This window comes from Cibotium barometz, chromosome 4 (genome assembly GCF_041138505.1).
Source record: "Cibotium barometz isolate CiBa-2024 chromosome 4, ASM4113850v1, whole genome shotgun sequence".
NCBI lineage: Eukaryota > Viridiplantae > Streptophyta > Polypodiopsida > Cyatheales > Cibotiaceae > Cibotium > Cibotium barometz.
Window position 1 is genome coordinate 33,421,076 of NC_141049.1, and position 72,089 is coordinate 33,493,164.

At 43.5% G+C, this 72,089-nt stretch overlaps 1 protein-coding gene and 1 pseudogene across 3 annotated transcripts; one reads left to right on the top strand and one right to left on the bottom strand.

Annotated features, from left to right (window-relative positions):
- Positions 1 to 5,151: 5,151 nt before the first annotated feature.
- Positions 5,152 to 53,234, bottom strand: LOC147639172 (protein TOPLESS-RELATED PROTEIN 2-like). 3 transcript variants are annotated; one of them, XM_086788060.1, is made up of 25 exons: positions 52,847 to 53,234; positions 52,571 to 52,750; positions 51,331 to 51,444; positions 51,064 to 51,222; positions 50,781 to 50,955; positions 50,560 to 50,689; positions 50,342 to 50,394; positions 50,092 to 50,239; positions 49,883 to 49,992; positions 49,720 to 49,789; positions 49,555 to 49,628; positions 49,273 to 49,368; positions 49,100 to 49,195; positions 48,858 to 48,985; positions 31,755 to 31,989; positions 31,496 to 31,663; positions 31,308 to 31,412; positions 31,062 to 31,208; positions 30,814 to 30,924; positions 30,545 to 30,724; positions 30,016 to 30,144; positions 29,844 to 29,939; positions 29,514 to 29,702; positions 10,016 to 10,188; positions 5,152 to 5,790 (listed from the first exon to the last, which is right to left on the bottom strand). In XM_086788060.1, exons 1-25 carry the CDS (start codon positions 52,924 to 52,926, stop codon positions 5,595 to 5,597), a joined length of 3,342 nt encoding a protein of 1,113 aa, XP_086644186.1. In that variant the 5' UTR covers positions 52,927 to 53,234; the 3' UTR covers positions 5,152 to 5,594. The 3 variants fall into 3 exon arrangements, with proteins under 3 accessions (XP_086644186.1, XP_086644180.1, XP_086644188.1); XM_086788054.1 differs by having other exon boundaries at positions 50,342 to 50,463; XM_086788062.1 differs by lacking the exon at positions 30,016 to 30,144 and having other exon boundaries at positions 50,342 to 50,463.
- LOC147639173 (uncharacterized) lies at positions 36,455 to 37,804 on the top strand (annotated as a pseudogene).
- Positions 53,235 to 72,089: the final 18,855 nt, after the last annotated feature.

Consider the following 72,089-nt stretch of genomic DNA (forward strand, 5'->3'; position numbering starts at 1 on the left):
TGTGTGCAGGGTTTTGGCCTCATGTAGCGCAATAGTGGGCCTTGTGAGCTCTTCTTGGGTATGTGCCCTAGCTAGTGTAGCTCTCCCTCAACCTTGCCACGGTTTTGGCCTCATGTAGTGCAATAGTGGGCCTTGTGAGCTCTTCTTAGGTATGTGCCTGCCTGGTGTAGCTCTCCCTTGACCTTCATATCCATAAGGTCTAGCTCTCGCTCTAGCCAACGATGGATCTTAGAGTCGGCCTCAAGAGCTTGTACATTGAAGATTCATAAGCAAAGATGGCCACTTCTCTTCATAAGTTGTTAAGAAGCCTAGTATTGGTGGACACCTGAATGCCAGGAAACTTTCTTAGAGCACATAGCCAAGGCATGTACCCCCAAATTGGACGAAGTAATTTCATGTACATACAAACATATCCATTGAAGCCCTTTGCATCAATTGTCACTTTCTATGTTAGATCAACTATTATGTTAGCAAGAGAGTTTTTGATCAACTATTATGTTAGCAAGAGAGTTTTTTATCATGAAAGGAATTACATCATTGAGCTAAAGTGCCTAGCCATGGTGTTTGCTTTTGGGAAATTGTGCCATTACCTCCTAGCCACTCACTTCAAGTTCCTTATCAATCACGAGGCCCAACCTTTGTTCTCAATAAAAACCAGATGTTAAGGGTTGTGCAATGAGATGGATACTCTTGCTTCAAGATTTTGACTTTGAGGTGGTCATCACAAAGCTAGGTAAAGCCCCATGTTCTTGCTGGCCATTTGTCCCCGAATTCCCCAAGATGAAGAAGATTAGATCATGACCTCCCAGATGCTACCCTCTTCTTAGAGGAGACCACCATTCCATGCTATGTTGATATTACTAAAGAATTCCCCCTAGGATCCTCAAAGAGGGATAAGAAGAAGCTATTGTTGCTGAAAGCAGCTCATACTCTCCTTAGCGATGCATTCCACAAGCATCGCAAAGATGGAGTCCTCAAAATGTGCATTGACAAAAGTGAAACCTCAATTATCTTGAAGGCTTGCCATGACCAGCCTTGTGATGGAGACTTTGTAGGAGAAGAGACTGTCGGGATGATCCTTCTTGTGGGATATTGGTTGGCTAACCCTTCACAAGGATACCTTTGAATATTGTAAGAGATGTGATGCTTGCCAGAGAATGGGTAAGCCAACCAAGCCATGATCTATGTCACTTAAACACATTCTTCCCTTGAAGTTTGAAAAGTGGGGTATCGACTTTCCGGGTCACCAATAAGGAGAAGCAAAAACCAATACATATTGGTTTGCATGGATTATGTGACAAAGTGGTGTGAAACAAAGAGGCAATCAAGACTACAAGTGGAAGTAATGTGACTCTATTCTTACACAAGAACATCGTCACAAGGTTTAGTAGTCCCTTGGCACTACTAAGTGATAAAGTGATCACTTAATCAAGAATCTCATTTCAAAATCCAAGCCATTGAAGAGCTTTCAGGAGTGTACAAGACCTACAACATAGGAAGTTAACACCTTATTAATCCATAGCCACTAGACAAGTGAAAGTCACTGATAGGATTCTACACTCCACCACTGTGGTAACACCAATAGGATTCTATGATCCATCCTCACTCGAACAATGGTAGCACACATGCAAGATTGGGATGATAGATTAATGGAAGCATTGAGCATTGTTGGATTTCTCACAACAACTGGTCAAACTCGCTTTTAATAATTATATGAAAATAAAGTCGTTTTTCCAGTGAAGTTGGAGTTACCTTCCCTTTTTGTGAGAATAGCCTTAACCAAAAGACTTGGAGACAAAGGCTACTTCATTTGGAGTGTTTGGATGAGGATATCCCTGTAATGCATAGAGGCCACACAATTAAGAAGAAAAGATTACCATGATGGATCCCTCAACCAAAGGTGTTCAAACAAGGTTCGCTTGTCCTTGCCTATGCTTCTAGGTATGGTAAGTTCATAGGAAAGCTTTAACAAAGACGGATGGGACCATTCAAAGTGATCCAACTATTCCCCAATGGGTCCTTGACAATCCAAGTGAATCCCAATGAATTCCTAACAATCCAAGTAATGGAGGAATGTGAGGATCCTTTCTGTACATTTCGAATGTTCCATACAAGGGAGATGCAAAGATTTAAGAGTATCTTAATGTGTTTATTAGGACGTGGCTAGCCTACTCAAAGTTGAAGAAATAAGACTTTGGTCTCTCTTTGTGTGAGTTCAACTCTATTGTGAGCTAACAGTGGGATCAGAGTAGGCATCAAAGCTTTGGCTTTTGCAAGCTTCCATTGAAGTCTCACTTGCAGTCTTTGAGCTGTCAGCTCCTCTTGTTTTTGGTTTTTCTTCCAACATTGAAGCAACATACTCATCTTCTACGGGCAACTCAACTTTGACAGTGGTGTGGACTGCTGCAAGCAATGATTCATCTTAAATAGTCATCCAACTGCAATCGCAATCGACTCAACTTCAGCTCTCTAAAGGCGCAACTCGACTCGTCAACAAATTCAATAGTTGTCTCAACAACTTTGCGTCATCACACGTCATCACTTCACCAGAACTTAACACATGGTAGATAAGTTCTTCAAATGCTCGATCTATCTTTTGCAATTGACTAGGTTTATAATCGCCCAATTTGATCCTCTGATTTAATCATGCGATTCAAGTCCGATTAGATCGACGATCTAACTTTTATCATCGCTCGATTCTCCCACATAAACGTGGGATTCTATGCGATTCAAGTTCTGTTTGACTGGCAATCCAACTTCTTCAATCGCTCTTTTTCCATCCTCCGATTCAATCTTTTGATTAGTAATTCAACATTTTTCAATCGTCCAATTTCACTTCTTCAATTGGAGTATTCACTTCTTCAATAGAGGGATTCAACTTCTTCAATCGCTCAAGTCTACTGTGGACTTCAATCTTCAATTGTTCAATTCAAGACTTCAATCATTCGATTCTACTATAAACTTCAATCATTTGATTCTACTATAAACTTCAATCATCCAATCCCTGATTTTAATCATTTGATTTGATTATAGACTTCAATCATCCAACTCAACTGTAGATTTTCAAGCAAATTGATAAATCAATCATCAACATTTGGTGAATTCATTTCAAGCTATTTTTAACATCTCTTTTTCTCTTCAACAGCAACAACTCATCCAATGATTTGTTTGGTAAGAAGATAAATTAAATAGGTTAAATTACTACCTCTAGAGTTTCATGGTCAGAATTGTTCTTATCGCCAAGGATAGTGATGAGCCCTGCCCTGGCATAGTTGGTCCTGTTACTCCTCAACAATGAGGTTAGGGCCAGTAGACCTAGACACATGTAGGGTTAGGGCTAGCAGATCTAGACACATTCACATGATCAAAGAAGATGGGATTCTAATTATGCACAAGCTTTGGCATTAATTGCTTTATCTATCAAAAGGTCGATTATTCTACATATCCATTCTTGTAAAACTTTTAAACTTGCTTGAGACATTCTAGAGACTATGTATCAAGCTAAAAATGATGCACCAATTGCTTTTCTCAAAAGGTAGCTTGATAATGAGAAAATGTAGGAGAAAGGGTCCATAAATGAACACTTAACAAAGTTGCAAGACTTAAGAGAATAGCTTCTCGACATGCATGAGATCATTCCTAACAAGGAAATGGTTAATATCACCCTTACTCTAGGTTTTAATAATTCTCTACTCTATTGAATTATCCATGTGATCTACATGTGCTTATAGTACAGCTCTTATGTGGTCCATATGGTCAATTTGGTATATGTAAGGTGTGAATGGACTAGATATCATCTTTATGTAGTTATTGTCCCCATATGGTTTGCAAAGTGTATACGACACATGTATGATTCAGATGGCCTACAAGTGATCTTCATGTCGCTCATTATCGGTGTTATCTAGTCCATAAGGTCTATACTCCCTAAAAGGTCGAATTGGGTGGTGTGCATGGGGTATATGTCCATATAGCATATATGATTGGAATGGTATCCAAATGAAGTATATATGTATATATACAAATATATTAAAATTGTGCACTTTTATTACCCATCAATGGACTCCCCAAATAAAAAGCTCTAAAATCAATTTGCTCAAACAAAACATTTGGAGATTACTAAAACTAATATTATACACCACTAAACTCGATTCATTGATTGATATTTCTTGTTTCATTTTTAATAGGATTAACTTTTATGCTTAGCAATACTTTAAAGTGTTCTTTTCTTCAACATAAAAGATTAAAACAAAAGAAATCCTCAAATTCTATTTCACCTTTTCATCTCACACAATTGTTACAAAGTCTACATTTTGAACTTTTTGTTTCTTTGATGCATTCCCATTGTAAGATTTTTAAACCTTGCCACTTTCAGTCATTTGTAAAGATCCAATATAAATCTTTTAAGCTTTTTCAAAATTTCCTATCAACTTCTATATAGCTTGGTTGTTGTCATTTGGTTTACATCAATTATAGAAACAATATCCAACTAGACCATGAGTAAAGAAGTGCTTATAAAGATTGAATCATTGGATCCATGGAATACAAATATTTTTGAGCACCTACAATCTATGTTTTTCTTCCCTTGCCAATGAAGAAACTTCATGGCTTCTTTTCTTACTTTGACTGTGAGTTTTGGTACAAAAAGATATCAAGGTTTGAACCTTGAGACCTGTGCATTGACCTCATGTAAACCACCACTTGGGATAGAGCCCACTAGCAACATGTGATATGCTAAGATAGTTTAATCTATGTCTTGGCATTGAATCAGCTCGAACTCCTCTTGCTCAACAAGAACATTGTATACCTCCCTTAAAAGGACTTCCAAAAGTAAGCTTCATGATGTAACATTGACAAAAGAAGAAATCTAAATAATACCACCGATTTCCTCCTAAACTGCAGGGCTGAAATTTGAAGGTCATAAACTAGGTTGACCTTCAAAGTATATAGGAAATTTTCAAAAATAGTGGCCTTTCGTGGCTGCCTTTTGCAACCCTATTTTTCTAAGAGGCCTTCTCTAGAAGGTTTGAAGTGCTTTGATGCCCTCTAAGGGCTTCAAATTTCAGCACTGCAATACTGTCAAACTTTGAAACAATCTTCCATCATGCATCTAGTGTAAAGTGGAAATCTCACAATTGAGTAATAAGAAATTAATTTTGACTTTTAGGAACAATTTCCATTGATGTGAACGGAGTAAATTCAGTGTGAATTTTTGGATAGGCACAGATTACTTCTCCCATTCTTTCTACAAGCCTTTAATAAAAACACGTATACAATCCTCATGCCTCAGATTTGAGATTTGAGAGCATATTTTTTGAGGGTAGTATCAGGGTAGGATGAAAATCCTGCTTAAATAATCACAAGTGATTTCCACGTTTACATGTCAGAGATAAAAGCCCCCGTTGTAATGTCAAGGCACATTGACACTCAAAATGGTATGCAAATGCACTATACTTCTCCCTCACCATAAGACCCCCTTGCAGGTACTCTCTCGTCAACCTCATGGTTGTCCAAAAGAATACCTAATAGTCTAAAAATAATGCTAAACATTACATGTACAGGTTACACAACTAACCACCACCACACTCCTGTTCCCACTACCTTGTAGCTTGCTCTGAGACTGAGGCACTTGTAGCTGCAACGCTCATTGCTCCATTTTCAGATGCTGGACATACTCCCCATCTGCCTTCTGTTTCTAGGGGCTCAATGACTTGCACGCCTCCGTCAGTCAATCCAAGAGAAAACTGATTGGGCTCAATAGGATGGGCTGCAACCACCAGTGGATACACAGAACTACAAACAACAAAGCATCAGTTCACAATTTTAGTCTCACATAAGCTTTTTATTACATTGACCTGCCGAGTTCCATCTTCTTTGTTGTTATAGCTCTTATTAGAGATAATAGAGCATCTCCTATTACAGATTGTACACATATTATACCTTCTTAGCCTCATAGGCCACCTCTCGCGGACATTAATAAATCTCTCTCTCGGGCAAGCCGGATTCCAAAAGGCGCACAATACAATAGATCTCTTGCTCATAAAATGCAAGGTGCTTAGGGGGAGAATGGAGGTGCTTGTGTACTTGACAGTCGTACATGACCATGCCTAGGTTCTGTTTTCCTTCCTTTGTGGGCTTTAGCTTTCTATGACACTGATAAAGTTATAGTAGGAGAAAACTTTCCTGAAGATCATGAAGTTCGGGACAGGTCTATGAAAAGGCCTTGTCCTGGTAATTTCACCAAGGCTTTAGTGACGACCTGGTGTCCCAGAGAGTGATTTGAGTAAAATCCCAGTTTCTCAAGCACTTGCTTCTGCCACAGTTAAAGAGGCTCACAACGTGAGGGCATCTGGTTCTGAACGTAAGTATGTTAGCAAAGACTCTGCTGTTGATGGTTCTTCTCTTGGGTAAAGGCATGCCTACTATGGTTCCCTCTTCTGCTGCCAAAGATGATTTATTTACTCATAAGGAACAGAGGCCTTCTCAACAACATGAGCAATGTCACATGTTTGCGAACTCCAGAGCTTCATGGTTTGGTCTTGACCCTTCTTTTCTTCCTCTGCAATTGATTCATACTGTTCCTAAGGCTTCTGGTTTCTTACCTAAAGTCAGGGCTGATGTTCAACTAGAAGTCTTTGCTTCCTCTGGTATTGTTATCTTTGTTTTGGTAGGGTTCCTCCCAGATATTATTTGATTAAATGGCTTGTAATAGAAGCTCTCATGGCCAAGATGGTTAATCAAGTTTTCTATATCGGAAAGGCTTTTTACTCAGCTTTTATCGGATCATACTTGGGTGACACACCTGCTGGATAAAGCCCCTTTGTTTTTTAATAAAGAATTTCTGCATGTTTTACCTTGGGATCCTTGTTTTGATGTAAATAAGAGTATGATTCATGCATGCACTATCTAGGTTCAGCTATTGAAACCTTAGTAAAAGGAAACAGCTGTTTCCTAACCAAAATTACGAAAACTCTGTTTCTTTGGAGGCCCTGTTTCTTTTTCCGGTTTCCTAATCTCACTTCAGGGATTTTCGCCTACTTTTCCCCCCCCGTTAAGTTTCAGTTTCTTTCCAATTTTCCTTGTTATCTCTTTCAAATTATGATCTGTCCCAGGTTTCCCCTTTATTTCTCTTGACTTTTTTCATCATTTTCATTTATATCTACCATATAATGCTGAAGAAGTGCCATTTCCTAGCCGTTTCCATTTCCTAGTTTTAAGCCAGTTCGCTTGTTGAGGGGGCATCATCCATTTCCGTTGCATGCAACTATGATTGAATCTCCCCCCTTAGTTGTGGCGTTTCCTTCTAGACTGGGTCCAATATTTGGGCAAACCCTTGGTTGTAACCTCTAATCCCTCTTTGTGTAAGGCCTTAGACAAAATTTGTATTGCTTGGGATACTAAAAAACCTACTATTGAAGTTTTGAAGGTTGCCAGAGATTGCCCTTAAAATTGGAATTTTGTTGGGCTTGTTTCCAGTGCAGTAAGTTTAGGCATTTTGCACAAGAATGTATTTTCAATCAATGTGCTCTTAGATCTGTTGAGGACAAATCTGGTCTCTTCCACCCTGCAAAAAGAAAGTAATGGTCCTTGATATATTTCTTCCTCTTCTCCTCACCCTTGCCTCTCCTCTCCCACTGAAGCTGCTTCTCTTACCAACCAGGCTACCTCCAAATCTGCTGTGATGAAGGGACAGTCTTCACGAACTGGGAATACATGGAGTCAGGCAAAAATAATTTAAATTCATACAGATAAAAAGAAAGGCGTTTAAATGCTTGCTCTGAAGTTGACACCATTCCTTGGGAATTGGTAAATGATTAGAAATCAGTTAAGCAGAAGAGACCAGAACAACCAGTTCTCAACGAGTCTATATAATGTTTTGCTGGCTGATGAAACTATGAGAGTTCAGATGGATAGAAAGGCCTTATATGATCCCATACTTCCTTTGGAATCTTTGCATGAGGATTTTTAGGATTGCCCTCGGTATTCTGTAGAGGAATACCGATTTAGAATCTTTGCATGAGGATTTTCAGGATTGCCCTCGGTATTCTGTAGAGGAATGTAATGATTTGGCAGCTGAGGATTCAGATGTTGTTCCCTCTTCTTTACCTACTGGTCAATCTGACTCTCAGATGCCTTTGGATGTCTCTGTTGCAGACATGCTTGAAGCCAATTTGCAAGTTTGCCTTGATAACTTTCTGTACACATGCTGGAGGTGCAGTTCCCTCTTCTTACTTGAGTTTGCAGTCATATGTTTCCACAATGGCCTTCTCTTTTTACTGTACATTCAAGCATGGTCTTCAATTGCTTCATTCAGGGATATGCAGATAAGCTACTCATTGCTCTGTATTCTAGCATGGTCACTTCTTTGAGTATACTGCTTTTTATATTCACTTCTCTTGTTTGAGGCTTTAGTGATGACTTTGATTTGCTACTGCCCATGTACTTTTTGGATTCTAAGCTCTCTCATGTACACGACATCTCAAGGTATTTTGGTAGAATGTACTTTTCACTTTAATTTGCTGGATTATTCATGTCATTACAGGTATCCGCTATTGATGTGTCTTCTCATTTTTTATAAGGGTTGTTAAGGCTTGAAGGTCTACCACAAATAGCATGCTGCTTTAAACTATGTAGCTTCTTCAACTCAAGATTGCTGGATGGTTCAAGAACACGTTCTTTTTGCTAAGAAATGTGATAGATTTATGAGGGTTTCAAGATTTTTTATGGAGGTCTGCAATCTGGCTATAGTGGGGAATGGCTTTCGTACGTAAATCCTTGAATTGAGTCCTCAAGAAAGCTAGCACTTGAGAGCCACTCTGGAGGAGTATGGTATGCACTAGTTTCCACTTGGTTCTTAGTATATGGGCTCCGCATGGACCACCTACCCCCCCCTTCAGTAAAGTTTGGACTCCCCTTTTCTCCGGCTCTCTCAAGAGGATACCAACCAGGTTATCCAGTTAGATCTTCTCAGCCTCTACACCCATTGCACATGGATCACACCTTTGGAGCTCCCCACGAAGATGCACTTCTACAAAGATTGCTTCCTCACACTCACTGAGGATGGATTCATCCAGCAGCCGGGCTACTTGAGTGTTCACATGTCCCATGCCATGCGGATTGCGATTGGCCAGATACGGGTTTCATCCCACCGCCTCAGAGTGGAGATAGGTAGAGCTGACGATTATGCCACACAGAGGTTGAGACGAAGGAGCATTACATATACTACTGCCCAGTATACTATGAGATCCGCGGGAGGTTTCACTGTCTATTTCGTGAGGGATTTGGTCCACTCTCTAGGATCATTGACTTCCAGGACCAGCGTTGCCTAGGCCTCTTCCTACTTGATCTCTGCAAACATAGGGACACCTTCTTGAGAGAGCTTCAGCCCCAGCCATCCCTCGCCAGCCAACCATCACCAGTTTCTTCCGGACCCAAGAGGTGGACGACACCGATATAGTGGATCTTGTGGACCCTCCACGAGCTGCTCCGAACCTACCTCACCGGAGAGGAGTTAACTCGGACCAAGCCTCTGCACTCCAGCATGCCCGATGCACCCCCCCCCCCCCGGTCAGCCATGATCACCTCATCAGCTCCAGATCCAGGACATGCTCCACCACCATCGAGCTACCTTTCCACGTGACATAGCTGAGGGAGACCTCTCGGCCATACTCATTAGCCCCATGCTTGATATTTTGGAGAGTGGTATACCATCTACTCGAAGCTGATGCTGCTCTCATGTTTCTATGTTCTTAGTATTTCCATTATGAGTTTCCATGGACAGTTTTGTATCACCCAAGTGAGATAGCCATGTCTATGTTTTCTTTTTGTTTTATTTTCCATTCCATGATGAGATATGCCATGGACATTATTGTATCACTCTGGTCTCATAGGCCCATTGGGTCTTTAGTAGATGCTTAATAGATCTCTCTCTCTCTCTCTCTCTCTCTCTCTCTCTCTCTCTCACACACACACACACACACACACACACGTGCGTGCGCGCGCGCGCACAACCACCCACCTGTTTGCCCCAGGGATTAAGTAAACTGAAGGTGCCAATCTGCATCGAGGTCGCAAACTTTCTGCATCAAATACTCCAACTGAACCATCACAAAAGCTGGCATAAACAAGTTGGCTGTCACAAGAATATGTTGCATTGGAAATTGGTGCTAACAAGGAATCACAGGGGACCCACTGCAAGGCAACACATCTCGCCGTATTAGCATGTGCAGTACATTTATCCAAACCAACATTCGACAAATTCACTCCCTCGACGAAACTACAGCAGTCTTAACAATGTGGATGATACATATTTATCCAAACCAGCAATTTATACCTTTACATTCAAGTAAAATGCACTTTCAAACCATACACATGCCATCTAAAAAACAAACTTTACTGCCATGGAGCAAAGTTGCAAACAATCATTCCTGGTAATCTACTGAAGAGCCCAGTGATCCAAAGTGGCAGGCTTTCCAGCCCCCTTGTCCCGAAGAGCTTACCATGCCATTAGTTGTCAGGTAAAGCAGGCACACTGAAATGAACTGCCAGTAAATCCAAAGTTGGACTTTTGGCATAGTTGTCAAAATGTCTCAGCTAAGTAAAATTGGCAATCCCCAAAACCATTTGAAAACAGCAATGAATGAAAACGAAATGGATTTCAAAACCTTAATCATCCCATTTCATAATGGTTAGTTGCATAAACATGCACACCAGTGTAAGCGCGATCAAGTTGATGAACACGCAAAGTTACAACGTAAGGAAGAGTTGGTTGAAGGTCCACCATAATGGCAATGGCACAGCTGCACTATGATGGTGGTGTTCATAGTCACTTCGTTGACAACTAGGGACACCAAGTTTAATGTGACACGGCATTCAAACCACTGCCGCCTTTCACAAACTTGCCAATTATGCTTTTCAATATTGTTGTCAATGACATTGCAGAGGTTTTTCGGTAGCATCCCTCTTGCCTTGCCTTGCACCTCTCTGCAGCTCCTGGTTAGTTCTGTGATTTTCTTCAGCGGTCAGCCGCTTCTAGCTCTTTCCCCTCTGAAGGACTCCATGGCAGCCGCTCCATCCATCCCAACTGAGGCCACCCTCAACCGCCTTTTTTCCGAAGTGGACTTCCTACTCCATTCCAACTCATTGGCTTCACTAGAAGCCACAATCTTGGTCTGCAAGTTCATTGGCAGCGGCCTACCCCGAGGACAAATCCAAAACCTCCTGTAAGGTGCCCTAGTCGGCAAGCAAGAGCGTATCGTGGATATCCATGGAAGGGCTATGCGGTCCAAGCCCTGTAGAGAATGATGAAGCTGATGGTTGGGTCCATTTTTCAGGTTTTAGAGTCCCTCCAAACGACCTTGGTGACTGCCGCAAAGTTCCTTGGTGATCCCACAGTTGGATGGGTTTACCAATGTTGTGTGCGGAAGACTTGGAGTAGAACCGTTAACTTGATTAGAGCACAAATTCAGCATTCAAACTTGACGATTTGCATATGAACAAATGAAAGAGAGAGAAAAAGAGAGTACACCATATTAGGTCCCAAATAACTCTCTAAGGGGCCCCACCGTGAAGGTGTATGTGCTCATATTGCTGAATGTGTATGGGACTGACTGTGGGCTGTGAATTGGCACCAAACACTGACATTGGACTCGTGCAGAGCACCCAGAAGAGGGGCTGTCCTGGCTACCGAGCAGCAACTGGGAACTTGCACTAATCCTCCTGGAGACCTCTTGGTGCTGCGTTTAGGGTACACACTGCTGGTCACCCTGTTGCTTGACCTTCTTCCCTTGCGTTTCTTGCCTGTGGGCTGTGCGGGTCTGGCTCACAACGTGGTTAGAACTGCAGAGACTTCACATGCTTACAAATGGGTCTGAAGCACCCTTATATAGGGGCTATGTGGCTAAATATACAAGCTGCCTTGTGCCAGGGGCTGGCCAACTTGCAAATTGGACTCCCCTTGCATTTTCAAACGTGTGGCTTCTGCATGCTGGGCGTCTATGCTTGGGCATCCCCCTTGGCCTCCTATCCACTCTATGGCCTGGCCAATGGGTTGTCCACAGCCCATGGCCCCATTGCTTGACCTTCTTCCCTTGCGTTTCTTGCATGTGGGCTGCTCAGGGCTGGCTCATGACATGGTTAGAATTGCACAGACTTCACATGCTTAGCAATGGGTCTGGAGCACCCTTATATAGGGGTTACATGGCTGAATATACAGACTAACTTGTGATAGGGGCTGGCCAACTTGCAAATTGGACAAATAATTAGATTTTTCCCTTGCGTATTCAAACGTGTGGCTTCTCCATGCTGGGGGCCTATGCTTGAGCATCTCTCCCTTGGCCTCCTATCCACCCAATGGCCTGGCCAATGGGTTGTCCACAGCCCATGGCCCCATTGCTTGACCTTCTTCCCTTACGTTTCTTGCTTGTGGGCTGCTCAGCGCTGGCTCACAATATGGTTAGAATTGCAGACTTCAGATGCTTAGCAATGGGACTGGAGCACCCTTATATAGGGGCTATGTGGCTGAATATACAGGCTGACTTGTTCTAGGGGCTAGCCGAATTTGCAAATTGGACAAATAATTACATTTGTCCCTTGCATTTTCAAATGTGTGGCTTCCCTATGCTGGTGGGCGCCTATTCTTGGACATCCCCCTTGGCCTCCTATCCACCCTATAGCCTGGCCAATGGGTTGTCCACAGCCCATGGCCCAAAAAGCCTCCTTGTATGTTGCAAGTTTCAATGCACAAGATGGGTTCACACTGGCTGAATATACAGGCTGACTTGTTCTAGGGGCTGGCTGAATTTGCAAATTGGACAAATAATTACATTTGTCCCTTGCATTTTAAACATGTGGCTTCCCCATGCTGGTGGGCACCTATGCTTGGACATCCCCCTTGGCCTCCTATCCATTCTACAGCCTGGCCAATGGGTTGTCCACAGCCCATGGCCCCAAAATTCCCCTTGTATGTTGCAAGTTTCCATGCACAAGATGGGTTCACATACGGGCTCCTCTACCTAGACCTATGACATGGATAGATGCCCGTTCACCCGGATACTAGCCTAACAAGTGCCCGGATCATTCAAGTGGGTTACACTGATGTGCAAGACAAGCACAACTGCCATGTGTGGGTCGTGCACATATGACCTAACCTTCCCATGGTGGCACATTGATTGACATATCCTTGGATAAGGGCTCACAAGGGACCATGCGCCCACCCAGACGCCTTGCACTTTTCTTGAAAAGTCATGTCCATGGCATCCAAGTTTGGGATGCATGTGGCATCCCCTCATAGCTTGACGAAAGTTGCATTGCCTCTTGGTAATCCATCAACAGTATTAAGCTTTTACCTTACTTAAACATGATTATAATATCTTAATGCTTAAATACTTGAGTAAACATGAGACAAAGGGCAGAAAGCTATGTTGTTTGCATTAAGACACAAGGCCTTGTTAAATAGGGCCTGAAGAGGTACAAATGAAGTGGTACATCCCTGATGAAAGGGTGTGACTCTTGAATGAATAGTTATATCCTTTGGACGTAGAGATGTGTCCTTTGATCAATAGATGTGTCCTTTGGTGATGACCCATGTAACAAGGTGTGACCCTTCACTGGTATCCTTTCAATGATTAAGAGTAATTAAAGGTAATTAAGAGAGATTAAGTCACAATCGTGACATTCCCTCCCACTTAAAATAAGACTCCCGCTAAATAAGAGACTTTTGATGTTGCTAAAGATCTTCGTCATTAGGCCATTTATGCTTCTAGTGAAGCTTGCACTGAGAAATATTGAACAAGTTTCCTCTATTGTCTTGTTGCCGTGCTTTAAATGCTAAATCCCAAGTTGTAGCATCATTCTTTAATGTCTGCTTCCAAATGTTGGGCTTGAAGTTGACTTGGCTATGTTGCGATGCAGAAGAATCTGAAGATTCAACCATGAATTCTCTCGATGATACTTGAGTGTTCCACTTCATAGTAGGAAAGTACTCATCCAAGTTGTTAAAAGAATGCTTGAAATTCTCTGCAATGTTGAAAACTTTATTCTCCTGCTTGTTATTCTCTTACTTGAGTCATCCCATGTGGGTGAGGTTGGAACAAGTGTTATATCCACTTTTGTAATTTCTGTGTCTTTAGAGAAGTCCATCGTTGGTGACTCATCATCTTGAGATAAAGAATCCAAGGACTTTTCAATATCATCTTGTTCTTCTTCTGAAGTCATGCTAGAAGAATCCTCGATCTTGTCATCAACTGGCTCAATAAAGTTTGCCATAGATGTGTCAATGTTAGGACAGTGCAGGAGCTACTGCATGTTTTCCTTTTGAATTATCAGAACAGTCTTCTGAAGTTAAAGATTCCACATTACGGTTTTGAGAAGCATTGGGTTGTTTAGGACATTCAAACCATCTATGGTTGCCATTACAAATTGTGCACAATCTTGTCTTTTGTTGTTCACGAGAAGGCGAAGCTATTGCAAGATGAGGATTGCGAGATTGGTCAGGTCCAGAGTCCCATCCACAATCAATTGCACATGGTTGAAGGAACTGCTGACGCTGAGAATGATTAAAAGATGACCCTTCTTGTCGATGAGGTTGCAGCAAATGTTGCCAAGGGGAGTTGGGTTGGAATTGAAAGTTGTCCGATGAGGATTGTTCATAACCTTCACGAGCCATACATGAACCATTGTCATAATAACCTTGAGAGGCCGATGTTTGAGAATTCGGATTCAGATCCGCTACATGCTCGGCATAATGAATGGCAGTAGCAAGGTTGACAAGGTTGTACTTTTTCACATCAAAGTGTGGGGTTTAAACCTTCAATGAAGGCATGAAGCTCGTCCACTGGGGACAAAGAATCAATCTACAATATCAGATTAGTAAACTGCGAGATATAAGAAGCCAAAGAACCACTTTGGTCTAAGTGGTGTAAACAAGTTCGAGCTTGAAAATCCGCTTCTTGAACATCAAAGTGTCACGTTAATCTATCACGGATTGATCGCTTTTATGTGGGCGACAGATTAGGGGAGTGAGGGGACTCCGTTGGCATTTTCGCTGGCACCTCTTTTTCAGACCATGCGCCAGTTATTTTGACTCTTGAGGAGAGGACTCGGGAAACCAGCTTGCAGTTGAGGATCCCAGAGAGGGTACTTACACATCCAAGTCTCGCTGAGGACATTGAGAGGATATGGCATGATAGTCACACCTCTGACCAGGATGCAGCAGGCCAGTGTGCCCACGGACTCATCGAGCTCGCTGCAGCCTTGACACGGCTGGGAGAGGCCCGCGAGAGGGAGCGTAGGCTGAGACGTAGCCTTGCTTCGCTTCAGCGCCTTCAGGAGCAGCAGCCTACATGTGAGTGGGTGGCATCCCAGCTGAGCCAGGCACGCCAGGAGATTAGAGAGGCAGAGGAGCAGAGACATGAGTTTTACTATCGTCGCAAGGCCTCTCAGTGGACGCAGCTTGGTGATAGAGTGACTGGGGAGTTTTTTGGGATTACTGGGCCCCGCCATGCTCGAGCAGGAGTCCGCCAGCTTGGGAGGCCGGACGGCTCGGTAGCTACTGAGCCAGAGGAGATCAGAGCCATAGCCACTGGGTTCTATAGAGACCTTCTCTCAGCAGAGCCAGCCACTGAGGCTCGGGATGCTTGCAGGCAGACTGTGTGGGCCCATGTGCAGAGGAGGGTCACAGATCGTATGCGTACAGTTCTGGGTGAGCCTCTCTCAGAGGTTGAGCTTGCTGAGGCCTTGAGGGTCCTTCCGCGCCATAGTTGCCTAGGGGAGGACGGATTGACGCCTGCCTTTTTTATGCGCTATTGGGACCTTTTGGGGCCAGACCTCCGCAGGGGCTTTCAGTATGTTTTGGACACTAGGGTGATGCCACAAAGCTTTACAGAGGGCTTGATCTTTCTTATCCCCAAGGGGGAGGGAGTATCAGATGATATCCGGCATTCGAGGCCTATTACGATCCTCAATACTGTCTACAAGGTCTTGCAAAGGCCTTGAGTTTGAGGATCCAGCCCTTCTTGGGGGAGTTGATTCATGCTACCCAGACAGGATTCGTCAAGGAGCAGAGTATCCTTGACAACATTTTCACCTTCTGGGAGGCGATAGCTCGAGCTAGATTTCTTGGTGAGGACTTGGTCGTGATGCTTCTCGATTTTGAGAAGGCATACGATAGAGTTGATTGGGGTTTCTTAGAGGGCACTATGCTTCGCCTGGGCTTTGAGCCAGGTTGGATTCGAGGGGTGGCGGCTCTATATTCCACAGCTCGTAGCCAGGTGCTGATTGCAGGAGGAAGGGGGGCGAGTTTTGAGTTGACCAGATCAGTCTGCCAGGGGTGTCCTCTCGCCCCGTTTCTTTTTCTCTTCTTTGCGGAGGCTATGAGCATGTATCTGACGGCGGCAGAGGAGGTTGGTTTGAGAGGACTCCAGCTCCCAGTCAGGGGGGAGTACCTGCTCGATGCTGAGTTTGCTGATGACACGGGTTTATTTTTGCATGGCCAGGAGGCCAATCTTCAGCGGGCAGAGCAATCGCTCCAGGTTTTTAGTGCAGCTTCGGGAGCATTGATCAATTGGCGCAAGACAGTGGCCTTTTGGATCAGTAGCGCTCCCACTCCGGCATGGAGTCCAGACCCGGGTTTTAGATGGATTCCTCTTGGCACAGCAGTGCGATATTTGGGATGCCAGATTGGACTAGATTTGTCACCTGAGCAGCAGATTGCCCTGCTTCTTCTGAGCATTCGAAAGAAGCTTTTGTATTGAAGTACAGCTCGGCTATCCTTGGCTGGGAGAGTGGTGGTGGCAAATCAAGTGCTTTTAGCGACCATGTGGTACATTACGTCTTGCTGGATCTTCTCGAGCTCTTGTATCAGCCAGGTACAGAGGCTGATCAGGAACTTTCTTTGGTCTGGGCGGGATGGTCAGCCAGCCAGGGCAAAGGTTGCTTGGGCAATTATTATGTTGGGATAAAGGCATTATGCCCACCCTTATAGTGTGTACAAGCCCATAAGTTATAGTACATAGTACACTTAGTACTTTTAATATATACATGTGTGATAGGGGAGTCACACACTCATCTTGGTGAGTTGACTTATCCCCACAACTCTCTCTCTCTCTCTCTCCCTTGTTTCTCTGTGTATGTCTCCCACATGAACTCTAACCTAACCCTAATTCTTCTTCTCCCATTCAACTGGTATCAAAGCTAGCAGCAAGTGCCACTGGTTTCATCTCTGTAGCCTTTGCTTCACACACCTTCAGTGCAGGGCAGCAAAATTGACGGCTCTATATGCTGTATTTGTAGGCTCCCATTACAAGCTGAAGCAGGTCGATTAAGTTGACGTGGCAGAGCTACGTGTAGCATTAGCCACAAGGCAACAGTCGCGAGAGGTGGCAGCTCGGGCACGTAGAAGGGCAGGCGCAGGTGGAGAAGAAGGCAAAGTGGCGACGTGATGGTTCGCTACCTGCGCTAGGCCAAGGCAGGCGTGTAATCGTGAAGGCGAGCTCGTAGCGAACCCGTAGTGCGAAGGCCACCTAGCAGCACGGCGAAGCCGTAAGGGAAGCAACGCATTAGGCGGACACGTAAGCCAAGGCGTAAGAGCTCCGTCGGTCGGCAGGCGAGCGAGTAGGAAGAGCAACGGAGCGTACAACTCGTCATCGGCGCTTTTTTGGTGCTGCGTTCCATCGCAACCTCGCCTCACCAACGCGTAGCTGGAGGAGTCGGGTCGGCGCTTTTTTGGTGCTGCGTTCCATTGCAACTCGCCTCACCAACTAGCAGTCGGTAGCTTGGAACAGTCGGAGCCCTCAGCCTCTCTGTCATCCGTCGCTATTGTCATCTGCAACAAAGCTCTCCTCACTACCTTTGGCTTCATCTTTGACTGAAGCAGCATCAGCTCCTTCAATTGCCCACCTGCACAGCAGCAGCATCATCACCCCCTTCCCTACAACAAAAAAGAAAAATCAGAAAATTACAAGGTATTTGCCTCAAATTTTTTTTTGGGATTTGCAATTGAGTAGGTACAATCATTAATTGAGCAGGTACAGGTGCCGAATTGCTCAATTTTGAGCAAAATTGGCAAAATTGGGTGACATTGGTCACAATCAGGATCAATTTGCAGGAAATTGGATGTCGGTGAAGGAACATGGAAGCTACTGCTAAGCTAGATTAGAAAGCAGGAAGAACTGAGCAAGGCTAAGCTAAGGCGGAAAGAACACAAAGACAAGCATGATGAAGAAGCTAACTACTCAGACATAGACTCAAGTTCAGTTAGGCCACAAGATTGAGACTTGTGTTCATAAAAAGACTTGAGAGCTTGCTGGATGATCTATTCATGATAGAGACCTCACTTATATAGAAGTGAAGTACAAGTGTTACACTGACACCCAACTATATGGGATAATAGAAAGAGTGCCACATGGCAACTCACACACAAAGACTAGTTCCTAGTACACACTAGGACACCTTGACTTCATGTTCCAACACCCCCCCATGAAGGAAAGGTGAGTGATATCATGAGTTTATAAAAGATGCAGTTCCTTGATATACCCAACAAATCCCCCCTCAAGGAAATGCCTCATACTGCAAGGATAAATCATAGGCTCATGGTCTCTCATGCCAGGGTCTCTGGTCAAGGATAAATCCACGGCTCTAGTCTCTCATGCAAGTTGGACATCCTTGGGTAGGTACAGAATATGGGATATACCAGGACAAACACACAAAATATAATAGATACCTCTGAGAGGTTCAAACAGATAAGACAAGATACCCTTGCATACTCATAGCGGTTGCAACAGGTTTACAAAAATCCTTTTTGGAAACATGATCCAGGCAGGGAACCCTAGAAACAGAAATCTTTATCATCTACCATATATGCTTTTTCATCACTTGTGTCCTCCACCATATTTGCTGAATTTTTCTTTGAGAAACAGTTACTTTCAGAGTGGCCATTCTTGCCACAAATCCCACATGGCTTGATGCGAAAACAATCTTTCTCATCATGATTGTTTTTGCCACAATGTCTACAAGCTTTAAAAGAAATCCTTTTGAACTTGGTTGCCAAAGCTTGTTCTCCCTCCACTTGGTGATCCTTTCGCTTCTCCCGCTTCCTTTCTTCTTCCTGCAATGCACTTATGATCCCTTCAAATGAAGGATCGGGACCATATTTCAGTGTCGTGACCAAGTTGTCATAATCTTCAGGCATGCTTTTGAGAAGCACTGCCATAGCATCATCTTCTGTCACCGGAGAGTGAACGGAAGCCAATTGATTCATTAGGCTTCGCATTTTGTTGATATGAGCATCCAAAGGTGCTCCAGGTTTTAGATCTAACTCAAAGAATTCAATCTTGAGTGACAACTTTGAATGCTTGCTACTTGCACCAAATAAGTGGTCAAGCACATTCCAAGCGTCAGCAGGGTTTTCAAGATCAGAGATGTGATGCAGATAATTGTCTCCAAGACCCAATGCAATGATTGCGAATGCTTGCTCGAGACGTTGAGGTTCCTTTTCCTTCTCCTTCTCGTTTGATGAAGAAGTTCCCTTGACCAGATTCCACAGATTGTGCTTCATCAAGTGGAACTTGATCTTCATTTGCCAGGTGTGGAATCCTTGGCCATTGAACTTCTCAATGGCAGCGTGAGGATTCATCATGATGAATCAATCTGAGAGATATCCCAACTCGAAATGAAGATTAGCAATACGCAGCTCCCATACACGCAGACAGTGAACTGAAAATGGCGGGCTGATTCATGGGAAGATGCTGAGGCAGATGGCTGGAAATGTGGCGCAGATTTTGGGGCAGAAATAGAGGGCAGATCTCAGGCAATGTGGCACATATGTGGGGCAGATTTCCAGTGGAGAATGGCGCAGATCTGGAGAAGAAAATGGCGCAGATCTGGGGCAGCTTATGGCTGGTAGAATGCAGGCAATGGCGGGCAGATTTGAGGCAAAGATGACGAGGCTAATGACGAGGCAAGGAGAAGAGAATCAGGGCAGCATCAAGGCTAGAAGGAGGAAGACGAGGCAACGTGACGACGAGGGTAGCGTGGCTCTGATACCACATGAAGGAACATGGAAGCTACTGCTAAGCTAGATTAGAAAGCAGGAAGAACTGAGCAAGGCTAAGCTAAGGCGGAAAGAACACAAAGACAAGCATGATGAAGAAGCTAACTACTCAGACATAGACTCAAGTTCAGTTAGGCCACAAGATTGAGACTTGTGTTCATAAAAAGACTTGAGAGCTTGCTGGATGATCTATTCATGATAGAGACCTCACTTATATAGAAGTGAAGTACAAGTGTTACACTGACACCCAACTATATGGGATAATAGAAAGAGTGCCACATGGCAACTCACACACAAAGACTAGTTCCTAGTACACACTAGGACACCTTGACTTCATGTTCCAACAGTCGGAATTTGGGGCTTTTGATGTAATTGTGCAATTAAACATTCATACATGCTGTATGATGTGAGAAATCGCACATTTGGGCAAAATTGCAGCAAATTGCAGTGCAAATCAAGGGGCTTTTGTGCCGATTGAATTGATTTCCATGCAGGCAATCGCATTTGATGCTATGGACAATGTGTTGATGCCTGACAAGCACTCAATGTGCCTGTAAATCAAGGGGGTTTCATGTATTTGATGTATATGTGGCCAGGGGGAAGCATCGCAAAGACTCTGGATGCCTTCATGTGCGTCAATGTACCATGTATGATCAGCAATTGATCTTAAATCAAGGGGCTTTTCAAGATTTTATGCTTGTTAAGCTTGGCAAAGCAGCAGGCAAGACATTTATGCCTTGAATCCTCAGAAATCAGCTTGCAGTCAAGGGGCTTTTGCCCAATTTCTGTTCGGGACTGTTGTATGCAGTGTTCGGGACTATAAAAGTCTGATTTTCACTCATTTGGACAGCCAGGAGAGCATTTATTGCTACTGTACCTGCTGGTACAGATTTGGCACAGCTTTGTGCAAGTTTTGGCATGGCTGTACACTGTTTTGAGTGACCAAAAGGTTCAATTTCAGTTGCTGTACTTGCCGGTACAGGTTTGGTACATCACAGGTGAGCACTTAGTACTGCTGTACAGTACTTTGGAAGGGCAAGAGAGCACATTTAAGGTGCTGTCCTAAATCTGCAGCAACCAGATTTTGGTGATTTCATCACAAAAAGTGGGAGAAAAGTTGCATTTGTGCTTCCGCAGTGGGAGATAAAGCTTGGGAGAACAACTGTGAGCACTTTGTGTGCTTTTGGTGCAGTGTTTGCACATTTTGCAGGGAGTCAGGCATTGACAGGTTGCATATTGCTATGGCAACCACAGGTGAGAGCTCTTCATTGCTTCACATCAAGAAGCTTGAAGGCTCACATAACTATGATATTTGGCAAACCCAGTGCTATAATGTGTTGCTCCAGAAGAAGCAGCACAAGCCTATCAAAGAAAGGGGTGTAAAGCCCGCTTCTCTTACTGCTGAAGAGTGGGAAGATATGGATGAGCTGGCAAGATCTACTATCATGTTGTCTGTGTCAGACTCTTTACTTTTCAGCATTCGTGAAGAGAAGACAGCTTGGGGAATGTGGCAGAGATTGCAGGACTTGTATGCCCAGCAAAGTGCCTCAAGCAAAGTGTATTGGTTGAAGAAACTCATAGGTCTTCAGATGAAGGAAGGGGCGTCTATGGCAGCCCATCTAAATGAGTTTAATGGTATTGTCAGCCAAGTTATAAATCAAAAGTTGGCAATGGACGATGAGTTCAAAGCCACTTTTCTCTTATGCACTTTGCCAGAGAGTTGGGACACATTCAGGACAGCCACTAGCAATTCGAATGCTGTGCTGTCATATGCAGATGTTGAGGGTGCTCTTCTTCAAGAACAGATGAACAGGAAAAACAACTCTGTTGGAAAGTCCAATGCAATGAATGCACGTGGGAGATCCCAGCAAAGGGGTAAAAGCCAAGAACGGGGAAGGAGCAAGTCTCGCTCCAAAAAGGACTTGGAATGCCATTATTGTGGCAAGAAGGGACATATCAAAAAGCAATGCTACAAATGGAAAAATGATCAAAAGGAAAAGGGAAAAGGCAAAGACAAAGACAAAGATGAAGCCAAAGATGTAAAGCCAAAGGGCAAAAGTGGAGTCAAGATTGAAGAAATCAATGTGTCACATGCAGGTGACAGTGAGGATGAGGTCCTATTTACATCTTCACTTGATGCCCATTCACTTCTTACAGCTGGTCATGGTATGCACTCATGGATCATTGATTCAAGTGCCTCCTTTCATGTCACAGGTTGCAGAGACTTGTTTGTCAGGTATACTGCTGGCAATGAAGGAGTGGTTTATTTGGGTGATTACCATGCATGCAAGATTCTTGGCAGAGGTGATGTGAGGCTTGTGTTTTCAGATGGCTCACAGCTTATGCTCCATGATATCAGGCATGTGCCTGAGATTAAGAAGAACCTGCTTTCTACTGGACAGCTTGATGATGCTGATTATGTTACCACATTTGGTCGTGGAAAGTGGAAGATTAGTAAGGGCTCACTGGTTGTTGCCAGAGGCTCTAAGGTGGTAATGTACTAAGTGCACTATGTGTACTAGTGCAATATACATGTGTGATAGGGGAGTCACACACTCATCTTGGTGAGTTGACTTATCCCCACAACTCTCTCTCTCTCTCTCTCTCTCCCTTGTTTCTCTGTGTATGTCTCCCACATGAACTCTAACCTAACCCTAATTCTTCTTCTCCCATTCATATTACACTTCCGATGGCCCAAGGAGGCTTGGGCATTATAGATCCAGTTGATCAGAGTAGAGCCTTATTGGGGAAGCTTATTGTTCGAGGGCTGCTTCCAAGCGCTGAGCCTTGGAAAGAGCTACTTTTGCAGCGGCGGCTGCAGGCTCGAGCTCCCCCAGCAAGGGGCACTTGGGCACCAGAGATACGATGGATCTTCACGGAGATGAGGAGGACAGGCCTTAGTAGAGGATGGGAGGACAGATTTGCCTTGAGCATCCTGAGAGCTTGGGAGCTGCTGAGACCGGGGCTCTCTCAGAGACCTCCTTCTTGTGATGAGGAGCGGGCCAGACAACCGCTCATCTGGAGCCCAGTGGTTCGCACAGAGCAAGGTCATATGCTGGGTTCTCGGCCTCGTCTAGCCTAGGGATCACTGGCGGCAGGCCTAGCACGCAGTTTTGGAGACTGGCAGGCCTTCTGCAGTCTTCCAGAGGAGATCCAGGTGGAGAGGCTAGGTCACTTCAGAGGGGGGTTGATTATGAGGGATGACATTCAGGAGGCACTCACAGAGGAGTGGTTCACGCCTCTTGAGCCCGTGGCCCCACGATGGATGGGACCCTTTACTCAGTTGGAGATCCTGATTGCTGTCAGAGCTTGCACTGAGGATGGCAGATGCCTCTACTATGAGATCCAGGATGAGGACAGACTTCAGAGAGTGGAGGTGGAGTCGCCTTTGGTTGCAGAGTGCATCTTTCAGAGGATACGGGTGGTGGCCGCCGCTTCTCAGAAGTGGCATATTGACCCAGACCCTGCAGAGGTGGACTCTGATTGGCGTATATGGGCATATGCAACGCGCCCCTTGGCCCGGCTTCAGTGGGACCCTAGCGAGTATGAGTGGCATGATCCTTATGCATCCCTTGAGGCCACAGAGATCACCTTTTTCCAGTACACTGTTCGGTTGGGGCGACATATTTTGACAGCGAGGAGGATGGTCTCTCCAGCTACATCGGGGCACTGGCGGCTTCAGGGGCTCCCACCGGAGTTCCTAGAGGACTTTTGGACCACGCTCTGGGCTAGTCGACAGGCACGCAGGATCTCGACTTTCCAGTGGCTGGCCACCACAGGGGTTCGGCAGTTGGCACCTGGCTTGTCTACAACGGTCTTCCGGCAGCCTGCGTCCGATGCGGCCACCCTATGGAGACACAAAGACATTGCCTATGGGACTGCCCTCAGGCGCAACAGATTTGGCTATGGATGCTGCGCATTCTGGCCCCCCTCGCTCCAGAGGGGATGTATACGTGGGGTGCCGCTGCTTGGTCGACTTCGTCAGGACCTGCTATGGACTATGAGACGGAGCAGGACAGCCAGGCCATCAGATTCATTAGGGGCCAGCCTCGCCTTGTTCCTTCACCGGACTTCTCGTCCGCCGGCTGGACACAGGAGAGGGATCTACGATGGAAGCTCCTCAGTAGCCTCACCATATGGTTGACCTGGAGGGTCCGGTGTTTCAGGGCCTTTGAGGGGAGACCGGAGCCACTAGCAGAGATAGTTCGGGCTATCTGGCAAGAGCTCATCCACACCCTGCGAGGACAGTACGACCGCATCCGGGGCGACTCGGATGAGGCGATCTTGCGGTGCCAGGCCTTTCACACCACTTGGCGCAGCGGCCCCTTCTATACCCTACACGTGGGGTCCCCCCGTTGGCACTACAGGCCACCTGTTTGGCTTTTCCCCCCTTCTAGTGTATGATATAGCCTCTCAGTTCTTTGTACTGATTCTTGTATTTTTCAGCACCTAGGGAGAGTCTCCCTGGCTGCCTTGCTTTGTTCTCTGCTCTGTTTTCTTATTAGCAGAGAGGATCTTGTGTAGCCCTACGGGCGTTTTTTATATAACTAATGAAAGGATCTTTTCTCGGAAAAAAAAAAAGTCGAATACTCTTGTAAGAATATATTGTCGAGCCAAACTACTTTAATGTGTGCCCTTCCGCCAAAACCTCTAACGTATTGTCACTGGCCCTAACATTGGAAGGCTTAATCTTTGGATTAATACTAAACTAGTGATGATTGGCGCTAATCCCTACTAATCTTGCAGTCACATGGAAGACGAGACTAAAACCTAATACACTAGGAGATCTTGGGCATCTTATTGTCCGCCCTGTTTGTCCTTGTGTCCGGCTGCCCCAAATGTGAGTCCTACCGTCCATATCCAGCCTCATATCTAGTCCGAATGCATGTTGCAACCACTCTTGGGCACAAAACCAGGCAACAATGGAGTCGTAGATGAATGCTTGTTTATATACCTAGATGAATCCAGGACATGCTCAAATTCACCTTTTAGGAATGTGCATGTTATATACTCATGGTAGTCAACCCACAAGACTATATAACTATCAACTCCATTATGCATAGTATGGACTAGATACTAGGACATCCCCACTAACGTCATCAATGCCCAATAGTAGGTGTAGAACTCTGAATCAAGATATGTTCACACACGCACTCCACACACACCCACACACATAAGAGCATATATTCACACAAAGCGCTTCGTACTGAGTTTCTGTCAAACCTCCGGAGATGCAAGGCAGACTCAGCCATAATGAAGCCTAGCACTAAGGGAAGTAGCAAATAGAAAGAATTAGTATAGCAAATAAGTAGTTGATAGGGCAAACGCACCGCTAAAGATAGAAAGAATAAGCACAATATCAACTAGCCGCAGCTCGGACGAAAACTTCACAATGTGAAATTTGCATGTCCGCTAATATGGCTGAATTATATACCTAGATGAATCTAGGAACATGCCCAAATCTGCATGTCCACTAATACGACTGAATTATATACCTAGATGAATGCTTGTTACCTAAACACCAATGGATTGGTCACGAGCGCCACCCACAAGCACAAACAAGCACTATGGATGGGAACAGCTCTGAAACAACTTGCCGAGCTCCCATAAGGGGTCAACTAGCTCAAACAGGCCGGCCACTGACAGGGCTAATGAGGGGCAGCACAAGGAGGCCGTACAGCAGTCAAACATCAATCGGATGATGACATGGCAGCCATTCAAGTCGCCCAAGTGAAGTAGCTAGAAAACAAGAATGGAGGGGTGTTACAGGTCGCCTTCTGATGAGGATCAGAGATATGTGCTCTATTTTGCAAATGGATGAGTGTAGACTGCCATATGAGGAAAAATGATGGAGAGCCTTTGTGCAAAGAAGATAGCATTAAGCTTGCGGAGAGGGAGGAAGACGTCGTCCATGCTCACTTGAGTGCCCACACCCACCCTTTGACACTTGGGAGGTCACCTCCCACTTACTAGGTGCCCGTCCCACACTCCATGGCCACCAAGGTGCCCACCAATTTGAGACCCGAACACTTTAATAAATTTCCACCCAAACTTTAATGTGTGTGAACCTGCAAAGGTTATAAACATTACAATGCATTTTAATAAATTAAAACAAAGGTTTTAGGTTCACTTACCACTTGTTCACACGCCACAAAACATGTCAAAATACAGGGCATTCACACGGTTCACAAGTAGGCATCCCACGCCCGTGAACTGGACATCCATATCAGGCAGCCACACGAAAACAGTTCATGTGAATACAGTTTCAAACATACTAATATGTGTGCATGTTCAACCTTGTTATGAAAAAATCTCACGGTCATGGAACAAGTAAAGCACTGGCATTTTTCGGCACATGTCAAGCTCATCAAAAAGCATGGAACTAGGATCCTGGACGTTTAGATGCACACACTGGCTATACAAAACAAGCACAAAAACTAGGATTCCAGACACTAGGTTCCACACACTGGCCTCAATACGGGTGGCACAAAGGTTGCCTAAAAACTCGTAAAATGGCACGAGACTGGAAAGGACCATTTGGATGGCCAGATGGAGACATATTCCCCCCGGCTTCTAAACAGTTATCCTCAATTGAAAAGCATTGAGGTATGCCTCAAGAAGCTATGGATGGTCAGTGAAGTATATTCTTCGTTAACCCCATGTGCATCAATAGGAAGATAGTTTTTGAATTTCATAAGGTATCGCCTGGAAAGCTTGTCACCAATTAGCTTTCTCTCCGTGTGAAATACTATATGTTTTGGCTAAAGCTCATCGATCTCGAGCAGGTCTTCCATGACAGGCCCTTGCGGATGTCACCATTTGGCCACCCATGCTTTCTCGTTATGTACATACATTGGACTGGCATCCATGGCAACTACATATGCCGGGGATTGATGCCACTCATGTGATACTGTGGATTTGGCTTTCCATTGGGACTTGTGCCTGCCCATAAATGCTTGGAGGATTGGTGTTCCATCGTGTTTGGTACCTCATGTACTTGCCTGGAACACGTCTATTAAATCTTGTATTGTGCTTTTTGTCCATTAAATCTTAGTGTATTTAAGTGTACTGATTAGCATTGTGTTCCCCACACCGACTGGTGGAATTATACTCGTATTAGAGCATACGGTTCTCTTTCACTTCTATCATGAAAGACGATCACCACGAACACTAGCTAAGACAAGGTGGTTTCTGGTTTAGAGGTCTTGTGCTTAGGTGTCTCATCTGATTTCACTCATCTAAAAAACGGGGTTAAACCAACACTCTCAACCCTGAAGTTGGGATAGGAAGGTAAAATCCTCTTTAAAGTATCATGAAGAAATTTTGATGTTCCTTAAATCACGTTTTGATTCAGGAAAGAAAAACAATAACTCCAACCAAGAACCACCCTGATCACGGGGGGGGGGGGGGGGGGAGGGGAAATGAAATGAAATGTTATATTAACGTCTTCAAAAGGCCATAATGACCTATGAGACCAAAAGTTACATCATGGTGGATCTGATACAATGTCTGGATTTTTATTTAAAAAAAAATCCAGAAAATGAAAAATAAAGATGATACTACTGGCACCTAGAAAATGAAACTGGAAATGGAAGGTAAATAGAAACCCTTATAGGGTGTGAATATAGTGAGGGGGGGGGTATGCTATGGAGGTGAGTGGAATATAGTGAGGGGATACAATATCATGTGGGACGGAGGGGTACACTATGGAGGTGCCTCCATCTCATAATATGTGCCGCATCGGACGCTAGCGGATCTCCTCAATATCCGCTATGGTCAGCACCCTGACTGGGTGTCTCGCATGCCTCGCAAGAATAATCCGAATCCGCCGCTTCAACCTCCGTCTATGCTGGGATGCCCTCCTCCGTAGTCGTGGGCGTCTGGACCACCCAAGCTCAATCGCACGATCAATCAGTGTACCTCTGGTGTGGGCGATATCCATGTCCTGCTGCTGCTGTGGTCCATCTGGCGCAGTGATGGCTGGACTAAAGAAGTCTGTAATGTGCCTCTGAGTCTGGCTCTCTGTGCGCCTAAGCAGGCTATCTCTATGTCTCCGCAGCTCAAGCAAGAACAATCCCAAACACCTCTGGTCCTGGTACCCCATGACTCTGGAAAGTGGTCCAAAACCCTCTCTGAATAAACAGTGGAAACGACCACGTATCTCATAGTATGCAGTACAATGGCATATATAATGCACCTCTGTCTCTGGCTCCCCATGGCATACTCGGCATATCCTGGCCTCAGCTGGTATACCTCTATATCGGCCAATCTCAATCTCAAGCTGGTGTGAGGATGTGCGAGTCTGACCAATAGCACATCGTACTGCATGAGACAAGTGTACATCCCTGTAACTGGGTCTGATCACAAAACCATCTGCTGTGAGCTGAAGAAAATGCTCTCTGTAGAAAGCCATCTTCGCGCCCAGCTCCTCAGTCGGCTGTATCCATGTCCTCCTAATGTCTAGCTGAACTAAATCCTGACGGATGAGTCTGGTAATCTCTGTCCGTGTGAGAGTGAGAGAGGGTGCCTCCAGAGAATACTGGAAGGGAGGCAATCTGTCCATGCTAAAACCATGTGCCTAGAACCAAGATGTCATCTGTCCATACCAACAAGCCGTGTCTCCCTGTAAAGCTAACTGTCGGGAGGACTCCAGGGCGAGGCGTGCATATCTGTCTCGGGGGAGATCCCACAAGCCATGTATGTAGGAGACTGATCTCGTAAGAGCCTCAATCACCAGAGGGGCAGCCACCAGCTCTGCTCGAATAATCTCATGAGGTACCACGGCCTTGGCTCTAATAATCCTAGCAATCATAGATACCAAAGGCCTCTCCATACCTCTCCACCCGCCTACGCTGTGATGGTCCACTGAAGGTTCCCATATCTGCACTCCATAAAGCATAGCTGATGTCACTAGAGTGTCAAAAAGCCAAAGTTTCGTTCGAGGTTCTTGAAACTGAACCTGCGAACACATCCTCTCCAAACCACCTAGGGCTGCATGTGCTCTAGTCAATCTAGTCTCTGCTGCTCTCCTCATCGAAAACACTGGCCCACTGAATACTACCCCAAGATATGTATATGCATCTGTATACTTCACAATCTCCTGCCCATATGTAAATGTGGAAGCTGATCGCCTAACCCACTGTGGCGTGGTGTTAAACACCATAACCTTGGTTTTGCCAAGGTTGACAGACAATCCACTATCATGTGCAAACTCATGTAAAGCATCCAGATGACGCTGCATAGAGAGAGAGAGAGAAATGAAATGAAATGAAATGTTATATTAACGTCTTCAAAAGGCCATAATGACCTATGAGACCAAAAGTTACATCATGGTGGATCTGATACAATGGTGGATCATAGAGAGAGAGAGAGAGAGAGAGAGAGAGAGAGAGAGCCCAAGCCCTCTATCCAAACACACGCACACCCAAACACGAACGTTCCATATACAAAAACCAGCCAGTAGGCAAACCTGCTGAAGACGTTCCAGCTTGGCTGCATCATAAATAGCAAGCTGGCTCTCATGAACTACCAACAACCGTATTTGATCGTTGTGAAACTGCACCCTCGTGTCTCCCATGGCTGGAGGTGACCTTCCAGCTTGATCTTGGAGAAACTTTGATTTCCGTTTCTCCCAACCATCAGTAGTCCATACACATACCTAAAAGTGCAACAAGGACATGGAAGGCCCATGAGCTGCATGTTGAACAGTGACAATACACTCTACCAACATGCAACGACTTTGAATAAGACAGAGAACACATGTCAAGCCAACATCTAAAAGAAGAAATCTGATAGATACCTGTGCATCAGCACCCGATGATACGAGTATGTTTAATGTATTTGAGAAAGCAAGACCTGATATCCTTTTGGTGTGACCCTTCAGCTTGCTTTTCACCTGCAACAGAGATTTCTCTAAATTGAGAGTTCCATCACTTCTTCCATCAAGAATCAAATCTAAACAATGTACTCACCTCATCCACTCTAACATTGTATATATGTATGGTCGAATCCTCCATTCCTATTGCAATGATATTATTATCTTGGGGATGGAAAGCCAAAAAGGTTGCAGCAGGAGGAGGTGCCATGAACGTTGTCATTACCTGCAGGGATTGAAGGAGACAATAACTTAGTCAAGCAAAAGCAAGCCTCTGCACGGGAGGACAGAAGGCAGCGTGAACCTCTTGATAGCATAGCCCTTCCTCGTGGAGGGTACACTTCGATCTCACTTACCTTGGCTGGCAGAAATCCTCCCCACCAATTTAAGAGATGAAGTCGTGTGGTAGAAGTTGCAGAAGGTTTCAAATTGATGTGCTGACGGGACCTGCCCGCTGGGCTGGTTAATATCTTGGCTCTGCCAACTGGGCATGTCAAGAAGTAGCCTATGGGGCGGAAGAAGCCCCGTTCCCTTCTTTGTGGGTGGGTTCTAAGCTCAGTATACAGCTCACTTCTAGGATTTTCCAAATAAAACAAAGAGAGGTAATTTAAAAAACAAAAGCAAACCTTGAATGTCATCATGTTGAATAAAGACACTTTTCCACCAGAAGCAGACATTACATAAGAGTCGTTCTTTGAAAGGGCTATACATGGGACAGCCTCTTCGGGATTTGTATCACTTATATCATTTGTCATGAGATTGCCACTGGTAGGCTGCCATAGCAGTGGTGGAAAAGCTGCCGTTGCCTGTATACAAGTCAACATTCCATCAGCAAAATTTTACTCCCCTAACCAAAACAACATGCAAATAGTTTTCACACCAAGTGGATTTACACCTTGCCACAAGGATGACGGTCGCTCCTTTGCCATTTCCAAAGCTTGTGAGCAGCATTTGAAGCCAAAGCCAGCAGTGCAACACCAGCATTAGTGTAAATCAGGCGTGATACCTGGCAGACCAAAAGCAAGTATTTTCAAACAAAAAACATTTTGAAGCATTTGAGCCAACTTGTTCTATTGGACCTATATGCATAGACATCAAGCCAAGCTTCTCGGTATCCTTGAGGCCATGGGAAAAAGTACATGCCTTGCTTGCTGGTAGATTATCAGAAAGCCTCATAGTTCGACACTGAGCAGGTTCTGTTATCTCTGTCAGTTTCCAAACCTTGCTTTTGTCCCCTGGGTCCTCGATTCTCGGTTTCACATCTATTGTCTGATTGCTGTCCATGGTGCTCTGTCCAGCCAACAGAACAACAGCACTTAGTTCCCTAGCTTCAGGTGAGATTCGAGAAAAAACCTCCTCAAAACGTCCAAACTTAGGTGAGTATTTTACCAGGCCCACTATTGAGACACCAGGTGAAACTCTATCTGTGAGAGCACCACTAGCAGGTGGAACAGCTGCTGCACTTACTGAAACCATTGCATTTACACCAAGAGGCTGGCAATGCAAACATCATTGCTTAGCAGGGCTTCATATACTGACTAAAAGCATTGCTGCTACATAGACATTGAAAATTTCACCTTAGAAGCAACCGGCTCTACTGACGCTCTCGAGGATTCAAAGGCCCGATTCTCAATGGCACGAAGCAACCTCATTCCATCTGAATTCGCCAGAATCTTTATTCCATTTTCATTTGTAGTCACAGCCAGAAGAGAACCCTCCTTGTTGAATCGAAGACGGGGACTTGCCTAATATAGCAAGGCATACAGTGGCTATGCTTTAGCTAAGATGTACACAGAATAACATACCAATTTCACCCAGTTAAAGCTCACCACTTACAGGTAAACCACACTCTGCATCAATGGTCATTAGCAGGTTCGTGTTGTCCATGTCCCAGAACTTGATTTGAAACTCATCACCAGCAGCAAGGAAATGATTCCTTGTTGTATCAAATTGTACAACCCCCAGAGAGCGTTTACGGAAACCTGAATATGTTCTCTTAATTGCCCCTTCACTCTCATTCCATTCCACTAGAAAAGATTCGCCTTCTTTACTAGTCCCACAAGTGAAAAGCCTGATACAAAATGGAAATGAGCATGTGAAGCACCCTGCCTCCCCCACCATTGCCAGGTATCTTATCCACCGTTACTAGACAAACAAAAAGTAAAAGATTTATTCAAACTCTCCAGAAAATAGGGCAGAACCAAGAAATCTTTGAGCACATTGTTGAAAACGCATATATTGAAACACTAGTTGGGAAGTTGCGAAACCATGGACAGCCACAGACAGATGTCAAAACTATATTGACTAGTATGATCAGGCTTGGACTATTTCATGGAAGAGGCTTGCTCTCAAAAGGGGGTAAGATGCCTGACCTTGCAGGAAAAAGGATTTTGTACCCAAAAAAAAAAGGTTCTATTAAACGTCTTCAAAAGACCATAAAGGTCTATGAGACAAAAAGTTACAAAGTCGTGAGACAAAATCTGGCAACAGATGAAATGAAATGGATAAAAGAAAACTTGTCTACCTCAAGCCCAAGGCCCAAGGGCCTTGGGCTGTACATACATGATGTCAGCTTTGGTGTGCCATTACTATCCACATCCATAAGGTATGATACGTCCCTTGCTAGGGGAGGACGGTTCTGATGTTGTTGAAGTAGATTTCAGATCTGGAGCTGTTGCATAGAAGGGCCTCTCCTCCATGGTCGGGGTCATTGTGTCCGTTGGATTTGGCGAGCCCTCTCAATAGTAACTCCCCGTGGGTATGTGTCATGTGCACAATGTGTATCTACCGTGTGCTACACGCACGCAAGACTAGTTTTGAGGCTTGGGAAAGCTTGGAGCTAGACGAGCTGAGTTAGGGATAGACTAACGGGCGGGTACCCAAGTATGGACGGGCGGGCACCCAAGTGTGGACGCTCGATGACCAGCCAAGAGCCTATAAAAGGGTGGCCAAGGTTAGTTATTGTGATTTAGAGAGTCTCGCGAGTTTGTGAGAGCTCTATGGTCTTGGAGCCTGGATCTAGTGCAGACATGCACTTGCTTTATGCAACCGAGGCCGGCAGCAATCTCGAGGCTCGGTGGGGACAGCCAAGACTGTGGGCTTGCCCACGGCTGTCATGGTTGGGAGGTGAGTCAGGCCTGCACCCCTTGCTTGTTTGTTCATTCGTTTGTTTGCAGGATTCGAGTCTCATACCAAGAACGATCACGAGGAGATCCGGTGGGGATTTGACAGTGGTATCAGAGCATACCTCGTGAACGAGCAAGTCGGTAGGTAGAGAAGATGAGGTCGAAGAAAGGTATGTGTTAAAAAAGCTTGCTGTTTTTCTGTATATACTGCTGTTTTCACAGACATTTGTTTCGCACAAACCTGAAAAGATTCTTGGATTTCGTGAAAGAAGATTGCGTAATACGCTTATCACGGAATACAAGATCAAGTGGAAGGATTGTGTTGAGGAGGACGCTACATGGGAGACATTGACTACTCTTCAGAGAGATTACCCTGGCTCTTTAGTGAGCTCAGGAGTGAGCTCTTAGAGGAAGGGGAGTATGTCATGTACACAGTGTGTATCTACTGTGTGCTACATGCACGCAAGACTAGTTTCGAGGCTTGGGGAAGCTTAGAGCTAGGCAGGCTGATTGACAAGCTGAGTTAGGGATAGACTAACGGGCGGGCACCCAAGTATGGACGGACGGGCGCCCAAGTGTGGACGCCCAATGACTGGCCAAGAGCCTATAAAAGGGTGGCCAAGGTTAGTTATTGTGATATAGAGAGTCTCGCGAGTTTGTGAGAGTACTATGGTCTTGGAGCCTGGATCTAGTGAGCAGACGTGCACTTGCTTTATGCAGCCGAGGCCGACAGCAATCTCGAGGCCCGCGAGGACAGCTTCGTGGCGGTATAGGACGTCGCGAGGAGGAGATTGGTCGGTACGTCAACCTAGTTAGCTCAGCTCGTGGCTCGGTGGGGACAGCCAAGACTGTGGGCTTGCCCACGGCTGTCATGGTTGGGAGGTGAGTCAGGCCTGCACCCCTTGCTTGTTTGTTCATTCGTTTGTTTGCAGGATTCGAGTCTCGTACCAAGAACGATCACGAGGAGATCCGGTGGGGATTTGACAGTATGTGCTCATGATAAAGCACTGGCAGGTGTGCCTGGGCTGAATATCCTCCTGCGCCGTCTTGTCACCTCCTGTGGTGTCTAGGTAAAATACTCTGTGAGGATTCTCTATGATGTGTCTCCTATCGGTCTCTATGCTTGGCATAGCCTATCTCGGTGGCGACGCACCTCCAAGAGAAATAGGGCTAGACATCGCTCATAGTCCATGATCCTGGAGAGTGGGCCACCCCCCTCCCCCCCTGCGAATAGGCAGTGTGTTACATGCAGAAGCTCTGGAGTCTTCTTTCAGCCCTAAACACCATCTGGAACATGCTGATGCAAAAACACAAACAGAAGAGAGAGAGAGAGAGAGAGAGAGAGAGAGATAGCTGAGAATTCAATATACCATATAGTACAAAAAGGTACATCAGATTTGCAGCCTTTGGCTGCCTTCAATGAAAAGGGTAAAATACCTAATCTATGCCTAGTTCTATGACCCAGCCAACAAGGGCTGAATCTGTCATAACAATGAGCCTTGGTGCCTTTTATAGGTTTGGGAGAGTACCCATGGACTGGCCGCCTTTTAAAGGCTTGGGAGAGTACCCATGGACTGGCCGACTGCTGGTTGGCCAGGTCCAGGACATATTCCACATCTAGCTGCAGCCGACAGGTCACTGTCACTTTTGTACTCCCCCATATTCATGTATTCATGTATCCATGTACCCCATTTTGACTAGTAGCATTAGCTTCCCACTCTCCCTAGTTGCTGCTTCCGGATGCTCATAGGTCACTTTGGCCTTTTGAAGACGTTAATATAACATTTCATTTCTCTCTTTTGCAAATCCTTTGCATCATGTATATGACGGGCTACTTCAGATGGATCCCCTGTCACCCCTAGACACACTCACCACTCAGATGTCATCTCTACTACATACGGCCGCCACCCGCAGCTTCCCCCATCATACACACATTGCACACACAGATAGATCTGGGAGCATGCCCCATAATCGGTGGTATGATGATAGTGCAGAGAGCTATACAGACACCTCCGTGCCCAAAGAGCACTGGGGACCATTACACAGAGACAGGTGAGCCGATAGATACGGACCCTCACACGCCTAAGAGGCGTGCATATGAGGAGGCATAGTACTGGGATATGTACCACCTTCTCATGAGCAGAGATACAACCACTGCATGGCGCAGGCTGAGAGAGCCTCGCCCTCGTACCCCGATTGAGGATCCACACATGGCACACATATGCAAAGAGCCTCTACCATATCCCTCAGCAACCGCCCATACCACAGCCACACGAGCCCCGCCCTACCACCTTACCGCCTCGATGGTAGAGAGAGCTACCCGCCGGTTACAGCATGGGAGATCGACTGACCACACAGGTATACATAGTGAGCATCTTATTTATGCAGCTGACACACTGGCACCCTTTGTTGCTCACCTCTTTAATAGGGCACTAGTGGAGGGCCTACCAGCAGCAGCTGAGTGGACTATGCACACCATCGTGCCTCTCCACAAAGTGGGAGACATGCTAGACCCCAGCAACTACAAGACTATCATGATTGGTCATACATTGGCCAACCTTTATGGCGCAGTGCTCGAGGCAGAGTTGAGCTCATATGCAGAGAAGGAGGGACTCTGAGCACTAGGGCAGGCTGGATTCCGACAAGCTTTCTCCACTATTGACCATATATTCACTCTGAGATGTCTGATTGATCATCAGGCTAGGGCACGGGAGAGGAGATTATACTGCTGCTTTGTGGATTTCCGCAAAGCATTTGACACAGTGCCACGGGAGAGACTCTTCCACACCTCCAGTCATTGGGGATCCCATCAGAGATGGTCTAGGGCATCTATGCTTTATATGAGCAGGTCCTCGAACGCATACGATTCCCCGGGGGGGCTCTCTGATGTTATTGCTGACACCATAGGTGTGAAGCAAGGATGCCCACTCTCTCCTACACTATTTGGGCTATACATTGATGAGGTGGTTGACTTCACCGTTCACAGTGGTGGGGACGAGGTAGACATCTCCGGTACCGTAGTCCACATTATGCTATATGCAGATGATATTATTTTGGTCTCTGAGTCGCAGATGGGACTACAACATCATTTCCATGCACTCGGTGACTTCTACACACAGAGGGGACTTACACAGTGAACCTTGGGAAAACCAAGGTCACGATTTTCCACACCTCAAGGCCAGTTCGATGCGACAGGCCATCTTCACACTAGCAGGAGGACAGGTAGAGGTGGTAGGCTCATATGTGTACTTGGGGATCACATTCGAGACTCCGCCAGGAAGATTTACTATGGCACAGGCAGCCAGGGATAGACTCACACGAGGGTATGCAGCTCTGGCCATGCTAGAGAGAGAATGTCACAAAGCACACTTCCAGGAGCCCCGCACGAAGGGGTGGTTGTTTGACACACTAGTCACCCCTGCTTTGATGTATGCTGCAGCAGTATGGGCACCTGGGCTCGCCACCTCCACATGGTCTCAGATAGAGAGGCCTCAGATTCTCATGCTCTCACGGATGATCCGCAACAAACCCTCTGTCCCACTTGACATTGTCCGAGCGGAGTTTGCTGCACCTCCTATGCTAGTAGAGGCCCTCTTCCAAACGATCTGCTTCATATAGAGGATCAGAGATATGCCATCAGATCGACTCTCACATAGAGCTTTTGAGGCGTCCAGGCACCTCATAGAGAGTGGAGAAAGGAGATCATGGTATTCACAGATGATAAAGTGGCTCACTCAGCACGGTCTCAGCATAGATCACCTGCCACCTTTCCAGTATGATATACATGTACCACACATCCAACTCTCTCACAATGAGAGAAACACAGTCCTTCGGCTGGATTTATGGCAGCGATACACTCAGGAGACTTGGATTACACCCAGTCAACCTCTACCGCCGAAGATGCTATACTACATAGATCAGTTTATGCGTATCTCAGCGGATGGATTCATTCAGCGACCCGGATATATGGATGTGTACATGCCTCACAGTGCCCGAGTGGCGATTGGCCAGCTCAGAGTGTCATCACACTAGCTTGAGATTGAGCTAGGTAGGGCAACATGGATCCCCAAAGCAGAGAGAATATGCAGACTATGCCAGGAGGAGGTTGAGAGTGAGGAGCATTATGTATGCAGATGCAGGGCATATAGTGTCATTAGAGAGAGATACACCACCATCTTCAGTGGACATCCCTCACTCCGCCAGATCATGGAGTCCGCAGACCAACGCAGATTTGGCCAGTTCTTGCTAGTGACACAACGCCGCAAAGAGACACTGCTACGGACTCATACCACAGGGAGAGGTGGGCGACAGCTCCAGCTAACTAATTTCTTTCAGAGATCTGTCCCAGTGCCTACCCTGACACAGGAGGGGGTTACACTTCGGCACGCTGCGGACCTTCGAGCAAGACGGAGATCGAGAGCACCAGGCAACCAGACTCCCAGACTACATCAAAGGGAGATCACAGAGATATGGGCTCGACATCAGCACCATATCCAGGAGCCGCTCGCTCACTTACACTCACACCCGGAGATCATGGCATCCCTATCTCCGCCCCCCCTCCCCCCCCTCTCTCTCTCTCTCTCTCTCGCCTCCCCTTTCCTCACCAAGACGACGAAGGGCTCGCTTTTTGACACCCTCGTCACACCAACCTTGATGTATGGAGCAGCCTTATGGGGGCCAGATTTATCCGATGAGGATTGGCAGCGAGTTGAGAGACCCCAAGTCATGGTGTTCTCCCGTATGATCCGTAGCAAACCATAAGTCCCACACCAGATTATCCAGGAAGAGTTTGCTGCAGCCCCGATGGTGGTGGATGCACTCTTCCAGACAGTCACATACCTCCATCGCATCAGTCACATGGATCCCCACCACAGGTACCCGAGGCTTGCCCTGGAGTCCTCCAGACAGCTAGCACTTGTGGGGCACTCTGGAGTATGGTATGCACTAGTTTCCACTTGGTTCTTGGCTCTGCATGGACCGCCTAACCCCCCTTCAGTACAGTTTGGACTCCCCTTTTCTCCGGATGTCTCACGAGGATATCCGGTTAGATCTTCTCAGCCTCTGCACACATTGCACATGGATCACACCTCCGGAGCTCCCCACGAAGATGCACTTCTACAGAGATCACTTCCTCACACTCACTAAGGATGAATTCATCCAGCAGCCGAGCTACTTGAGTGTTCACATGTCCCATGCCATGCGGATTGCGATTGGCCAGATACGGGTTTCATCCCACCACCTCAGAGTAGAGACAGGTAGAGCTAGATGCCCAGTATACTAAAAGATCCGCGGAAGGTTTCACTGTCTATTTCGTGAGGGATTCGGTCCACTCTCCATGATCATTGACTTCCAGGACCAGCGTTGCCTGGGCTTCTTCTTGCTTGAGCTCCGCAGACACAGGGACACCTTCTTGAGAGAGCCTCGGCCCTAGCCACCCCGCCCCCTCCCTTGCCAGCCAACCATCACCAGTTTCTTCCAGACCCAGGAGGTGGAGGACACCGACATAGTGGATCTTGTGGACCCTCCACGAGCTGCTCTGGACCTACCTCGCCCAAGAGGAGTTACCTCGGACCGAGCCTCTGCACTCCAGCGTGCCCGACGCCCTCTGTTGGGTATGGGGGGAGAAGCCTACACACAAACACACACACAGTTGCAAGAGAGAGAAAACCAGTGAAGAGTGCTGGAAAAGATGTACTCAATAATGATATAAAAATGAGAGTACAAGTGAGTACTAAAAGGCCTAGGGCAAAGTGCCCAACACACATAAGTGTGTTCACACGGGGAAAAAACCTGTGTCCAGTCACAGGGAAAAAGTGCCCTCTGTGTGTAGCCCCTCTCTCTCATCAGGCCTCTCTGTCACTGTTCGCCTACATTCGCCCCCTCTGTGTGTAGCCCGTCTCTCTCGTCAAGCCTCTATGTCTCACTGATTCGCTTCGCGCCCTTTCCCCACCCACCCCATTCGCCCCCTCTGTGTGTTGCCCCTCTCTCTCGTCAGGCCTCTCTGTCACTGTTCGCTTGCATTCGCCCCCTCTGTGTGTAGCCCGTCTCTCTCGTCAGGCCTCTCTGTCACTGATTCGCTTCGCGCCCTTTCCCCACCCACCCCATTCGCCCCCTCTGTGTGTAGCCCCTCTCTCTCGTCAGGCCTCTCTGTCACTGTTCGCCTGCATTCGCCCCCTCTGTGTGTAGCCCGTCTCTCTCGTTAGGCCTCTCTGTCACTGATTCGCTTTGCGCCCTTTCCCCACCCACCCCATTTGCCCCCTCTGTGTGTAGCCCCTCTCTCGTCAGGCCTCTCTGTCAGTATTCGCTTCGCGCGCTTTCACCACCCACCCTTGCTCAGGCCCCCAAGGCAGCACCATAATGGGGACTTGAACCCCTCCACCCTATTTCATCCATTTCTTCTCTTTCTCTCCCACATATTTACCTGCTCCTTTCAAACATTCCCTCCCTCTACAATGGGAGGGTCTATAGATGACAAAATCAGCCAACTTGATCATATCCTTAGGGATCTTATCAAGGACCAGAAGAAGACATTGGACAGCACCATCACCGCCATCAAGAAGGACTTATTGACGCGCATGGGGAAGCTCGAGGCCGAAGCGGAAATATGGAAGGAAGAGAAGCTTACCATGCAAGTGGAGTGGGAGAAGGAAAAGCTCGCCATGCAGGAGGAAATCAACCTTTTGAAGGGTGAAGTGGCATCCTTACGCGATCATCCACGGGAGGAAGGAGAGACTCTTGAGGTGGACAAAGAGGCAATCAAAGAAGAGATCACCAAAACCCTCACCCACACAATCGAGGGGAAAATGGAGGCGGCCCGCGAAGGATGGGTAGAAGTGATGAAGAAGAACATCAAAAAGGAGGTGCAAGAAGATGTACAAGTGATGAAGAATAACATCAAGAAGGAGGTACAAGAAGATGTACACATGATCTCAGCTATTTGCCTTAGATCCATCGGCACCCATGGCCATGCTCACCTCCCAGCTCTCACATGTACTGCACTCCGTAGCCACGAGGAGTTTCCCATACCACATACAGACAGGACAGCCACCTACATCTGGGAGCATGCCCCAAAACCGATGGTATGATGATGAGTGCAGAAACCTTTACCGCAGTCTCCGAGTGCAGAGGGCTCGCGGGGAGATCACCCAGAGAGGCAGGCAGGCAGGAGGATGCATACTCTCACCTGCCGTAAGCCGCGAGCTTATGAGGAGGCTCAGTACTGGGACACATCACATGCTCATGAGCAGAGATGCTGCTGCTTCTTGGAGGAGACTCACAGAGCCCCATCCTTCCACACCTATTGCCGATCCTCAAACCTGGCAGACATATGCAGAGAGACTTTATGATGTGCCTGCACAGCCCCCTATACCACAGCCCACAGAGCCATGCTCCACAGTCTCCACCTTCTTCACCCCACCTATGGTTAGGAGGGCCATATGCCGACTCCAACATGGACGGGCGACAGATCATACAGGATTACAGGGAGAGCATCTCATCTATGCTATTGATACATTGGCACCATTTCTTGCTCATCTCTTCAACAGAGCTCTGTCATAGGGGTTTCCGGCTGAGTGGACGTTGCACACGATTGTGCCGATCCATAAAGCGGGAGATGTACTAGACCCCGGGAACTACAGGACCATCATGATTGGCCATATATTGGCCAAACTATACGGGGCAGTTTTGGAGGCAGAGCTGAGCACTCATGCAGAGGTTGGGGGATTGAGAGCAGCAGGCCAGGCAGGCTTCCGTCGAGCCTTCTCGACCATCGACCACATTTTTACACTGAGGTGCCTGATTGATCAGGCCAAGGCACAGAGGCAACGGCTCTATTGTTGCTTTGTGGATTTCCACAAGGCATTTGATATTGTGCCCAAAGAGTGCCTCTTTCGGCGACTAGACACTAGGCATACCTTCAGACATGATGTGGCGCATATATAGGCTATATGAGCAGGTCTTTGGGAGAGTCCGATGCCCAGGAGGCTTGTCCGACACAGTTGCTAGCACCATTGGTGTGAAGCAGGGGTGCCTGCTCTCCCCCACGCTCTTTGGGCTCTATATTGATGAGGTGGTCGATTACATCACACAGGGAGGAGACTCTGGGGTTGAGCTATCACGTATTACTGTCCATGTTATGCTTTATGCTGATGACATCGTCTTGGTATCCGACACACAAGTTGGGCTTCAAAGACACCTTGTGGCTCTTGATGACTTCTGCGCACAGCAGGGGCTCACAGTGAACCTTGGGAAAACCAAGGTTATGATCTTCCACACCTGGGTCGAGGTGGTGAGCTCTTATGTTTACCTTGGCATCACATTTACTAGCTTAGCTGGACGCTTCTCCACGGCTCAGGCAGTCTGAGACAAAGTGACCCGGGGGTATGCAGCTCTTGCTGGCCTTGAGCGTCAGTGTCATTAGGCACATTTTTAGGAACCCCGCACGAAGGGGTGGCTCTTTGATACATTAGTGACACCAGCCTTGATGTATGCAGCAGCGGTCTGGGCACCAGGGCTTGCAGCCTCCACATGGGTACAGCTGGAGAGACCACAGATCTTGATGCTCTCGAGGATGATACACAGCAAACCATCCGTCCCGCATGACATTGTTCGAGCTGAGTTTGCTGCACCACCTATGGCAGTGGAGGCATTGTTCCAGACGATCTCCTTTATGAGGGAGATGCCCATGCATCTCGGATTCTAACCAAGCCTAACCTGACCATGCGGTTGAGTCGTATGCGTGAAGCATCTCTGTCTGGCCAAACAATGACACGCGACTCCACAAATGTTTCGAGCTGCAAAGAGTTCAAAAGTAGTCTTTCATGACCAGGATCCCATCGAGCCAATAGTAGAACTTCATGCCAAGAAAGGAGAATATGCGATAAAATGTGAGATGAGCGAATACGGACAGGATGAGCCGCATTCACAATGTCCCACCATGAAGCCTGCACACGTGTCCGTCCATGTGACAATCCCTCCAACTCAATCAAGTCACGAGCCATGAATACCCAAGGCTGCTCCTACAAACACATATCTTGAAAAAGCGCCCACCTACGCGCCACCATATGCAAGCGGACATCCAGTAAAGCAGCCCCACCCATTCTTTTGGGCGTCGTAATGTGATTCCAAGCTATCCATGTTTGACCCATAATATTTCCTTGCCTCTTCCATAGCATAAACCGAATGGAAGCAACCAAACGGAGAAGAGATTTGGGCGTCCAAGGTAGCAAAGGCAAAAAATAGGAAATCATGCTAAGCATAATAACCTGAGCTACCTTAACCCTCACGTGCATAGGCCACCCTTGAGCTTTCCAATACACAAATTTATCCGAGATCCGAGCAGAAATCCAAGCAAGAAGCGCTTGGGGGTCCACATCCACACCCATCGGATACCCAAGATGACGAACAATGTCTCCTGTATGCACCACACAGCCTTGCCACCCTAATGCCTCAAGATCAAATTCCGTGTATACAATGAGGGCTGATTTTGTTGAATTTATTTTCAGCCCAGAAGCCAATGCAAAGTTATTCCAAGCTTCCATTGCTCGATCTATATTGGCTTTTTCGGCCCTGAGAAACATAAAAGTGTCATCCGCAAGGGCTTGAGCAACCAATTGCTTGCCATGAGGGAGATGCAAACCAACCACTTCACCATGCGATGCCATAGCATCAAGGCGAGATAACATAGGATGAGTGGCAATGGCAAAGAAAAGAGGGCTAAGAGGACAGTCCTGCCGGAGAGAACGGGTGAGAGAAATACCATCCGAAAGTCCTCCATTGAGCATAATCCGCGTGATAGAGCCAGAGCCAAGTAAATGCACCAAATTAGCCATTTTGGGACCAAAGCCCATGGCTGTCATTAACTGAGAAAGGAAAGACCAGCTAACATGATCAAAAGCTTTTTCAAGATCCAGCTGCACCATCACAATCTCTTGCTTCTTTGCCTTGGCATAATCCACTCCAATTTGAACATTAAGAATATTATGCAAAATATTCCTACCATGCACATTCCTTCTCATCCAAACCCCGTCAGCAACATTGGCGGTGTGCTCTCAGAGTTCTCTGGTACTTGTGTGGCACTCTGGACTTTGGCATCTTCTATGGCCAAGGATGCACTCTTCTTGGATGGTTTGATTCAGATTGGGCTAGAGATCCAGATACTCAGCGTTCGACCACCGGTTGTGTTTTTTCACTTGGGTTTGGAGCCATTTCATGGTGCAGTAAAAAGCAGCCTACTGTGGCGCTTTCCTCTAGAGAGACGGAGCATCGTGCAGTTTGTTATGCTGCATGTGAGGCGATTTGGTTGCGGATATTATTGGAGGAGCTTGGTTGTCCTTCTATCGGATCTACTCCTCTTTGATGTGACAATCAAAGTTGCATCGCCAAGAACCCTGTGTTTCATGCTTGTACGAAACACATTGAGATACAGTATCACTATGTTCGTGAACGGGTTCTTGCTGGAGATTTGCATTTGGAGTATTGTCCTTCAACGGAGAATGCAGCAGATTTGTTCACCAAGCCGGTTTCTCAAGCTTCCTTGGCTCCTCATCTTCAGCTTCTCAGAGTATGTTCAACATCTGGTGCTGAGAGGGGGTGTTAGCACATTCATCCCCAGTTTCTGCCCATATTTGGTGTCCCTTTTGGTCCCTTTTCATGGCCCTTGATTGTGGACTGGCCACCCCTTTTTTGTATATTTTTCTAGGATTTTTCCCATGCTGGATGCACTTTTCCCAGTCGGCCAGCTTCACTTTACCCAATTGGCCAGTTCATCTTGTCCAATCGGCCAGCACCTCTTACCTATAAATAGGTGGACTGGCCTCTCATTTTTTCATCTAGTCTAGTCTTCTTTTGCTCTCTCACTTATGAGACACTTTCTGTCTCTTGTTTGGGATTGTATCATTTTAGTATATTCAGCATAGTTGCTCCATATCTCTCTCTCTCTCTCTCTTGCACTCTCTGCTCAGCAACTCTAGTGCTTATTTGCTTCCGTTCTGTGCACTCATTCATTGAGAACATCAAAGGCCAACTGGTTATAGATTTCTGTCTAGCCGTCTCTCCGTGGATGGAATGCACTAGACAACTGTAACTTGGTTCCAAACTTTTTGAATAATGCCCTCCAAAAATGCGAGGTAAACTTGGAATCTTTGTCTGAGGTGATGGTGCTATGCAAACCACAAATAGGATACCAATGTTTGAGAAAAAGACGAGCTACATCTTCAACTGTGGCTGTATCCAAGAGATGTCCCAATCCAAGATCTCTTGAACCTTTGAGGGGTCCAATCGAATCCCATCAAAACCGATGATATAGCCCAAGTATTGAACCTCTGTAGTAACGCTGAACTTTTTGGTGTTTATGTAGAGCCCATTAGCTCGCAAAAGTTACAAGACTTTCTCCACATCTTGCTCATGCTACTCCGTTGTTGGCTGAGAAGACAAGTATGTCAACAAGAAATATGAAAACAAACTTACCAATGAGAACTACTAAAATCCTAGACATCATTTTATTGAGGGTTGCAGGTGCATTGGTAAGCCCAAAAGGCATGACTACGAACTCGTGACCACGCTCTGTCTGGAAAGCTATTTTTGGAATGTCAGCTTCAAAAATGCGGACCTAATGGTAACCACTCTTAAGGTCAATCTTAGTGAAAAAATTTGCACCATCTAAGCGCTCCAAATTGTACTCAATCCTTGGCATAGGAAACTTATTCTTAATGGTGAGTTTATTTAATGCCCTGTAGTCTACACAAAGGCGTACAGACTTGTCCTTCTTTTGGACAAACAAGATGGGTGCAATAAATGGTGAGGAAGAAGTTAGAACGAATCCGGCTCAGAGGAGCTCAAATAACTGCTTTTCTAGCTCGCTCTCTAAAGTCTTGGAAAGACGATAGAGGAACCTGCTAGGAGGTTCTGATCCACGGACCAAATCGATATGATGGTCCTCAGTACGGGATGGGAGGAGACTGGGCGGGACATCGTCCCTAAGCATGATGTCTTGATGTCTAGACAAGAGGTCTGCTAACTGTGGGACTAGGGATGAAGATGAGATAGCTCCTACCGATGAGATACACGCTATCTAAGCATGAACATAAAGCAGTGCTCCTTCCGCTCCCTTGCGGATAGCTCGTTGGGCCTGGAGATGAGAAATCAATGGAATGCCAAGAATGCTTCTATCCCCACGAATCATGACAGGCTCAGGAAAACCTTTACAGCAAATAGTAAAAGTGTCCTACCCCCAATCGGGAATAGGCTCACATTGACGAAACCACTGGATTCCTAAGATCATGTCACACCCCAGAAGAGACGAGACAATGAAATCTCATTGGAATGAGACCTTTTAAACTACAAAGGCAAACTGTTGTGTCTTCTAAGATATGTGGGTGTGGAGACCAAGTGTAAACCCATCCACATCCAAATGATATGGCACTAAATGTGCATCTCATTTTGTTAGCCAATTGGGGAGAGATAGCGTCCTCAAAACTACCCATGTCAAATAGGACTACAAACTGTCGGCCCTTGGCAGAGCCAAAAGCTCAAATGAGGCTTTTGAACTTTTCTCTTCACAGCATCGCTCTCACCCTCCTGCTTAGCATCAAATACTACCGATGGCATAGGATGCATACAAGGTAAAAGCTGAACTGCATTTGTGGTAGTAGGGCAACTGTGGAAGGAGGAGGCTTTGGAGGCTTGCCATTTTTGGTAATCCTTCTTGCCATGCCCAATGGTATGACAAAAAAAACAACTGTTTTCTGACTGGTATTTCCTCTGGCAACCTCCACTGATGCCTGCTATAGCCTTTTCCTCAATGGTTTTCTTAGGCTTAAAGTCCTTATCCTTCTTATCCCCTGAACTAGAGCTATTACTGCCGTTCTTCTTAGCATCTTTAGAAGATGCATTACCTTTCCTTGGCTGTGCAGTAGATTACTGTTGCTGGGGTTTGGTACTAGACTGCGATGACTGCTTAGACTTGCCTCCGTTCATCTTCATTTCTTCATTTTGAGCCAAAGTCAAAGCCCAATTATATGTGCTAGGTTCAAAGTTACAAACTGTGAACCAGATATTAGGATCTAATCCACGAATGAATTGATCCATCTTGGCCTACTTAGATAACCCTAACTGTTGTGCTAAAGTTATAACCTTGCCAGAAAACTGAAGCACGGGTGACCCGTTCTGTCTGAGAACTCATCTGCCAGGTTGCTCAAATACTAGGAAGAGAGAAATCTGGCCTTTAAGTCATAGACAAAAGTATCCCAGCTAAAAGTTGTGACACCTGTGGTCTGGTCTGTATGAAGACTAGACCAATGCTGCAACCAAGTAACTGCCTCACCTGTAAGGTGGGGAGCCGCTACGTGGACTCTATCTTGAGAATCTGTGATCCTAGCTAAAGGAAAATGAGCATTAAATTGATGAATAAATTTATTAACTGCTAAATGATCACACTTACCATCATACCTACTAAATTTTTGTTGAGTTCGGATAACAGTAGTCGATGTCGCGGGTTGCTAGCTGGTGGCACCTATGGTTGGGGAGCCTAAAGAGAGGTGCTGATATCTCAGATATATGGCCTCCTTTTCCCTTTGGTGTTCGAGTAACATGCGCTCTCAATCAAGCTCTCGTTGGTGCTCTCGAGCAGCGAGCTCAGTCTGACACCAGTCTTCGTCATCCTGTGTTGGGCTTCCTCATAGTCCCATCTATTTGCTTGTTCTTCTCGTCATCTGCCTCACCCTCTCGTCTTTGCTGTTCCATCTGGAAGAAGAGAGTGACGAAATCGGGGATAACTAGAGGTGTGGGTTTTGCTGCTGTTGCCTCCAAGAGTTGGAGACACTCCATAAGAAGTTAGTTCTAAGCTCGAAGTAGAGCTATGGTATCTGTAGTAGGTGGAAGAGCAAGGTCTCCTTCAAGGGAGACGTCTTCCTACTAATGTGTACTCTTGATGCTGAAGTCGATCGTTGTTCCGGAACACAATCTGACCATTCAAGGATGCCCTCACGCTAGGATGCGCTGTGTGTGGGCAAGTTGAATCTGATACCAATGTAACAGGCAGCGGAAGTATTCGTAATTAAGAATCTTGTCGCACAAGTCTCCGCCTTCTGTATCCTGAGTTTCGTGAGTTTAGCCATCCACTTTTATGACTTCAAACTTTAAGAGATTGAGAGAGAGAGAGAGAGAGAGAGAGAGAGAGAGAGAATGTACATCAAATTGGGTCCCGAATTACCCACTGAAGGGCCCCCTATTCCGTTACCAAAATAGTATTTGCTTTTATTACTTTGAAGAGAATACTTTGGAATGACGATAAGCCAAATGCAAGATAGGACCAAGAGTCGGGCCGAACTATACACACGACTGTAGAAGCACCAATAATGACCGATCTCGAGCCTCTGCACTCTTCCCAATGGAATGTAAGAAGGCTATAAACCTGAGGCTGAGTTATGGACTGTTTGGGACTGTTCTAGGCTATGTATGAATGCTGAAAATGAATGAATGCATGCGGGTTACCTTCACCGAAGTGCTATAGCAAAATGATGACGATACGAATGCTGAAAACTGGTTGCAAGTAGAAAAAGCAAGGTTCCCTGATGCTGAATGCTATGGACTGCTGCGTTTTCTTGTCGGAGGCTGAATGCTCTTGCGTTGATGCTCCTGGGTGCTGTACAATGCAACGCTTGCTGAAAACGCTGAATGCTGATGAGATCTATGGGCTGAATGCTGAAACGCTGAAGGCCAACTGGATCCCTAAAGCTACACAACTAGATATGATGGTAAATACTAAAAAATATGAAAAATTTACAAGATAAAGATCTGATGCTTCTGCAATGGTCTAGATGACCTACATGCATATGGGATGAATGTTATGCAAAAATGCACACATGTCTTGATGCAAACTCCAAGGCTTCTATGACATCTATATGCATGAATGACTCTCTCCAAGTGGGTTAAGGGACTTTAGCTGACTGACTGACTCACCATGGCTGAGGAATGACCTACATAGCTCGTGCCTAACATACCCTGGACTGAGGATTACAATGGGGTCACGGCGTACGACAAATATCAATCCTGAAGGGTTCTAATACTGTACAATGTTGCACTAATGATGATGAGCCATCTTGTCACCATGCACTACAGTGCAAAGTGCATGTAACACCCTAGACCTAGATCGTGCCTGGCAACGTGTCCCTCAACAAGGGCTCACAAAATGCACAGTGCCCATCCCAAAAAGAGTCTGAAGTGTACTAATTAACCAGAATGGTCATGTGGCACCCTAGTACAACAGTTGTGCATGTAACATCATCATCTTCTATCCCTATCTCTCTCACCTCTCAGCTCACTTCCATTATTCGTGAATCTTCCCATGCCAGCTTCCCACGCATTGCACACACTCCACCACTCCATCCCAAAATAGCCGATATGATGATAAATGCAAAGCTACACACCTCCACCTTTTATAGGAGCGGGCATTGGGACAGATCTCTGCAAAAGTCCCCCATGCAGAAAATATGTGGAACATATGATGCTTCAAGAGTTCAAAAAGGGAGATTATATGTGCGTGAGGCTGCAGAAAATACAGGTAGTGCTCCAATACCAAGCTTGCTTGTAAGTACTATGGGCATGAAGGATCACTTAAAGAACCATGAATTTACCTTATGTGTTGAACACTGGGCTTGCATTATACCTTCTATACTTAATTTTGGCGATAAAACTTAGCATATTTTTTTGCACACCAATTAACTACCCTGCCCTTCACAATGCCATCAAATACATGGTCAAGAGGCATAACCCATTCATGTTCTAGAGCACAAGCAGCCGTTTTCCCCAAGCATACCTGGTTCCATCAGCGCTGTAAGCCATTGTGGTGCACCATTGCCCAGGTGCATCATAGTCTACCCTTGATCCCAAAAGGTCATACAGCCAGGCCTTTATCTTACCATCGATTGCAGTTGAAAATATGAACTGTGAGCCACACATAATACAAACAGGTCAACAACGAGGTAGATACTGACCAGTGCACTTGCATTATACAACTCCAAAGCCTGCAAAGACTCCTTAGGCAGGAAGAGGGTTCACCTGAATGTTCTCTTTATGGTGAGGGCACACTGAATATACCGGAGCCTCATGACCTTCGAAAGTGTATTGTTTGCGGCCACTAACTGCATCCCACACCTGTACAACCCAAAAGTTGATGTCATGATCCTAAGGTGAACCAGGATGAGTATCAAGAAGGCAGGTCCATTAATAACCTTAATAGTTTTGTCATCTCCACATGTGATGATGCATAGTTGTTTATTGGGATGGGAAAATGCCAGGTCATTCACACCGCCGCCATGTGCATCGATCTGCAACCAAGAACTTGACTTTTGTCAGGCCACAAAGTCACCAGCTCAATACGCAAACACCAAAAGCAGTTTGCATTGACCACGGTACAAGTTACAAAGCAGCACATAGACAGGTTTGCTTGAGTAAGCGGTTGACGTCAGCACTTGAAGAATGTCATCTACACACATACACCCCAAAATCTGTACCTCAAGATGTTGTCGGAGATCATCGCCACCCGCATATGAATGTATATGGACAATATGCTTTGAAAATGCAACCCCTGCATGGTTCAACAGCCTCATTTCAATGAACGAGGATATTTTTCAGTGCTCAAAACAGCACATTCTGTAGACGAAGACAGCTTTTCTTACCTAGTAGAGTTCCATCTGGACTCCAAACACATCGGTTTACAGAAACAGCAGGGTCTTTGACAAGTGCAGCCTGTAATGGTAACAAGAGTGTGGTACTCCATGATAAAGAAACTTATGCTATGACTCAATAAGCTTAAAAAAATCTTGGAGATAGCAAGTCCACCTGCATGGGCATTGAGCATACACTGAAGTTCCAAACTTTGAAGATCCTGTGAGCTACGCGGTCCTTTGTGCCAACATCCCAAATAGCAATATCACCCACATTTGTACCAACTGCGATAAGAACATAAACTCATTGAAATCATGTCCTGATCTCGCTTTTGTCTGAAATCCTAGCCACAAAACAGTTTGAAGTCCAAGGTAGAATCATACCAAGCAGTATTGTCTGCTGCACTGGATGAAAATCCATGCTCATCACACAAGATCCTTGGTTCAAAGCTCTAGCAACCGTTTTTGGCAAGTCCTCGCGAGAGTACATACTAGATGGTTGACTTGGAACAGATCCAACAGGGAAGCTTACCTGCCAAAGGAAGTAGTAAGTCTGGAAAATCCTACTGCAATCTGTGGTAAGCGTGCCTTACCAATGAGACAACCTCAGGGGGAAACAAGAAAAGGAAAAGACCTCATCCACAGCTTGCCCACCAGAGCGCCCTCTCTTCATCATAAGCTCCGAATCTGCAGATTGGTAGTCAACAGCAGGATTATTTGCTGGAGGAGTCCTAGGCCGTTTTAGAAGACCAGCAGCTGCAGATAGTAAGTTAACCCCCCCATGTCATATTAAGCCAGACCATACAGCTGACCCTCAACCAACCCCGACTACTTTGGACCATTCACTTTTACCTCCTGTGTTGGAAGGGGCTGCAAGGGCACCTGGTCCAGCGGCAACACCTGTATGAGGGGCGGATGGGTTAGGATTTGCCATCCAGCCGGCTAATGTACTTGCAGTTGGAGCAGCTGCAGGGGGGAAAGGCTGCACAGGATGCAGCACCCATCAGATTTTTAAAAAATAGGACTGTCACCAATTGTACCCATTGTTGGAGCTCTTACAGATCACCACTTACTCCGTGTGCCAGGGAAGGAAAAGCACCGCCTTTCGGCAAAGCTCCAACAAGGAGATTATTAGCTGGGGACGGTGCACGGGCACCATTTTGAGGGCCACAGGTGTGATCTGCAAATAGAGTTTTGATGTCCGGATTAGATCGAGGAGTCTTGCAAAGCTGATGTTGCCAGTTCAAGCTGCATCATCAAAAGTTATCAGCATTCAAACCAAAGCTCTACCAACATCGATAATCCAACTATTAGTGCTGTGCTACCAAAACCGATTAGGGGAAAAAAAAGGATCACCTTTGATTTATTAGGGTCCTCAAGCGCGAAGCCTTTAAAACAGGGAATGCTAGTTTGTCACAAAACAAAGGACTGGCTTCAATAAGCTTTTTGAGCTCTAATAGCATTATACTCCTTGCCGATTTGGTATCCCCATACTTTGATAGCTGCTCATTCTCCCTGCATAATTGTCCAAGATTTTGAAAGGTCATATTAGCAAGGAAATCTATTGTAAAGTGCATGGATATACACCAGCCAAGCTCACAAAGGCTTTTTGACAACCCATACCTGAAATTATCCAAGGTTAGAAGCTGTGTTATCTCCTTGAACAGTTCCTCATTGAAAGAAGAAAACACCTTGAGGTCTTTCACAAGGATGTCAATCGCCTTGGCACGATCTTGCCTGCAAGAGCCACAGAGAAATGGGAACAGAAGGAAAAATAAAAGCATTTAGAATTATCTGAAACCAGAGGATTCATTGCACCATAACGAACTTGCTTTTCTTCTCTCGTCGAACATGTTGAAATATCTTCGTTTGAACCTAAATAGTAAGAATCACGTGTTCTTTTCTTCCCATTTTTTTCAACAGATAAAGATCTTTTGGATTGAAGAAAGTAGTAGGAGAAGTCACAAGATTTTTCTGCTTGTTCTTTTCTTACTCCACCACCCCCATTTATCATTTTGGTTAATATAGAACTTCTTTCGATCGAGCTTCTATCACTCAAGCAATGCATAGAAATTGGTATTGTTAGTAACATTAGGACTTCCAAGGTGATGCTACTACCCCTCTTTACTGAATAATGCAGATTACGTAGAAAGAGTGAACTTAGAATTCATAAGTCAAATAATCTGATAAAAGGTTCATAACTGGAGAATGGACCAATTAGAAATTCTTTGAGATGTTGGTTCTTTAATGATTTGAAGAAGTAGTCTAATCTACTGATTTCTACTAACCCCAGAGCTCTAGATAGAGAATATGGACTTCCTACTCTCTTTTTTCCACCCTTTCTACCTTATTTTCTTTTTTCATCTTATTCATATGTGATAAATACTATCTATTTCTCACATTTATTATATATTACATGAGCATTGCAATGCAAAGGTGCATAAGCATAACATGCTAAATTAAGCAACCTAAACAAGGGTACATGGGCACAGCACTCAAAGGAAAGCTACATAGGTGTAGCATTCGTAGGAGAGCTACATGAGCATAGCGTCTATAGGGCCTATTATTCCGAGCAGAGCCACGTATCTTTTGCTTTCAAAGCAAAACTACATGGGCATAGCATGCAAGGCAAAACAATATGCCCACAGCATAAAAAGTGAATCTGCACATCTATGAAGATTAGCATCCAAAGGAACACTACATGAGCAAGGCAACTACATGGCTATGAAATCCAAAGGAACACTAAATGGCCATAGCATCCAAAGGAAAGCTACGTGATTACATGGCCAAAGCAAAGCTGAATGGCCATAACATCCAAAGCAAAGCTGCATAGTTGCATAGCATAGAATTCATTAAAACTCACTTATCCAAAGCTTCCAGGTATTTCTGCTTCCGGATCTCAAAGAAAATCTTCATGGAGTAGCGATTGTCGTCCACTTTGGTAAACCCGGATAAGTACTTCTCAACCTCCTCCCATTCCCCGCCCTGGACCAGATCTTCAAAATACTTCATGTTGAAGAAGAAGCCAGACTCCTGCTCAAGCCTGGCCATGGCGGAAAAAAAGAACTCAATCAGAGACCTGCTATGGAGAACAAAGCGCGGCAAAAAACTGTAATGAAAATAGAGGGAAATGGCTTACTTGTGCACTGTCTCCTTGAACTTCTCCTCATCCAGGAACTGCAGGATGAGGAAGACAAGCTCTCGGCTGAGAGAAGACATGGCGAAAAGGGGGCTGCTTGTAACCTCAGAAGGAAAGGAAACGCGGTCAGTGGAGGGATGGAAAGATGTTGCGATTCATGCTGCTAAGCTTACAGTCTTGCGAAGGTGTAGCTATGGCGGATTACGGTTAGGGCTTGGATGGGGTTTGCAGAAACCGTGGAGCAGGGGCTAGAAATGGATCACAAATTCGGGTGATGAAAGGAGACGACGATCGGACGACTACTGCGAGAATACGGTGCGTTTACTTCTCGGGCGTCCAGTCCAACCTCTGATAGGTACGGTAACTTATGAAAATCTCGCGACGTATCAGCGTGATACGTCACACCGCGTTTTTCAACCTCCACGCGTAGCGCCAGCTGGATAAGTACGCTGACCTTTCAAGTGGTACCCACATCCCACTTATGGCAACGGACATTCCTCTTTGATTGATTTGAAACATATTACACTCTCTTCGTTTTTCACAAAACCCTAAATTTGAAGAAAATACTTTTTTAGAATTTTACACTATTATACTCAGCCGATATAGCCATTTTGAATTTCCAATTGGCCATAGGTTAAGCTAAGGCACACCTTTCCCGAACACTGCTTGCAAGTTGTGGCCTATAGATTGCCCAGGCTTGCCCATCTTCTTAGCCTTTCACACACTTGTTTGGAGGTGGAGTCCATGCCATGCTCACCTTGTCTATTCTAATCGCGAGGATTATGGCTCGTAACAAACTAGGCAGTTAAAAGCAAGCCAACAACTTGATTTCCCTCATCCTTTTTTTTGGTATACCATCACTTGAACTTCACATTTAACAAGCTCCTCCCATTAATTAGGCCATGAAACTTATAGAAGCATGGGGTCGAGACAAAATCCCAACAGTAGAGCTCTAGGCTACCATCCATGAGACACAAGTTCAACCCTTCCCCTCTACAGGCCAGCGAAGGGTGGGTATAGGTGATTAAAATCATGGCAATATATATTTTATATATACTTGTAGATGCATTAAATGCACGATTAGGTTTTGGCTTGACCAAGTTATCTATCAAGTTCATGGCCTAGTTAATTGGGGCATGGAAAGGTACTTTAAAAATAGCATTGCATACCTTTTATTATGTTGCGAGTCCCACCTATAAGAAGCATGAAAGAGGAAGGCTAGTAAATGTGTGTATTTTCTCATAATCTATGTATGTCAAGCCTCACAAAAAAAAGGTTATACAATGAGCATCATGTTCTCGAGTTTTAAACGAAAGTTATCAGTTGGTATTCTACTCAAGAAGCCTCCTGTTGTTTACCAATAGGTTCTAGCCAAATGGTAAAGCTCTTGACCCTTGAAGTTGGGGTATAGGTTTTTGGTAGCAATCTCGCAAGAAAAATAAAAAATAAACCTCTTGTCCACACAGGGATTAAAATGGGACACTTTTGCCATATGACCCTCCAATTCACCTTCTTATTTGAATTTGAAGTCCCAACATTATTAAATGATGCATATTGGTAGATTGATCTAGTTTTGAAGGGTATGTCGAGCTTTTGGAGAGCAGTTTTCAAGAAACATAGTTGGTCTTGAGACCCTCTAACCAATTTGGAAGCTTGGTATGCGATTTTTTGGGTTTGGCTACCATGGTGATCAAAGGGGTATCCAGAATCTTGGCTACTTGTTTGGCCACCATGTAAGCCAAATATGCAACGTTGTATTGCACTACATGGGAATTACTTAAAGAGAGAATTGGAAATCACATTACCATGGTGATCAAAGGGGTATCCAGAATCTTGGCTACTTGTTTGGCCACCATGTAAGCCAAATATGCAACGTTGTATTGCACTACATGGGAATTACTTAAAGAGAGAATTGGAAATCACATTACCAAAAAGTCAAAAAATGCAATAACTTAATAGGTTATGCAAAATTCCCACATCCAAATATCACTTGGAGTATTTTGAGTAGTTGTTAAGAGGAGCCGTGCAAAAATAACATCGTAGGGCCAGTGGTGGCATTTTTTTAATAGCATGAGAATAGCTCCATTATGGTGTGCGCTAGCCTTAGAACTTTGGAGGGTAACTTTTAATGCACACAAATGGAGGGTATCTTTTAATGCACACTTGGGAACACAAATGAAGCAAGAACACAAGTAAATTTGATACTTTAATATGGACATGAGAGTTGTAAAATTTTTAAAGGGAAAGTGTAGGTAGCTTAGCCACCATGTTCGTACCTAAGAAGGTTGGTAACTTTAGACTCTAGATACATATAGGTTTTTTCAAAGTTTGGTTTTGCACTAGAGTCTACAAGTCCAATGAAGGTAGGGCACCATTACATAGATTGCAATAAGCTTTTTTAAAAAATGGGGCTTGCACACACACACACATAATGATGATGATGATGATAATGATGATGACATGAAGGAGAGAAAATAGAGGAGGAGAAAAAGGGAATCCTTTAAATGAATATTTTTTAACTTTTCCTAATGTTCTAAGCTAGAATTCCAATACATCAAAACTAGTCATGTTCTTGCTCCCATATCAATGATGGCATCTCAATAGACTATTAGACACTTAGACCTTTCTTTTACGAAGGTAGCCCCAAAAACTTGCTAGCCCTAATTTCACCAACCCATGAAATGCACAATCTAAGGGCTCTAATGTGATTATCCCTTGGGAGCAGGATTCCCTAAACCACGCACATAATTTTCTACTGAATCTTGAGGGTTAGTTCAAGAGACGTGCATGTGTAGTGGAGTGCAAAATGTGTCTGTGCATGTGCACATGCACACGCATGCAACTTTTCCTACAACAAATAGTGTTAAACATATGTAATAGCAAACTTGGGTTCAATTCTTGCAAATGTATGCAACTTTTCCTACAACAAATTGTCAATGGAAGGCTTGGACACGTTGGATGCATTTTTTTCCTATTTGCATGCATGGGGTGTACTTTGGTGGGCCACTTTTATGTATGGCCTCACCCTTTATGAACATAGTGTGAGCCGCAAATGCATACATAATGAATCACAATTTTCATCAATCATACAATCTCCTTTATTAAATGTATTCCCTCCATTCTATGATGGTTCATTGACATTAAAAATTTCAAAACCTTGAAAATGTGGGATGTGTGAGATTTGTTGTTCATATGGTTCCAAATTCTTAAAGTGTGGCTTGTCAATATGAAGTAATTAGTGCACCACTAGGGTGGTGTGTGGAAAGGGCCTCTAAGATTGTGATTGATGGTGGTGGAGAATACTACACCTACTTTTTTCGGAAATAAGATTCCAAACTTTTTGTTTTTTCAACACTCAAAAGGATATGATGCTGATCTTTGATGATGTAAGGTGTTGCACTGAACATTCCACACAATTCAAAACATTTCATCACGAATAATTCCCTTCTCCAAGTCAAGTCTCTCCATGAATAAAGTATGTACTCATCTTGAAGTAGAAGAAAATCCCACCCGTCACCTTATGAAGAACCATTCTCAACCCTCCATAGATTTGTGGGTGACATCCACACAACCTATCACTTCCTTTGGCTCATGTCCACACGTCTCTCTCAATATAAACAACGATGAAAGCTGGTGATGTAGATGGAAAACACTATGGGGAGTGCATCTGAAAATCCCCCCACTCCTTGAGAAAAAAAAGTGTCTTCACATCTTCTCATAGCATCATGCTACTCATAAAACTACGAATGACCTCCTTAGTGGATAATGACAACATGTTATCCATTGAAATTAACTCTAAATTAAATGCTCTTAGTAGCAACTTCAATAAGTCTCATTTTTTAAAAAACCATAGTGATGCCCACTAACTTTTACTACTAGATAGGACCAACAAATGAAAGTTTGCTTTTTCCATTCAACTCAATCTTTTTGCATTCATGCATTGCTTGCTTTTCCTCTTGAGCCACTACAAAAAACTATTTGGGCTCATTCTTGGAAGCCCAAACTCCAACATCTTTATGCTCTCTATCGCATGCAAACAAAAAGATGGGGTAGCCTATGTACATCGAAACATCAAATGAATTTACAATCAATCATTCAAGTTCCTTTGCCCACTACCCTAGATTACATGAATTTAGGTCTATAAGTTCCATGGACCTTTTTTTTTGGAAATGTAAGGCCACAATTTTTACACTATGCTATAGTTAAAACAACAAAGCATGCACACACATTACATATCATCATTTTTCATCAAGATGCTTAGATTCAAAAGCATGCCTTTATTGTCGTATAATGATCATTACTCATTACCCTCTCCCTATAACCTCTACTCATATTAAAAAGCATGTCTATATTGTCATATAGTGATCATTACTCATCACCCTCTCCTTACAACCTCTAATCTTTAATTTAAGCATGATTTTTTTGTAAGGCTATAATATGTTAAAAATATATTTCATCACAACATTCTATTCCAATGTTAAACTACACATTTTTTATCAAGTAAATGAATTTTGTAAGAGTTAAATAAGATAAAATCATCTCTCCAAAAGCTTTTTTGTCATAAATTTTTATTTAGTTTGGTTGCCATTTTAAGAAAATTCTCCACTTACCATTGTTTATGTTTCTTTTTTGTTTTAAAAAATGATTAGTATTTTTAAAACTGTACTATTAAGCACTCAACGTCTCAAGTGTTAAGTTACATCAAATGTTAGTGAAAAAGATAAACCTACATAAACTAACTTTATTCATATTGGGCCCACGTGTGGAATTTGTGGAGGCTGGTTTAATGAATATAGGGTTATAAGAGCCCCACACAACTTAAGGTGAATATCTCAAGGTTGTATCAAAGTGCAAACAATAGTATACAAGTGAGACTTATATTTTATTTTAAATACACATTCTTCTTTTCTAGAAAATGAATATTATTTTCATTCTCTCTCTCTCTCTCTCTCTCTCTCTCTCTCTCTCTCTCTCTCTCTCTCTCTCTCTCTCTCTCTCTCTCACACACACACACACACACACACACACACACACACACACACACACACGTAATCCACAATTCTTTCATGTAAAAGGTTCCCATGATCGCCTTCTTGAGAAAATTCATTTATCTTATGCAAAAACTTTTCTAATTGTGCTTGGAACTTAGAAAAAGATCTAAGATTAAATCGTTCATCTGACTATAAAATCTATATTTTCTCTTAATTATTTGAAGTAAAGCAATAAAAATGAGTTGCCAAAGTGGTATTAATGCACAAGATTATTTTTTACGCGAAGCATCACTAGCCATACATGTGGCTATGTGTTAGTGTGTGGACAAAACCTAAGATGGTGCATTGGGATACATGTTCCTTGCTCTACTAGGTGCCACATCAAATGTTATTGAAAAAGATAAACCTGTATAAACTAATTTTATTTATATTGGGCCCATGTGTGGAGATTATTAAGGCTAAAAAGGTGTGTCTATATAAATAGGTAAGTTGGTTTAATGAATATAGGGTTATAAAAGCCCCACACAACTTAAGGTGAGTATCTCAAGGTTATATCGAAGTGCAAACAATACACAAGTGAGACTTATATTTCATTTTGAATACACATTCATATTTTCTAGAAAAACAAATCATTATCTAGAAAATCAACGTTATATTCATTCATTTAGTCGGTCAGTCTCTCTCTCTCTCTCTCTCTCTCTCTCTCTCTCTCTCTCTCTCTCTCTCTCTCTCTCTCTCTCTCTCTCTCTCTCTCTCTCTCTCTCTCTCTCTCTCTCTCTCTCTCTCTCTCTCTCTCTCTCTCTCTCTGCCACCCACAAGTGGGGCAGATTGGCTAGTGCGAGGGTCCTTATATAAAGGCCATGATCCACCCGAGTTCAAGTCCCACTGTTGGTCGTATATGTCCTCATGTTGCATTCTACTATTGTTAATACCTCTCTCTCTCTCTCTCTCTCTCTCTCTCTCTCTCTCTCTCTCTCTCTCTCTGCCTACATAATCCACCATTCTTCAATTAAAAGGTTCCCATGATTTCCTTCTTAAGAAAATTAATTTATCTTATGCAAAAAAATTTCTAATTGTGCTTGGAACTTGAAAAAAGATTTAAGATTAAATCATTAATTTGACTAGAAAATCTTTTTTTAAAGTAAAGCAGTAAAGAGGAGATGCCAAAGTGGTATTAATGCATAAGTTTCTTTTTGAGGCTTAGCATCACTAGCCATGGATGTGGCTATGTGTTAGTGTGCGGACAAGACCTAAGGTGGTGCATTGGGATATATGTTCCTTCCTCTACTAGGTGCCACAGTAGAGTTGGACTAAAGTTTGCCTAAAAAGTGTTTTTGTGAGTTTGTGCCCTTTTTTCAAGGGTTTCATGGCCTTTTGTCAAATAAATTCACCAATGTGGTACAATACTAGTAGGATTTCCAAAAGCCTAATATTCACCTCCACTTGCATACAATACTTGTAAAGCACTTCTGTAGTCCTTACCCAAGCTATTATGTGTGTTGCATCATTGATGGAAGTTTTTCCATTGTGAACCCCTCTCCCAGAGAAGAAGTAAAATTGATGTAGGTAAGTTATTACTAAGGAAGGTATGTTATTGCCAAGGCAAGTAAGTAACTACCTAGGTGACTATGCTACCAATTGAGGTAAAGGTACACGAGAACATTATTTCCCAAGTGGCTGAGTTATCACCAACAATCCATTTTGGGGAATCTCTCTAACTTCTCTATTGCTAGGACTCAAGCCTAATTACCACTCTCCACTCTTGTATCTAGCACATTCACTTGATGGGGCTTCTCTATAGGCTCCATATTACTCTCTCATTACCATAAGAATCTTGTCTCAAGCTTATTACCACTCAAGCATAAGCTTTCAAGGAAGTGGTTACTCATAGACAAGGGGACATCAAGCTTTCAAGGAAGTGGTTACTCATAGACAAGGGGACATAAAGCTTCAATCCCATAGCCACAAAACCAACTTTCCAAGAATAGTCAAATGCTTTGTCTTATTACATAGCTTAAAAGAGTCCATAAACCCATAGCACCCATAATTCACCGAGTGCATGCCACGATAGAAGCAATGAAAACAAGAGAGAAATTGAAGAAAAGCTTTTAGCAGTGTAAGCTTTGATATGTCAAGTCTATTAGAATGTTGATATGTTAAGTCTATTAGAATGTTGTTATTTAAAAAAATAAGAAATTAGAGAAAAACTCTTAGGCTTTCATATGTCAAGTCTATTAGAATGGTGTTATAACACCCTTTTGAGGTTAATACATTTTATACATACTTGCTTGTACATACGTACATTTTGTAATAGACTCTTAGGCTTTCATATGTCAAGTCTATTAGAATGGTGTTATAACACCCTTTTGAGGTTAATACGTTTTATACATACTTGCTTGTACATACGTACATTTTGTAATAGAGCTAAAAAGGTTTAGCCAATAGTGAAGTCCATGTAAAGCTAGTATTATAAAGACTATAGTCCTTGTTGTTGGTCTTTTCTAAGTTGTGACCCGACGTGGTGTGAACTTGAGGCCTTGTATACAAGTTACTTTTTTACTATTATATGGACACTCATATATATAATTAAAAAACGGTTGGATAACTTTAGATTATGCAATTTCCTCCTTAATTTCTTGCTTCATGTTTGTTTTGAATGAGAGAATGTGCCACCATCTATTGATGCAGAGATGACTCATGAGTGACACGCTAACAACACAAAGTGGAGAAGAGGAGCGACCAAATAAAAGCTATGTTGTGGAGCTCTGGGTACAAGTAAGTTCCTAATAAGAGTTACATCCATTTTAGCCTAGGTTAGAATGGGGGGGTACATCTTTGGCATCATTACTTGAAAATGGCTTGTTGCCTGCCCTCTTTTGCATTTATAGATCATCTCAACAAGAGATGAGATAAGCTTGCCCATAACTCCAATCAAGTCAAGTAAGTGTTGATAGAGACTGAACCAAGTTCTTACATAGAGGAACTCTTAGAATACTTGCCTAGTTATTATTAGGATCATAGAAGAACCATAATTTTAGTCTTTCAAGCTAAATACAACACTTGAGGAATCAACATTTTCGGGGGTGAGAGATCAATTCAATAGTAGGTAGATTTCCATTCTGTTGCTATCACTATCAAGAATCCCATAGAGTTGTGGAGTGCCTCGTTAAGAACACTTTGACAGCTCAAGGATAGCCTCAATGACTCCAAATTATAACAAATGTGGTATGAGGAATGTCCATTGTGGAGGGTAACTATGAGGAATGTCCATTGTAGTGGGTAACTATGAGGAATGTGGTAACTACTACAAGGAATGTCCATTGTGGGTAACTATAGTTAGCTTTACAAAATCCAACCATGCCAACCAATATCAATGTGCTAATTGGGTACATGAAAAGGACTTTGAGAACAAATAGAGAGAAGTGAGTAAAGGACTTTGAGAACAAATAGAGAGAAGTGAGTAAAGGTGAGGACCAAGCCTTTTTTTGGGGGGGAAATAAATACTTCTATTACTTACCAAGCAAAACACCCATAGTGGCTAAGTACAAACTCAGATCCACATAGGGAAGCGAGAGTCAAGAAACTAAAAAAAGGGGAGGATTCTCTTCTCCTCCAGCTAGCCACTCTATAGTTTTTTCAGCCTGATGGCCTTGGCTAGAATTTTGTCTCTCATATTGAGTCTCCAATCTATATCAAATGGATCATTCCATTTGATAACCTCTTTGGCATGGTTATTCCCATGATCATAATCTCATTGAAGAAAACTTTGGAGCTGACATGAGATCCCACTGCTGGAGAAATAAGAAATTTGAAGCGTGCCTTCTCCCAGGCATTTTCTCTTAGGAAGTACTATTAGAGCCTCCATAAGCTCCTCTACAATAAAGGGTGTGTCAACAAGAAAGTCTAGAGAGTAGCAGGAACCACCTCTCTCGTATGCTGCTAGACCATTGAATGTGGGTGATAAATTTATCGGAAGAAAGTGATAGATTCATTTAATTGATATAGGTGTTGCCTTCCACAACGAGTTCAACTTTTATGGAAAGTGACAACCTTAGGTGCTTTTTATTCTACATAAAGCCCTAACCTTGTCAATTTGGTGCTAAACCAAATTGGTAAGAGTCTTTACTGTGTAGTTGAGTAATTTGGAATAAGGTTGGAAATTTAACATTTGATTTTATCATTTTAAGCTAAAGAAATGTCTTGAAAATGAGTTTTGGGGTTGATAATTTGTCCTAAAAATGTGTACTATAGGACCCTTTCTAACATACAAAGGACCCTTTCTAACATACAACGGGAGTAGGCAATGGATTATATTATTGCATGTGCAATTACATTTTCTTATGCTTTTTGCATCTCAACTAGAATATTTTCCATGCGAGAAATCAAGTGTAACATGCCATCACCTATAGATACACACCTGTAGATACACACCTATAGATACATATGTTGGAGTACCAATAGGTTTCATGGATTTAAACCACTTTTTTCTAAGATATAATATGTGGTTTGTAGCACCAGAATTAACAAACCATGCACCATCATTTACATCACCGTGGTTGCATCTAATAGGATAATAATTTTTAGTGAGCTCGATGAGGCGAGCTTAAATGAATTTGGTGAGCTTCATAGTTATACTACTTATATTCTTGCAAGCTTTTTGGCTAGATTAAGTTTGCACCAATTGTACTTTGGCAACCTCATGTGGGTGGCTAATGTTTTTCCACCCAATTCATTGTGAAATGAAATCTTATAAATGTAGTACCCTCTCACAAGTGATTATTAATCAAGCAATATGTAACATGTATGGAGTGACAAAAGTGATTAGTGCATATCATCAAATTTTAATTAAAACCTATGAATAGAAATCCTACTACACCATGCTTACTTGTATAAAGAATAGCTCAACAATACATACCATCATAGAAATCCTAATACACTATGCTTATTCGTACAAAGAATATCTCTATAATTTTCAACGAAATAGATTTTTTTGTGGATTTTGAAGATACAAACTTGAAAAGCTTTGCTGGGATCATCCAGTGGTGGATCCCTTTGTTTTCCTTGTGTTTTCTCTTTTCTATTGAATCCCCAGGTCTTAGGGTTGTTGAGATAGGTTTCTTTATCTATATCTAGAAAGTTTCCTTTGGTTTGGTTTGATAAGTTGTTTATGTTCTGAGATATGTTGTTTGGTTAGAGATTGTTGAGAGATTGGGTGTATGAGTGAACAGCCGAAGTTTGTTGAATCTGGTCTGTTTCAAAAAGCTTGAGTTTTGGAGTTAGTAGGGTCTGGCTGATGTCCAGTTGGTGTCAGTTTTGTGAACTAATTTGGTCAGTTGATGTGATATGAAAGAGTATATCTTGTCTTCTTTGACATTTGTGAGGTCTGGTTTGACAGTTTGAGTAAAGGAGGAAGTCTGTGTGTGACAGTTTAATATGTTTTGGTCTGAATCTGGTCTATGTCAGTTGAGGGTTGTTTTTGGTCAGAAAGTGGTCAACTAGGGAAGGTCAATAGAAGTCAGCTGAAGGTTTTGAAGGATGGATAATTTCTTTATGGGTTGAAGGGGAAAGTCTTGAGCTTTGGTTTGACTGTCAGAATTTCAGTCAGTTAAAATTGTAGGTTTTGAAGGGGGAAGGTATTTCAAGGTCAGCAGTCAGTCAGCTGATGTCAGCTCTAGGCTTGGGAAGTTGATTCTTGGTGTTATTTGAAAGTTTTGGAAGTGCTAAAGGATACTGGGATGGTTAGAACTGACTTAGAACTGAGTCAACAGGGACAATCTGTGAGATGTTGTCAGCTCTAGGCTTGGAAAGTTGAGTCTTGGTGTTATTTGAAGGTTTTGAGGGATTGGAAGTGCTAGAGGACACTAGGATGGTCAAAACTGAGTCAGCATGGATAGTTGGGTCAGACAGGTCAGAATCCAGTCAGCAGGAGGTCAATAGGGAGTCAGCTAGGGAGTGTTGATAGGTTCGTTTGGTTTTTGAGGAAAGAATTTTAAAGGAAGTTGGGTCTGGAGGACATTCTGTGTGCTTGGAGGACTCCTAGGACATCAGACCATGCACCCATAGTTGTTCTATCTCTACAAACTCAATCAAAATAACACAAATATAAATCCATATCATAAAATCTCATCAATTGAACAACATATTCAAGCTTTGTGAATTTACATCTAGTACTTACATAGTAGTAGTTGCTACCTTAATATATGTATTTCTTTAAGAAATATGCTTTGTTGAAATGCTAAAAAATGGTTGCTCAAAAAAATTTGCTCGGATGTTTCTACTCATAAAATGTACCCATCCATTTAAGTTCATGGTGGGATACATATGGGCTCTCAAAAACATCAACACACATACCTCCAAAAAAGAGAACAAAACTTATGTGCTACCTAGTGGGCTACTCCTTTGCATAATTTCCACCTCTTTTGTTTGACTCTTTGCATCTAGATGTGCCCTTGACAATGCCTTAAGGAACACATCCAAAATGACATCATCAAACTCCATATAGATACAATGTCTTGCAAGCTCCTTGCATGCTTTGAACATGTTCCCCGTGCTTGCAAGCACATCCATAACTACATCTCCAGGTTGTGTGATTCAATGTTGCAAAAACCTACAAGCATATGGGATCCAATGTGATCTCACCAACAAGTCAAACATATTGAAGAAGGAAACGTTAAATTCTTTAGGGTTTTAAGACTGCTACCTACTAAGATTAATTTGTCTCTCAACACCTCCATGTAGATGCACTCGCTCATGTTTACTCATTTTGGCCTCATCAAATGCACATTCTCTTATCCAGTTGCTACCAAACACTGCAACATTCTCACCCACATCCTTGTCAGATCCTAACCTATCAAAGAAGTTAGGTTGGCACTGATGCTGAAACATACCAAGAACCAACCAATTCACCTGCCAAAAATCCACATTAGTAGTTAGGAGCATGCACATAAGGTATATATCCCATCACAACCAAAGATCCATGGGATCACAACGTCCTTACCATTTCACGAGGCTCTTGCATAATGTACCCATTGTGGATATACACCATCATGGTTTGATAGATCCTAAACATTCATGCACTGGCCACCTTTTGTATCTTATAAAGGTCATTGGCAGTACAAGTTGTTATGGACGAGCCTCCATCAGCTAGTATCTTGTCTGCAAGGGTAAGAGCTCCACGTACCAAATCAAGCGTCAATACATTCCACCATGACAAAATAACTTTGTAGCCACATTGTGACACAGGAGTGGAAGTTAGGTAATCAACCCAAACCATATTGGCTATCTTCTTTGTAGAGGTGGACTAATCAACTTCAAGAAGTTCTTCACCGTTTTGTTTACTCTGCAAAAACATACTTAAAAACTATAATGTCTCACCCTTTAGGCTAAAATTATACAAACTAAAAAAGAATGCAAGATCTTTTGCTTACTTATGTGGTTCTCTTGCGTTTATTGGCTCTCCTATGCTAGCTTTAACCACACGATGGTATACTTGGTGACCTGCGTGTCACTTCCATTGGTAGATAATTCTAAAATGAAGTGTATAAAATCATGAAAATGTCATAGAATTTTGCAAACATAAATCATACCATTTATGTCCATGGTCTCATCTACAAACCCTTGTTGGCTCTCCTTTCTTGGGTTGTGAGACCCTCGCCCCCTCCGAGATGCCCCGCCCGAGGGCGTTGGGGGCAGGCGGAAGCAGCGTCAGTCTCTCGCGCGGGGCAGGGATCCACACTCGGGGCCTCGTCCACCACGGATATTTGAACAAGAGACTAGCCCAGCGGTTCTTTCGAAACCGAACCCGGGAAAACTTCCCTTGCCTTGAAGGCACGGGCGATTCCACCAGGAAAATCATCTAATGGAAGAATTGATCTAACGAGTCAAAGTCTTAACTAACCAAACTGATCCGACCAAACTTGAAAGTCACATGGTCAGATCAAGGAAGAGACTTGCACTTGGTCCATAGAATCACCGCTTTTTTCCTCCCTTTAGCGAGGCACAGCCGCTGATTCCCTCCCACAGAACAAGGGTCTCCCTAGGACTATTCTAACGTAACTTAATCGTAACTATTTGTATCACAGAAATCCCTCGATCCACCAACCGACGGCCCATGGGTTAGCCAACCGCGCCCAACCACTGTATTGGTGGGATTCCTAGGACTTATTCTAACTAATGTAACTTAATCGTAACTATTTGTATCACAGAAATCCCCCGATCCACCAATGTAACTAGGACTTATTCTAACTAATGTAACTTAATCGTAACTATTTGTATCACAGAAATCCCCCGGTGGCCCATGGGTTAGCCAAGCGCCTAGCCAACCGCCCAACTACTATATTGGTGGGATTCCTTTATAAAAATTTGGTTCTGTTTTGCTCGGGTACCAAGGAAAAGAGTTCCCAGGCCCCCTAGTCGGCGTTTCAAGCAAAATTCAAGGTAGTCATATCACTTACACACCCAATATGAAATTGCCATTTTAACAGATTCGATTGTCTTTAAAACAATCTTTCAATGAAATCATAGTATTACCGATCATAATCCTCCAAAATATTGAGTCCATTGTTTTACAAAATATATCATCCAGACTCTCCGTTGAAGACCAGTTGGTCAACCAACGAGATCCAATATCAAAATTCCATTCACAAAAGTCATTCTTTCGGTTCATCCGTATCTTCCTCGACGTACGCATGGGTGTCCTAGCAACCGCGAGCCCGTGCATCACCTGGTCAGAACCCTCTAGGATCCTACTTAGGTGTCCTAGCACTTCACTCAGGGACCGCTTCGTCGGTCCTCACCCATCGTACTGGAAGTGCACCATTTTAACCATACCGAGACTGGTCAAGTCCTCGGTAGGTTTTACCGCGAGCGACGTCCCTCGACGACTCCCACTAGCTGTTTGCAAATGAGTCTCTCCTTAGTTAAACACATACCAAATGCTTCCTCCAACATTCTGGCGTAAAACAGTCCTTTAAAAGAAAATAGAGAATCTATGCAAGTAGAATTCCCGGTTCGAGATTGGTTCCACATAAAACCCTTTTCCTTAATCCAAATTTTCTTAATGAGAATCAATGATCTCTCATCAGGGTAATCTACCTATCATTTGACTGAATTTCCAACTAGATTCTTGGTGATTTTGGTTAAGGAAAAACTATTATAATTCAACGGTAGTCTATTCTTTGTGTCAAGAATTGGAATTGGTTACAAGGTTTTTGCTTGATTCAAATTCGAGAGATGGGTAAGTAGTTTACTGGCCGCCTCTCTTGCGGTCGTGGTCTAACCAAAATTATTTGGTTTACTTCTAACTTTGATTCCTAAGAATTTTCTTCAAATAAAAATCTACTGAACTTCTAACCGTAAGGAAAATGTCAACTTTATCAATTTCATTGCTTCCTAACTATAATAGATTAAGAATTGGTGCTATATAAGAATATCGGGTTTTTATAAAAATACTTTTCTTCCATTAATCTAATTTTGGGTAAATATCAATTTGGTGATTTATCCACCTAAAATATCTAAGAATATTTTTTCTACCAATTTAATTATCAACCCTAAGTTTCTAGGTGGGATTATGGTGAAAATTCCTCTTTTGTCACCAAAATTTAATTTAAACCTTTCTCTACTTAAAATACCATAAAAATTCTTCTTTTAAATTAAATATAAATATCTATTTTTTTGAATATGCTTAAAATCCCTCTTTTTGCATTTAAATGATTGAATTCCAAATGTCATGGGAATTCCTCTTTTATCATTTAAAAATTTCTTATGCATAAAATAAATTTATCTAAAATTTCTTTTTTTAAATTAAATAAAAATATCCATTATTTTAAATATGCCAAAAATTTCTCTTTTACTATTTAATTACTTGGATCTCAATTATCATGGGAATTCCTCTTTTTGCATAAAAATAAATTTACCAAAAATTTCTCTTTTCTTTTAATTAAATATTTATGCATAAATACTAAAAATTTATTTCACATGAATATGATGAAAATCATTCTTTTTGCATAGGATGTCCAATCCTAGAATATGATAGGAAGTCCTCTTTTAGCATTATGCATAAAAATAAGATATGTATTATTTTTTAAAAATTTTACCATAGCTTCGTTGCTATTACTGATAATTTTTTAATTTTCTTAAAAGAATAAAACATTGTAATGCAAATATGATAGAAAATCTCTTCTTAAGCTTAAATCTAAACTATGAATTTAAATCATAATTTTAACCATAATCATAAGCTTAAATATGATTATTCCACTAGATTAAGCTATTTCCATTTTTTCTCTTTTCCCAAATTGATAGGATTATCACTTTCTCATTTAGAATCAATTAAAGTAGTTTTTAACTACTTATAAATAATCTAAAAGAATTAACCATTATTTTGTTAACATAAAAATACCATAAAAGCATAAAAATACCATTTTCTTATTCTCTAGCTTAACAAGCTTAGAGTTTGGTTTTGAATTAAGAATTTATCAATGAGAAGCATTCTTTTGCTAAAGAATTAGCCATAGGAATGACTATTCTTTTTGAGAGAGAGATATACGTAAGAAAGCATTCTAAATAAGCATAAAGATTAACTTTTTCTTGATTACACATTAAAATTCTTAGGGAAAGCTTGTTTTTAATTTAAAACAATCAATTAGAAAATTTCTCAAGCTTGAGAGGGGTTGAAAAGAGAAGTCATTTTGAGAAAATTTAACAAAAAACTATAAAATTCATTCTTACCACAAGGATTGGCTTGCTTCTTTTTCTAGAAGATTGGTTTAGCAAGTGGAGAAGAGAGATCCAAGAGTTGTTGAAGAGAGAGAGAGAAGCTTCAAGCTCCCCAAAAGTAGAGGAAATTTAAGGGATAATAGAAAATATGATTATTTTAATGTAATACTGGCATGGATAGCTCACAGATGAGAATACAAAAGAATGAGGGTCTATTTATAGGTGAGGGAGGCCACTAACTGAGTCCAATTGGGTTCTAGAACTTTCCAGCTTCAGTTTGACTGAATTTGGACAAGAGTTGGACCAGTTTAGCTCCCCTTTGCATCTAGTTTGATCTAGGAGAGAGGAGAGATAAAAATATCACAATTTTTTTGAATTAAAAACCCTTCCACACATGTGAAGGAGGTGCCTACCTCAAAGGTCTCCCTCTCCTTACCAAGATGTCAAAAATTCATCATTTCTCTAAAATCTCTCATTTTTTTTGTAATATCTCTTAATTTTTAACTAATAAACCCTGTACTTAGTCAACTCTTCATCTTATGTGAACATTTACTCATTTTTGGGTATTTTCTTTTATTCATTGGATTTATCTCATCCCAACACTTGGATTAATCCTATTGGCCCATAGGAACTTTAATTGGACCATAATCCAGAAATTTTTAAAAATCTAGACCCTTAGGCTAAGGTCCCTTATATCATTTTTAATTGATTCCTAATGCACATTGGAGAATTTATTTTGAACTTTTGTTTCAGGGAAATATATTTTAGATATTAGGAGAATTTTTATATCTAAAAATATCTCAATATTGAATTAACTCTCTCTATAATTTTTATTCTCTCTAGGCAATGACAAGGAAAAATAATATTTTCTTGCATTCTGAAATAGGGAATGATTACAGGGGATTGAGGTAAAAGCTTTTTCATTATTTAGGTTGAGGAGGAATCTTACATGGGGGAAACTCTAAGTTCTTCTTCGCTCATGGGTCTTAATGAGAAAACTTGGTCCTTTTCTCCTTTTGCTTCAATGGAGATCCCAAATCTGTTGCTTCTTGATTATTCTTCTTCTCCCATTCATCAAACTTTGTTGCATTTATAAAAGATGAGAATGTAGTCCACATCCATAAATTAGGTCTATGAAACATGAAAATGTTGAGACATCTTACATTGCTGAAGGGGAATCTCAGTAGAGTGGATCTTATCACTTGGATAATTCAACCACCAAGGGCAAACCATAACCTCCCAATGAGTCATACCTACAATCCACCATTCATGTGGGTACATTGAGGTTGGCCCATTCTCCATTAGCCACAATCCTAGAATTCTAATGGAAATTCTCTGATGGAGTTTTCCATCTTCAATCTTTGTAACCACCTATAAACAACACATCACAACACAATCATACATACTCTACCACACATGATTGAGTTTATCCAAAAGAAGATGTAAATGATTTCTTGACATAAATGGAACCATATCTATATATACATTAGATGACGAATAGACATGTGTATTTGTGCTTGCTTCTCGGGAAGTAGGGAGCTTCTCATCTGACTTTGTAGATAATGGAATGCATAAGTGAAGTGCAACTGGTGACACAATCTAAAAAACTTTAGTGCATCACCATCATGCACTTGCACACTAGATTCCACCTCCATATCTAGGCCCACCACTAAGGCATGTGTTGCGTCCATCATTTGACTCTAGTAGGTCTCCTTAGCAATATAACGTCACCATTATTTGTTGTCCTTGGGCATACCAAGCTCCACTTGTAGCCTCTCTCCCCCCGCCAAGATATTTTAACACCTCTTTCTTTCTGGACACACATTTTTACATATCATAAGAATATGGTAGAGTAAGAATATAAATACAAATTATTTAATTAGAAATAAGATAAGTGAGTACCTTTCAAGTGATATCTTAGTCGAGGAGAGCATTCCAAGTTTGTCTTCAGTTACTAAGTGAGATTTTGCCGCCCAATCAATTGAAAAAAGAGAGTTTGAAAGAAGCCCTCACCATTGGTAGGATTTGCAATAGATTGGAGCTTGTAGCCTCTATTCTTCACCTTGTCTTCTGCTTTCTTTGCAGACTTCTCTTGTGCTTCTATGCATTCTTGAAGACTCAAAGTAGAAAAGTCTACCTTATTGAGCTCCTCATGATACTTATTGTCATTTTCCTCCTAGAATATAAGACCCATCAATTTTACCAAATTACATATGTACAACAGATCTTATGAAAGTAGAAAACCATTAGGAGCTTACCCTTAGCACAAATTGCAAGAGAACCACCATAGGCATGTCATATCATGGCTTCATCCCCTTCTCTCTTTTGCCATCATCACCTCAAGATGTATCAGTTCTTCTTGGGTGAAGTAGCGCTTGAGGGTCTCCTTCTTGGCTTGGCCAAATTTTTGCATTAAGTATATGTCATGTGCAATGGTGTGGGGAAAATGAAGTCATGAAAGCTTACAAAGAGATTATCATATCATTTATATAATTTTGACATAAACAATTTGTGGAATGGGAAGGTTGGGTAGGATGCATACCTATTCATCTCTGCAAGTGCACGAAGGACCTCCCCTTCTTGTGTATGATCAAAATTGAGAAATTTGCAGTGCACCCTGACATGCCTTTGCTTGTTATCAGCCCACACTACACACCAAAAGAACATAATTAAGATGTTGACATTTAATGGATAATAATAAATATGTGTTTGTGAGTGTATGACGAGGAACCTGTACTTATGCGTGTTGCAACCATGCTTTTAAACGATGGTTTCCATCCCGCATAAGAAATTTCTTTCTTTTGAGAATTTTCCACTCAAGGTTTTGCTGACATTCTACCTCAAACTCTTCAAACACTGTTTGCCACATAGGGCCCCAATGCTGAATATCCTCTTGGCTCACCTCCACATGTTGCTCCCCAGGCATTCCAAATGTGACAAGGAAGTCTCCCCTACTGGACACATATCCTTGGCTATCAGATTTGGCTGCTAGTTCTTGAATATTACCACCCATAGTCCTAATGGCCTTGTTGGCAATAAGCCTATAAAGGATAATTTAGGGAGGCTCTGTTTGCTTCTTCAAACTGATGTTATCCATCACATCCTACAAGATGTTAGTTTGAATCACCTTCCCAAACTTGTTGTAGTCCACATCTCGATGTGCTCCCTTTTTCTTTTCACTTCCTTTCTTTGCCTTTGATGGCCTGTCTGAAGGTGTTGCCACTGCCTCCTAGAGCATGTTTTCTCCATCATCAGGAGTGTCCATGAGAGCACCTTGTGATGAACCTACCCCTCCACTTTGCACAAGCACCTTAGATGCAATAGAGGCCTCTTGATCATTGAGCTCTTGAATTGGCTGCAATGCCTTTATTGGCATCTTTCCTTTTTGTCTTGAGGTGATCTCTGATAGGTCTGATGCTTTGTCTTTTTCCCTTTCCTCTTGTGATCTACATTGAGATCGTAGGGAGTACTATGTGCTTGCACTACCCAAAGACATCTGCAAATTAAATGAGTCAAGTAAGAAAAGAATGATAATATTA

Coding starts and splice junctions, on each gene's coding strand:
- LOC147639172 (XM_086788054.1), bottom strand. CDS start 52,926: ATGTCTTCTCTCAGCCGAGAGCTTGTCTTCCTCATCCTGCAGTTCCTG. Junction 51,223..51,330: donor CTAACCTTGGATAATTTCAG/GTATGGGTTGTC, acceptor ACAATTATGCAG/GGAGAATGAGCAGCTATCAA. Junction 49,993..50,091: donor GCAGCAGACAATACTGCTTG/GTATGATTCTAC, acceptor TTCTTATCGCAG/TTGGTACAAATGTGGGTGAT.